Source organism: Mesoplodon mirus, assembly GCF_964341445.2.
Source record: "Mesoplodon mirus genome assembly, chromosome: 1".
NCBI classification, from domain to species: domain Eukaryota; kingdom Metazoa; phylum Chordata; class Mammalia; order Artiodactyla; family Ziphiidae; genus Mesoplodon; species Mesoplodon mirus.
In genome coordinates, this window is record NC_138976.1 from 219,075,399 (window position 1) to 219,147,487 (window position 72,089).

Consider the following 72,089-nt stretch of genomic DNA (forward strand, 5'->3'; position numbering starts at 1 on the left):
GGTTCATCAATTGTAATAAATGCATCACGGTGGTGCAGGGCATTGTGAGGTATGAGTGCAGGATGTAAATGGGAACTCCATGTCTTCCACTTAATTTTGCTGGGAACCTAAAACTGCTCTAAAAAATAAAGTCTGTTAAAAAAAATCTGTACAGTGAATTCTCAAAGTACTTTCTCAAAACACTTTTTGGGTTTTTTTGTTTATTTGTTTTTAGGTTGTTTCCTATCTAGCTGCTGAAAATAGTCTAAAGTGGAAAAAAATACCATTGAATTTTTGGTAAAGGATTTTTTACTTCTCTTCCTCTTCCTCCTCCTCTGTTTTTTGTTAACCTGAACATTTTTTTACTGGTAGACTATAGAATGTAGTGTTTTAGAGTGCCCTGGTGGTATCAGACTGACTTCAGTCAAATCCAGGCTCCACCCCATATTTGTTGTATGGCTTTAGGAAATTTACTTACCTACTCTAATCCTCGAGCTTATCAGATACATAACGACAGGGGAAAACACATACCTCCTTTGTTTGTCGTGAAGCATTCTGTTAATTTTAAATTCACAGAAGCTATTGTTAATATGATTGTTGCCACTGAGGAGGGAAATGGGATGGTCCTGGGGAAATGGGTCTGTTGTACAGACAAGTCTACTCAAATCCCTGATCGCTGTCCATTGCTTGGTTGTACTTAGTCATCCTAAAGAGTAATTTCTGCCTTTTAGGTTATGCCCATTACCTGTCTTTAAAGATTTATTTTTTGCACAAAATATATACGTCTCTGTGGACCCAAAGATGGAAGAAGAAGGAAATTTTTCTTCACAATAAGGAAGAACTCCATGAGAATAAGAATAAGTCTCACTAAGAAATACAGATTGCCAGCAAACATATGAAAGAATTCTCAACTTCACTAATCATTAGAGAAATACAAATCAAAACCACAATGAGGTATCACCTCACACTGGTCAGAATGGCCATCCTCAAAAACTCTAGAAACAATAAATGCTGGAGAGGGTGTGGAGAAAAGGGAACCCTCTCGCACTGTTGGTTGGAATGTAAATTGATACAGTCACTATGGAGAACAGTATGGAGGTTCCTTAAAAAACTAAAAATAGGGCTTCCCTGGTGGCACAGTGGTTGAGAATCCACCTGCCAATGCAGGGGACACGGGTTCGAGCCCTGGTCTGGGAAGATCCCACATGCCTCGGAGCAACTGGCCCCATGAGCCACAACCACTGAGCCTGCGGGTCTGGAGCCTGTGCTCTGCACAAGAGAGGCCACGACAGTGAGAGGCCCGCGCACCGCAATGAAGAGTGGCCCCCGCTTGCCGCAACTAGAGAAAGCCCTCGCACAGAAACGGAGACCCAACACAGCCAAAAATAAAATTAATTAATTAATTAATTTTTAAAAAACTAAAAATAGAACTACCATACAACCCAGCAATCCCACTAGTGGGCATATACCCTGAGAAAACCATAATTCAAAAAGAGTCAGGTACCACAATGTTCATTGCAGCACTATTTACCATAACCAGGACATGGAAGCAACCTAAGTGTCCATCGACAAATGAATGGATAAAGATGTGGCAAATATATGCAATGGAATATTACTCAGCCATAAAAAGAAACGAAATTGAGTTATTTGTAATGAGGTGGATGGACCTAGAGGATGTCATACAGAGTAAGTCAGAAAGAGAAAAACAAATACCATATGCTAACACATATATATGGAATCTAAAAAAAAAATTGCTTATGAAGAACCGAGGGGCAGGACAGGAATAAAGACAGACGTAGAGAATGGACTTGAGGACACGGGGTTGGGGGAAGGGTAAGCTGGGATGAAGTGAGAGAGTGGCATAGGCTTATATACACTACCAAATGTAAAATAGATAGCTAGTGGGAAGCATCTTCATAGCACAGGGAGATAAGCTTGGTGCTTTGTGGCCATCTAGAGGGGTGGGATAGGGAGCGTGGGAGGGAGGAACAAGAAGGAGGGGATATGGGAACATATGTATATGTATAGCTGATTCACTTTGTTTTACAGCAGAAACTAACACACCATTGTAAAGCAATTATACTCCAATAAAGATGTTTAAAAAAAAGAAAAGTCTTACTAGTTTAGGGGTCATTAACTAGTTTAGGGGTCATTAGCAGTCCTTGCAAGCTTTTTTCAATTATTCATTTATAAAATGGAAATGATGATATTTATATTAGAGCATGATTGCAAAGATTAAATGAGATTCAGGGTGCCATGCTCTGAAAATATTAGCTCCTTTTGCAAATCCCTGTGATTTTCATCCTTTTATCTTATCTGAAAGGAACAAATCTTAATTTCCCACTTTTTTTAAACATCCATAGTTGTCAAGGTGCCACACATTATGCACAGAAAGTCTCTATTTTCACCTTCTGTTTTAACGTAGCACTTATTTTACTGTAGCTAGGGCAAATATAAATATAAGTGCACATACTTGAGGACAGAAATTTGCTAGAAAGCTAAAAATGTTCCAGCATCCCCTACTATACTTTTGTTCCTAGCTTTTCAAGTGTGTGTGTCTCTCCTATCAAGGAGGGAGGCAAGTATTACCCTTGTGCATGCATGCTTCAAGTAAGCATTCATGAGGGTAAATGGCAAAGCAGTCAATGAAAGGAGACCCAGGTAGAAAGCAGAATTCCTGGGCAGGCTCCCTGAGTCCATCTCAAAATGAAAGTATTTCCCTCTTGCTAGTGTCAACATGTATATATATATATATATATATATATATATATATATATATATATATATATATACATTTTAAACTTTTTATTTTATATTGGAGTATAGCTGATTAACAACGTTGTGATAGTTTCAGGTTCACAGAAAAGTGACTCAGCTATACATATACATCAATGTTTACATTTGATGTAGTCATCAGGAAACTATGTATAGCAGACTGCAGTCATTAAACTTGAATTCAAATTATTACACTCTCACAAACAAAATGGGGCCATAAGCAAATTTACATCTGTGAACATGAATTTCTTCATCTGTGAAAATAGGAGTTATACCTGCTTTGGGGTGAGATAATGAATATGCACAGAAAAGATAAATGTTTGTGTGACTCTAGTCAGAAAGATCTATGTAAACCTAGCAGAATACATTAGTGTCCAAGTGGAAGAACATTTCCTCAATCCCTCACTGCTCTAGCCTCCTGCAATGGAAAACCCAACTTTAAAATCCTCACCAATTAAGACACAATTAATTTACTTTTTATGAGTAAGTAATTGCAGAATATCAAGTGCTTTGTGTTTATAATTTCCATGTCAAGAAGAGTACTTATAAGTGAAGATTTATGTGCATTTCTAAGCAGGATCTTAATGAGAAAGTGAGTATTACAAAGTCCATTCAACCCTTTGTTCCCAGTGAATATTAGAAATGTCCATTTAGCCCCATAGCATGTGATTATCTTCTTAATATCTAGTTAATGAATATAGGGAGTTCCGTGTCCTCAATTTTAAGTCCCCTTAATAAATACATGCATTGCTTTCATTGATTTGTTTATCCATATCCCTTACAATCTTCTTTTCTCAAGAAAGGCAGAATAGTAAAAGATAGGGAGGCACATTTGTGTCATATTTATCATGGCTCCTCTTTCTTGTGCCCACAGCAGATATCACGAATCAATAACAGAACTCATGGTCTCAGAATCATTCACAACACAGGGTTTCAAGTAATCACTACCAATCTGTAATGTTTGACTAATAAAATAAAATCCATATGCCATCAGTCTATAGGGAAAGGAAGAATGCACAGGAAGTTAACAGGATTGCTTTACTCTCAACTCTCTTAGAGGTCTTAGATATATCACACAACTTGTCTAAGACTTACTTTTCACATTTGTAAAACAAGAGAATTGTGGTGGTTTTGTGATGTGTCAACACAGCTGGGCTGAATTACATACCCATAATTTCATTTCCTGTGTGTTTCCAGCTAGCGCTGGCCAGAAGAGAGATTCTTACAGCAGACTTGGAGGACGGAAGTGAAGCAGCAGCCATTCTGTAGACCATACACATTGTCACTCATCTGCCGATTCAGCTTGCTTGAGTGAAGCAGCAGATGGGCCTGTGATAGCTTCACCTGGCCAAGGATCCTCTTTCTATTTCTCCAAGTCTTGGCCAGGTGTGTTTGTGTCCCTGGCTCCTGCAGGATATCCTCATCACTAAGTACAGAGGTGACAAGTCTGATGCAGGTTTCACACCATCCTTTGGCTTGTGCTTGTGGGTTCCCACTTGATCTTACTCTTTCTCATCCCTCACCCGTCTTCCCTTCCCACCTTCTGTCCTGTGAACTTTAGACTCCAGAACTGGACACAAAAAATACAACCTTACTGAGACCCACAGCTGCATAGGATCAAGTCACTGTAACAAATCCATGTATAACCTAGGGATTCTGCTTCTGTGATTGAACCCTGACTGATGCAGGAATTAAAATCACATGTCAGGTAATTTCTAAAATTTCTTCTAGTTCCTTCTTCTTACATAGGGGAAGCTCAAACAGCAGAATGGTTAGGAGCCCACACTTTGTGGTCTAGGCTAACTCACGTTCAAATCTTAGTTCTGACACTAGCTGCTCATGTGTCTTTAGACAGTTTTTAACCTCTCTGAGTATCAGATTTCTTGCCTATAGTAGAGCAGTATTAATGTTTATCCCTATCATAAGACCATTATGAGGATTAAAGAAAATTATAGAATGCTTAGCACAGTGTCTGACACTCAACAAATAGTAGCTTTAAAAAAATGTAACTATAGATCTTTAGTCTTATTACATTTTGGATTGACAGGATACTAAAATACAAACTCTAAAAATCTTCTTTAATTAACTCAGCTGTGAATGAGCCATGTATGAGAAGGAAAAAACTAAAAATATCAATTTTATCGACAAAAAAGTATATTGCTTATACTTCCATTTTATTTTTCCTTAAGCTATAATTTGATATTTGATTTATAGTTCATTATTTTAAATCAGTGGCTTTACATTTTGAAACAAAATACTTATCTGTCAATTAATTCTTCTTTATGCTGTCCTAAGTCTGTGTGTGTCAATATCGTACAGTGGAAAGTACACCCAGACAACTCCAAAGTCCTGGATTCAGGCTTGACTTCCCTGCTTCTGACAGGGAACAATTAACATAGCATTACTAAAAATTGCTTCCTTATCCATGAAATGAGGGTACTACCTCATAGGAGAACTTGACTTTAAAGGGTTGTCATGAAGGTTAAAGGTGAAAGAATGTTGGTAACTTCAGAGTCCTATATAAATGTATGATAGTGTCATCATTATTAGATGTATTCTTATTAAATGCCAATCGGAATTGTTCTCTTGCTTCTGTTTAGCCAAATAGTAGTACTATTTAGTTTCCACTTTAGGAAGGTAACTTGAGAGGCATGAAGTCCAAAGGGAATCAAGGTTTGCTCTTATTCCTCAAATGAGAATAATGCAACACATTGTGTTTATTAATTATTTAACCATTTGGAAATGTAGGAGGAAACAAAACAGAACTCCCAACTTTCTCCATTATACTTTTGTTTGCATGGTAGGTGTTTATTTTGAATAAATGAATAATTAAATGCTAGCTCTAAAAAATCAAGTTAGCACACATTTATTCAGTGCTTAGAATGGTCAGGATACTTGGCCAGGTGTGATAAGCATACCAAAAATGAAATGGATAGAATCTCTGTCTTTAAAGAGAAAGAGACCTAATAGGGAGAATAGATCATGTCACATGTACAAATTAAATATAATTCACAATAGAAGCTGAGTGTCAGCATCTGGAGGAAACCCCAGCTTAGATAATCAGATAATTTCTTTCTCATCCAGGACATTTTTGTATGACCTTATACTTTCTACTACCAAGTTTACTGAAATTGAACTAGCATGATCCAAGTGAACTCCAAGTTAGGCAATTAGGCCAAGGCTTGGTATCTTGATCAAAAATAATAAAAATAGAGAAACAAAGAAAAGATGGCTCCATTGCATGTATCTTTTAGTGAGGCTGTTGAGAACGCTGAGAGGAGATGATATATTTAAACAAATCTATTTCTTGATCTTATTTGTGTAGAGAAGAATGTCATTTTTGATGAAATGTGATTTATTTAGACAATGACACTCGGTAATGAAAGGAAAGGAAATTTTCTTTGCACGGTCAGGAATATTTTGGAGAGGAAGTCTAAACTTGGTCATGGGAAATAAGTTTTGGTGGAAAAAATTGCTCAGATAATTCCTCGTATTCATAGTTAAAACATGAGTAAATACGATTTCCAACTATTAGATCAATATCTACTTCATCTCTACTAAACCCAGATGCTATTCGGGTCTTGATTTACTGTCTTCACACATAAGGAATTACTCATTCCAGATTTCTCTAGCACACTCTTCCCAATCCCTGGAATACTTTCTTATAAATTAAGATTCCCTTGATTTCTTTTAATTGCCTATCTTGATTCACCATTGCTGCTATTTAGGATCATTATTAATCTTAGTTTATTGACTTTTTTGCAATATCTTATTTCCAATAGGTCATCAATTCACATAGATTTTTTAATTTTGCTTTCAAATTTGTGAATGCAACACACATTCAAAAAGAAAATAAAGAATAAATGTCCAGTACAATGAATAGTAAAATAAATATCTATACAACTATTGCATAAGTTAAAAAAAAAAAAAAAAAGGAATACTGACAGAATCCCAGAAGTGCTTCTTATGGGATTCTCCTGGGTTTTCTATGTAGAAAATAAATGTCTTTTTATAACAAAAATTTTGTTTCTTCACTTCTAATTATCTTATCATTCTTGTTTTGTTGAGCTGCAGAGAATCTAGAGTATTATAATTACTATTTCTTATGTGGGACCATATTTAAATAACATAAAACCCGAATAGAAATTTTGAGATACTAGATTTTCCCAAACAGGAGCTGGCAAGTGGCATCTCTGTCATGGTAACTATAGAATCCCTTTTAGTATCTTGGATAATTAATAACCTTTTTTCTAATTTCCTGTCATATTGGTACTTTTTATTTATTAATTATATAATTTTTTCATGTTTTTGTTTAATAAATGTGAATTAGCAATTCATAAATGGACTCACTCACCAAAAAGCTTATGATATAGCTGGAGAGCTAAAACATACACACATAAAACTTAGAAATTTTTACTGAATATTTAACAATGATGTAGTAATTAAAAAATGATGTAGGCAATAAATGCTTTAAGATTTCTCATGAGATGATATGTATAGAGAGCTGATTTACAGCTGGACTGGAAATGCTGTATCTTTATCTCTGGGGACCCCTGGATGTCTGGTTTTACTTTTAGCCAAGATAATGGCAGTGGTATTTATGATGCACTGAAACTCCCCTAGTGACCTCTAGGTCAGTTTCTTTACTGAAGGTCTGTACCTGGCCTAACCGGTTTGATAACCTGACTTGATTATTTAAAGAGCCACTGAGAGCTTTTGGGAGGATTTCTCCCTAAGATTCTTGGCACAGATTTTCTGGTTCAAGCAAGAGGCTCAGTCCATTGCCTGGTGCTCAGAGAAAGGGTCCTGGGGGGTTTGGGCCAAGTGACGTCTCTTGGACCTCTGATGCTGCCCTGCATTCTCTTTTTCCTGCTGTCCTGTACCCTTTACCTTGAAATAAAAGCCTCACGTGAGTACACTCTGTAGAGTCCAGTGGTGGCATACCCAAACTGGAGAACACCTTAAACTTAGTTGAACACCAGACAGCCACCCAGTTGGGACAACTGAAATGACACTCCCCAATGCTGTAATTTAGATAAGAAAGGCTAAGGCATTGTCTAGGAAAAGGAAAAATGAGGTAAGTGGTTAGGAATGAAAACATTGTTTGCACGTGGTTTCTCCCTGTCCACACCTAGGCTGAGGTCCCAAAAATATTCCTTCTACTCATGAGCAGAAAAGCATTTGTAGACCCAGGGCCTAGGGAGGTAGCTAAATGGATAACACAAGGGATTCAAACAGAGGGGAAGTCAGTCAAGAAGATGTGTCTTTCTAGTGAATATAATAAAAAAGATTGGGATTGACATATACACACTACTATATATAAAATAGATAATAAGAACCTACTGTAGAGCACAGGGAATTCTACTCAATACTCTGTAATGACCTATATGGTGGACATATGTATATGTATAACTGATTCACTTTGCTGTACAGCAGAAACTAACACAACATTGTAAATAAACCATACTCCAGCAAAAATTAATTTAAAAAAAAAGAAACAGACTCACGATACAGAGAACAAGCTAGTGATTACCAGTGCGGGGGAGGGGCAATATAGGGGAGGGAGGGTGGGAGGTACAAACTATTGGGTATAAGATAGGCTCAAGGATCTATTGTACAACACAGGGAATATAGCCAATATTTTGTAATAACTGTAAATGGAAAGTAACCTTTGAAAATTGTATAAAAAAATATATTTTTTTTTTGTAAAAAAGTAAGAGGTGGCTTTTTGCTCCTGTCTGTTCTAACTAAAGTGACTGAAAGCAGAGTGAAGCTCCCAGAGTCACTGTGTTAGGGCCTGTGACTGTCTGTCTGTAAGGGGGAGGAATGGGGTGTCCAGGGGGAATTTGCTTTGACTGGAATTTGGTAAAGAGTTAAGTTACCTTTTCCATACATTTTGCAGCTCTTTTTGGAATTGCTTTTGAAATGGAAATTGGATTTGGAAGGTTAGAGGTGACAGCCTGTGCAGTCTTACTCAGGATCCTACACTGGTTTGCAGCCTTCCTAGAAATGGGTGTAGAGGGACAAACTCTCACTCTGTTAAATTGCATAAAGGCAAGAGTATGTGGTGTGTGCCCTGAAAAGGGATATTGCCTACCTCCTCTCTTAGATATTAAATGGAATCCTCTGAGGCTGCTGAAATGCTGGAAATGCTAGTAGCTTTAGATTGGTTGCATGATGATGCATGACCCAACGCTAAGACTCAGGTGATGACTGATGCTGAGATAAAAGGGAGCTACAACTTCGTGGAATCCTCAGTACCTACATCATTGGGGGAATAAGAGCATGTGAGGGAAGCTGCCCTGGATCTCCTTGCTCAGCTTCCCTGAATGAGATTTAATGATAGGAAAAAAAAATTAGGAAGACTCAGAAGAAATGGAATGATAAGAGTATGAGAGATGGGGGGAAAAAAAACCTTGGACAACTGAGCCAGGCAGAAATGTCTTATAGTTGATTAAAAATGGCATGAAAAAGGAAGAAATCAATGAAGTAGTCAGTAAATGTTAATGAATCACTATAAAAGATTACAAAAGCTCCAACATCAACTCCTCAGATTATAAAATGAGAGTCACTCAATTTATCTTAGCTTTGATGGATTAAAAATCTGAGTATTACACATAAGCAAAGTCTAAAATCTCTTCAGAGCCTAAGCCAATAGAAAAAGTGCACAGCAAAGAGAGGATTATGACTTTGATGGGAGAACCCAAGTCCCAGAAAAACTCCAGCCAGGGACCCAAGACCATTATACTGGTCTGGTACCAGCAGCCTATGGGTGGTGAACAAACTATTGGGATTGCTGGACATTGGTACCTAAACCTGCTCATGAAAGGTTTAAGGGCAATATAATTACATTTGGAGGATATGGTGATGTAAGTGTAGAAGGCTTGCAAGTATGGTTCAAAGTGGGGATTTGTGAATACAAATTGTGCATAGTTATTGCCTCACTCTTACAAAGAATGTATTATTGCAATGGATATGATGTCTGAATAGGGACGCTTCCCTTATCCGAATCATTGAGAAAGGGATGTTGTGCAAGTCTGCTCCTTCCCCCACTTCAATTAGACATGCTAGATAGGAAAACTTTAGAATTGCCTGAGTCCACTCAAGTGGTTAATTTAAAACAATATAGGATGCCCTGGAGAGCAATTTTGGCTTTAAGTATGGATCTGTGATATGCAGTGATATCAGTGACCACAAATCCCTTGTTTCATAGTTCAGTAAAGTCTCTAAGAAAAGCTGAGAGCTTGGAGGTTAATTGTACATAGTAAGAGAACTGAATAAGGAAACCGGTGATGATGGTGGAAGTTTCTACTACCTGCAGTTCTGCTGACTGGAGCTTCTGGCAAAAGTCTGTTACTGCCATCCAGCGGCAACAGCCAGGATTATTGGATGAGGACTAATGGACTGGTAAAGTAATTTGGAAAAGGGGGGCTTAGATGACTAGAAAATTAAAGGAACATTGAACTGGGGTCCTCTGTTATGGAAAACTTTATGGACCTGAAGAAGGAAATTAAAGTGGGACATATTTTTGCACATCAAAAAGCCCCCTTCCCATTTCTAAGGTGACGAGCCAAAAAGTAAATGCCCCACTTGCGCTTTGAGGGTAGACTTTTGGATACAGGAGATCAGTGGCTGGAGAGACATTCAAGCAACGCAACAATGGGCAGGAAAAAGATTTATTCAGCTATCTCACTCAGAAACTTGAAAGGTGATTAAAAATTGTTATTTTTGTTGACAAGAACATGAGAGACTAAAGGTAGCCATGGGCTTCATACCAAGGTGATCTGGGTCCACCCATAGCTGGCAGGTAAATTTATGATTCTGTGGTGGATTCCAACGGGTCTTCACTGGGATAGATATTCATTCTGGGTTTGGATTTGCATATCTGGTAGCTGAAGCAAATTCCCCTAACACAGTAGAAGCTAGAACAGAAAGTACAGTTTCAATTTGGACTTCTTGCTTATTTATCACCTAACCAAAGAACCAGTTTTATCACAGGTACACTGCAATGTGAACTAAAAAGCATCATATACATATACATATACATATACATATACTCTGTATACCCCTACAGAGTCACGGGTTGACTACAAATTGGAATAAGCAGATTACTAAATTGAGGATGATCATAGACTGAAGGGATGGCTTCCAAGATTGGATAAATGTGTGTTCAAATTTGATATGCATAGAAGTAAGGGGGGGTCATCATTACATTAGATAGATTGTTGAGAAACTGTGGAGAAGATGGAGAGGAGGGGGTGGGGCATAGGAACTTACATAAACTTTTTCTCTACTTGTAAATTTTTTTCTTTATCTTTACCTGATACTGTAGTGCCAGGACTTGGGTTTCATGTAAGAGTTTCAGGTAAAGAATCAATTGCTTAACATGACACCATGATGGCAGCCCTAAATATCACTGTACAGTTTCCTAAGGGAATGATGGGCTGTTGTTTTTCCCCACCTACCTAAGCTGGATCTCTGTCTGCTTTCCTACCCAGTGAATGGGACAGTCATAAGCTTGTACTTATCCAACCCTACTCCGTTTGACTGAAATGGACAAAGGGGAAGACACTGACAAGACTCCCTCTTGTCGCCTGTATGGGTCGGTCCTCTGCTGAACCTTACGGTTGAACTGAGAGGATGGAAGGAGGATGTGGGTGAAAATCAATAGCAAATTAAAAGAAGAAATGTTTTATGATCTCAGGGGGCTTTCAAATTACAATGATGGGGCAGACATAGAACAGACATTCCCTTTCCAAAACTGAGAAATGGTAAGGAAGTGGGGAGTCATGGGTCCTCAACAAGTCTGAAAGCTAGCAGAGCAAATTCCATTAGATTTTAAGGCTTGAGACTAATCCTCTTTGGTGGAATGCTTTGTCTTCTGGGGCCCTCAGTGGCAGCCCTGGGTGATGATCTGCTTCCTCTGCTCCTGGGAAGCAACCCCACCCCTTGGAACTCATGATGTGGCCCTACATTTTGGAACTGAGAAGGCTCTCTTGGCCTTTAGCCTCAAAGTCCTAATGTCAATGACAGATCCACTGGCCTCTGAACTTCCCTTGATGTCATTCTTCCCTTTTCTCAAAGAATAACTGGTATTCACAGCCAGATAGTTCTATTTGCCTGTTTCCTGCCTGTAGAATCCCAGAAGTCTGACAGCCTTCCTTTATTTCATCTCATCTCTATCTCCTTCAGTCCAAGCTGCAAGTGTTTCTGCTGAAATGGTGGATTGGACTCACAAATCACATGCCTAGTCTCTTTAGCAAACGGTTGTCCAGCTACACCCCTGGTGTCCTCTCCAGAACATGCTTCCTAATTTTGTGCAACGTGGATTGGCTGACAATTTCCACATCTTCACATTCTGGTTAAAAATTCCTTCTTTGGTTTATTACTTTCCCCACTTACAATTTCTTCTTGCAGCCCAACAGAGCACAATTGAGATAAGCTCTCTTCCTCTTTATGATAAGGATGACCTTTCCTCCAGTTACCCATAACATACTCTTCCTTTCTGTCTGAGATACCCCCAGAAGTGCTTTTAACATTCATATTTCTGCAATAGGGTGCAGTTGCACCATAGTACGTTCACACCAGCAATGTAGGAGGGTTCCAGTTTCTTCCCATCCTTGACAACCCATTATTATGTTATATTGTTATTTTTATTATAGTCATCTTAGTGGGTATGAAGTGTTATCTCATTTGCTGTGCACTGCCCTGATGGTTAGTGATGGTGAGAATATTTTCATGTGGTTTTTGTTCGTTTGTATATCTTCTTTGGAAAAATAACAGCTCATATCCTTTGACTATCTTTTAATCGGGTTATTTGTTGTTTTATCATTGAGCTGTAAAATTTTTAAAATGTATTTTAGATTTCATGAGTGCAGTTGAGCTGGGAGACAGAACACAGCTACCAGGTGTCAGAGTAGCCATGTAAAGCAACAAGGCAAAAAGGAAGGAGTTAAGCCTTTAATCCCTAACCAAGATGGTATAAACAAGTTAAAATCAGAGCAAGTACAGACTCCCCTGTTCCATTCTTCCCCATGGAACCATGGACCATTCGAGGGTCACGTGGATCAGCCTGGTGCGGGGGTTGTCTCATGGTCAAGGAAGCCCCCAACAAAAGCCTCTGGCAGTTTTGTGGACCATGGATTTGGGAGGAAAAATAGGGGTAAAGCTTGTGAAAGTGCTGGGTACTGAGTTAGAGTAGTTTAAAGTGTCTTCAAGGTGTTCTCCTCCTCCCCTACATAAGGAGGTCTTAGCAGAGGTGTTTGGGAAGATCTGCCCAAGGCTAGGAATGGAGTTAGGAATGCAAAAAAAGAGCATGACCTTGACCAGCCAGAGAGGCTTGAGTCCTTGACTACAATTCTCTTCAGAAACTGCAATGCATAGCTATGCACCAAATTCGATGTGAGGAGGGAAAGCTTTCCCATATGAAGCCTGCCTGTTAAAGCCATTGTAATTGCCTCTGCTCAGATATGAAAAATTACACACAGATTTTTAATCAAGAGTTGAACTTCTTATTAGATACAAGTTCTAGTACTAGATACCAGTACAAGTATGCTAATTACAATATGTTTTGGGAAACTTTTCTCCTATTACCTACATTGTCTTTTCACCTTCTTGATGGTTTGGGAAGTTTATATTGATCTATCTTTAAATTCACTGATTTTTTTCCTTAGCCATGTTCAGTCTACAGATGAGCCCATCAAAGGCATTCTGCATTTTTGTTACAGTGTTTTTGATTTCTAACATTTCCTCTTGATTCTTTCTTAGAGTCTCCATCTCTCTGCTTACATTACTCATTTGTTTTCACATCCTGTCCACTTTTTCCATTAGTGCCCTTTGCGTATTAATCATAGTTACTTTAAATTTCCAGTATAATTCCAACATCTCTGCCACATCTGAGTTTCGTTCTGATACTTGCTTTGATCCTTTTGTCTTTTCTTGCCTTGTAGCCTGCCTTGTTATTTTTGTTGAAAGCCTGACATTATGTGTCGGAGAATAGGGAGTGAGCTAAATAGACCTTTAGTGTGAAGTTTGTGTTAATCTGGGTAAGAGTAGGTTGTGTTTAATGTTTACTGTAGCTGTAGGTGCCAGAGTCTCCCAGTGAATTTAGTGTCCTTGTTTTTGTTTCCCCTGTTGACTTTGTACTTTCCTAAATATTACTCCCCAGAGGGAGTCTGTGTCTTGGAAAACTAGCAGCTGCAATCCACTGTTATTCTGCTGGAGGGCTGTTGGTGTGGTGGTAACGTGGGGTGGGGGGGGAGAAGAACCATTTTGTAATCATATGATTAAATTGCCTTCTTTTCGTAGGTCTATGTCCCTGTGCTCTGACCTTCACAATTTTTTTTAGGAAACATTTTCAATTTTTATTCTCAGGATTATTAATCAAAATTGCAGAAGCTTATTTACAGAGCCACAGATCAATAATAAAACAGGAGGGAAATGAAACTTACAAGAGATGTCTTGAAAAATTCCAAAGGAATACACACTAGCTAAAAATCTACAGTTAAATTGTGGCTGCACAACTGGCTATAGTCAATCCTGTATTTAATCAGTAAATTCTTCTTTATATCATAGGCTTTCTCTTTTCCAACTTGTCATGATTTGGCTTTACATTTGAGATTTTTTTTTTTTTTTTTTTTTTTGCGGTACACGGGCCTCACACGTTGCGGCCTCTCCCGTTGCGGAGCACAGGCTCTGGATGCGCAGGCTCAGCGGCCATGGCTCACAGGCCCAGCTGCTCCGCAGCATGTGGGATCTTCCTGGACCGGGGCGCGAACCTGTGTCCCCTGCATCGGCAGGCGGACTCTCAACCACTGCGCCACCAGGGAAGCCCGAGAATTTTTTTTTTTTCTTCCACCTTTAGCCTAGTGATAACCACCTTGCTCAGATGAACGTCCACGTGGACAATTGTACTGTTAGCCTTCTTGCACCCATTTGATGTAGATGATATATTTCTTTCTGTGCACCTGCACTACGTTGCCAATTTGCTGACCTATGTAGTGTTCCTTGGCCACCTGGAGCTCGTCGTCCTTGCAAAGGCGGATAGACCAGACATTGTACTTCTGCATCTCCTCTGAGAGCCAGGCAGACATGGGCCAGGGGGCACTGAAGTGGCGTTTGCTGCAGCCCTAGGTCACAAAGGGATTGAACTTCATGATGACTATCTACCTGGCACCCACTGGGCTCGGAAGTGTGCACTTTCACGTGTATGTCTTAGATCTCCTCACCTCCTTTGGTGAATCATGAAATCGAGAGGGTGATGCAAATGAGAGAAGTGCCCTTATTGCAGGTATGACAGGCTCTGATGAAGTTTTATTTTTCCCTGGAGAATAGCCCTTTGTTATGGAGAAGGCTTTAGGCATATTTCACAATTGTTACTCTTCTTCTTTTCCTGCCAGAGCCAGGAGGGGCTCTTTCTCAGAATTTCACCATGAGGACCTAGTGGGTTTCCTGGAGGTAAAGCTCAGGAAAGTGTGAGGCCCCATAAGACTCCGACCAGCAGGAGTTTCTCTCCCATAGGTTGGTCCAATTCAGTCTCCAGCAGTTTATCAAAATTACCGTTTCAGTGTTCCTACCAGTTTATGGTTCCAGGGGTTTCTGCTCTTCGGGTAAATAGATCTCAGCTGTGACTCTTTGGAGTCACCTGTCTAGATTTTGGGGTGGCAGTTTTCCCAACAACCTCAGTTCTCTGGTAGGTCCAAGAAGAGTTGTTGATTTTCAGTTCGTTTTACTTGGCTTAGTTTTTTTCTGGTTATAAAGATGAAAGTGATGACTTCAAGCTCTTTACATGTCAGAGATGCTGGAAGACATATGGGGACTATTAGAATGTTAACTCTTTATTCTCTGATTTCCAGAGTGGATGCATCATCCTCTTAAAAAAAAAAAAAAAAAGTCCTTCTCAGTTCAGATTGTGTTTTTTTTTTTTTTTTTTGGTTGGAAATGACTGATTGTGGTATTTCATGTCTCTGCAGGCAATAGGCAATGCCCTTAAGAACTTGACTCTGAAGTCGAAAGATGAGAGTTTGAATTCTGGCTCTACTTTTCCAAGTACATTACTTTGAGAAAAATATTTCACATTGTTGTTCCTTATTTTTTTCATCTGTAAAATGAGGTTCATAATAGTAACTTTCTCTCAAAGAGACGATTGTGTTAATACATACAAACATCTTAGAACAGTGTGCAGCACAAACTAAGGACTTAATAAATATTGACTATTAATAAATTTCTCAGAAGTTTATTTGTTCCTCTATTGGTGTGAGAGTACGGGTGTGTTTTTAAGACAGTGTTTTCACTGTCCCTGTAGAGTCTAGAGAACAGGCTCAGACTGGCATCAGAACTGATAGAAATCAGCAAGCAATGTCAAGCCATGAGCGTAGGCTATAGCAAAGGGTTTTCAAATTGAGACACCCCTTTGATTCTGACAACGAAGGGCAAAAGTCCAAGAGCTTTGTTTTATTTTGTTGAAATCATTGTGTTTTCGAAGAATTACCTTCACGGATAGTTTATGGATTCTGGAAAACTCCCTACAAAAACAAGACTCTTTGATCCACAAGTGTTTGTTTTTTATCTCAAAAAAAAAACCAAAAAAACAAAAACAAAACAAACCCACCAACAACAAATAAACCCAACAGAAAATTTTAAAATAAAAAATTTTGAGGAGCTTTGAAGGCCTGTCCTTCTCCCTAGAAAGCGTCCCTCACTGTTATGATATACAAAACTGCATTGCCATGACTGGGAATGTGATCCAGGTCCTTCAGCCGAAATGGAGATGTTCATGTAAAGGGGGATGACCATGTAGGAGGATGTTCTCTTCTGAGCTCACTGTTTGGTTCCACAGTGATTTTTTTATCCATGCCAAGACTGGCTAATAATGACATATTGAGGTAAAAAAGTTTGTCCTCAAGAATACCCAATCTATTTTGCTCTGTTCACCAGTTTCATCTTACCTTCAAGCCTATAAGCTTCCAGTATCATCAATAGCAAACATTAATAGGTGTCTGTGAGTTGCATGCCAATGTGTTGTAAATTATGAGAAATATCACATGGGGTTCTTGCTCTCCAAGGTTTCACGGTCTAGTCTTTTATGCTGCTCTTTGAAACTTCGACTTAGTTCTGCCTTCCTTGAATCTTACTCTGTATTTTCTCTTCAATTTTTCCACTAAATTACATACCCTTGGAGGGAAATATAAAACTCATTTAACCCCATTCATTTAACATTTTGTGGCAAAGATAATGCTATCATGCTGTGTGTCCAACGTTTCAGCTTACCTTATATCTAAGGAATTCACTTTATTCACTAATTTTCAGAATTGATGTAGGTTATCCACTCTGTGGATGTCATGGAGTTTTTGTCTATGGAATGTAGTCAGAATGATAGAAGCTATCTTCAGGTCTGGCTCTCAAATGATCCTACAAGGTCTTTCTTGCTTTCTCTTTCCCTGTGGAGCCAAAAATGAAGGACTCCAAAATAACAAAGGCACAATATGGAAGGGGACTGGTCCCTAACTTACTTCTTGTCAGAGTGCTTCCCCAAGGGCCATTTAAGAGTCACCTGATAGGGCTTCCCTGGTGGCGCAGTGGTTGAGAATCTGCCTGCCAATGCAGGGGACATGGGTTCGAGCCCTGGTCTGGGAGGATCCCACATGCCTCGGAGCAACTAGGCCCGTGAGCCACAACTACTGAGCCTGCGCGTCTGGAGCCTGTGCTCCACAACAAAGAGAGGCTGCGATAGTGAGAGGCCTGCGCACCGTGTTGAAGAGTGGCCCCCGCTTCCCACAACTAGAGAAAGCCCTCGCACAGAAACGAAGACCCAACACAGCCATAAATAAATAAATAAATTTAAAAAGAATAACAACCCAAGCCAAGCTGTAGGATGTTATTTGAAATTCAGAATAGATTATCAGGAAGATAAATAAACCAAGTGCCCACTGTTTAAAAAAAAAAAAAAAAGAGTCACCTGATAAAGAAAATCTTCATCCAACTTTGAGATCAGAGAATATAATTTATTATGTATTAATAATTATTATTAATACACAATAAATGAGTTTTTTACAGGTGTTTGTTACAGCAGTTATCATTAAATAATACCCAGGTAGAGAGCTGAATCTCAGAGAGTTGAAGTAGTTTGTTCTAAATGACATATGGTTTTGTGCCAGGGCTGGAGTTAAAACTTTCTGATCTCTAATTTGATTTCATTTTCTCTTTATTCCTTTCACTGTCCAGTCTCAGCTAGTTATAAAAAAAAAAAAAAGGAAAAAATATCAAAACATGAGAAATTAACATTGAGCTGTTTAATGTATAATAATTCCACTCAATAACTTTCTCTCTGCACTTAAAAAACACAACTACTGAATTTCAAGACACTCATTCTTTGGGTACTTGCCATTGCTTCTCCTAACATAATTTCTAAAATTGTGAATTTCAAGAAGTCTAGCTAAAAGTTGGGGAGATGTATATGGATATTAGACAATTATTCAAAATTAAATCACGAAAGTTATCACTAACTCTGTTTATGAAATAAGTCCATTTTCTGTCCCAGGGATCAAATTTCCCTTTGAGTTGAAACAATAGTCACATGAGCTTGTTAATCTTTAATTCCATTTAATACTCCATCTATGCCAATGGGATGAGTTGGACAGTTAAATGGATCTGAGTAAAAGAAATAATTTAGGGACAAAGTAAACAGTCGAAATGCTTTGCAACAGAGCAGATGCAAATCTTAGTGTGTTTCTCACCATCAGCTGAGAAAATAATAAAATATTCATATCCCACAGAAGCATTTTAAAAAAGATTGAAAACAGGGCAAGGTTTGTTACTTGTTTTCTCTATGCTACAAATCTGAGATCAGTTGCAGTAAAAGTTGAAGATTACTTGAAGAAGTCTGGCCTGTTTCACACGGGGTACATAAAGTGTTCCCAAAGCAAAGCTCTTTAGTTCAATGGCTCTGAAAGTAAGTGGTTATGACTAAATCACAGAATGTGACAACTTCTGAGGACCATGCTGTCACCTCAAATGCTCCAGTGAGTAAATGAAGAATGCCAGCCGGCGATAGGAAGAGTATTTTCTTGCTCAATTCTCTTTTTTGGCATAGTGAAACATTTGCATAAAGTGACTCAATCAAAAGCAAACTGCATATCTGTTGTTATGAAATCTTACATTCTTCCACAGTGAAGGGAAAGAGAAAAAAAAGCATAGCAGAAGAGGGCCTTTTTATTTTACAAACAACAAGAAGTTAACTTTTTCTGTGAGTTTTTCCTTAGGAAGTTGTTGGGAATCTGGTAGTGTTATGAACTATATTTCAGTTTTGATTGCTGGATTTTGCATTTTCCATTTTTGGAAACTTTCCATGTTCTGTTTCTTTCTTTCTTTCTTTCTTTCTTTCTTTTTTTTTTAACATTTGTAAAGTAATTCCATGAAATGACTTTTTAAAAATCTTTCCAGAGTTCTCTGCCAAAGATCTTTGAGTAACTTTTCCTACACTGTGTTACTACAGTTCTTTCTTCAGGACTGATGAGCTACTCAGATGCCCTAGGGCAGGGCTATATGGCCAAATAAGGATAGCATGGCTTTTGAGGTGTATTCATTCATATTATTTTGGCATTCATATAAAATGAATACACTGCACACCATACAGTTTCTATGTAGTAATCATCTAATGAAAATATGTCTGTGTAGCGTAAGGATAATTACTACAAAAATCTCATCATAGGGAGTATTCTAATGTGAACTTTAGAGCAGGTATTTTAGAATAGAGTAAAATATAGAGAGTATACATATATACTATCTTATGGTGTTATTAAACTTTGATATTATATGTAATAAGCATTGACCTGAACAAGATAACCTATATGTTTTATACTCTATTAAAAGTGAAGAATTTCCTCATTCAATCCTCAGAGGATAGGAGAGATTGTGCTACATATGCCCTTATTAATGCTGACAATCAGATTGACTTTGGACTTTGACCTAAAGCTCAAGGGATCTGGACTATCAACTAAGGAAGCGACCTCATGGGAAAGACCAAAAACCCAAAGGAAAGCCACACCTGTTCTTCAAGGGGAAAACAGATGATAAATGACATGATGTACTTTCTCCCATAACTATTTTCTTTTTTGCCCTTGAGTAATTTTTCAGATATAGGCGGTCCCCATCTTGTAAGTTCACAAAGTTCATTTGTCAGGAGAACTGTTGGAACTGAGAACATAACATCCCATAAAATCAGTGTTATGCTGGTGGTTACTGAGGTTGATATGTTTTGTTTTGTTTTGTTTTCTGCATAAATCCCTCCCTTTTCTGCTGTAGATAGTACCCCCTTCTCTACCTCTCACCCCATGGCCCTCAGAGAACACTTCCATACCCCTTGACTGCAACTTTCATCAAAGTTCAGTGATAGTCAAAGAAGAGGACACAATTTAACTTGGGGACAATCCTAGTAATCCTCCCGAGCCCTTAGTCATAATGACTTACCTAAGTGGTGGGCATGTGGCTCCAGCTGAGCCTGGCTAATTGGATTCCTATCCAGGAATATTTTTCACTGGAGCTGTAAAGAAAGAACTCTGTTATCTCTGTTCTGAAGCTGTGAGGCTGTGAACCCACTGCTTCTAGAATCAAAGTCTCCCACTGTGTGAAGACACTGGCTTATAATAAGAAAGAGGAAAACTAACAGGCAAGGCCAGAGATGAAAAAGGAAGTGGAGGAGGGAGAGAAACCTGACAACATTGGATCCTGGCTTTCATTACCTGAGGACCAGAACTGCCTTAGTTTCTGTTTTCTGAGGTTGGTTGTTCAACTCTTTGAGTATATAAGCCCCCAGTACTCTTCAAGCAAAGCAAACAAAACCTCTCTCACCCACATTTTTTTTTCCTTAGGTTTTTAAAAATTGTGTTTCTGTCTCTTACAATCGGGTGTCCTACCTAAAATGGTTGATTTCTAAGGCTAGGATTTAGAAATGTATTCTGTCTATAATGTAGGAAACTAGCCATTCCGATGAGTGTAGGGACCCTCTTCTTCCTTTTTCCTCTGATCTGCTTTCAACAAGGGTTCAGTGAGAGCAGATAACCTAAAGAGAGAAAATTCAGGCCCAGGATTTTAAATTAAATATCTCCTTCCTTAGCTGTAATCACAAGTGATAACAGTATAGTGAAAAGGGAACATATTGATTTGAGAATTATTGCAGTTTTCTGGGACCCTCAGACAAAGTAAAGAGTCCAGGCAGACCTTTAATGTTGTGTAGGCTGACCGTTAAAAACAGTATTCATGAAGGAGGCAGGTACAATGCTGACAATAACTGAGATAGCCAGGCCTTTAATCATTTAAGAACGGCTTTCATGGCATACTCACCCACTCATTTGTACTTTGTTTTGTTTTCTGAAACAGCTGAATCATCTCAACAATGGAAAAAAACTTTTAAAAAAGTACTGCTCAAAATAGCAGTTACATTATTGTGATGATTGTGATTCTAATCAACATTTATTAGAGTAGTTCATTTCAGATGAGAATATTCTTCATTTTTAGAGAGGCGCAAATCCTCTGAGACTCTGATAATACTTTGCCACAGCCTAAAACAATTAATTCTTATGTACTTTTAAATTACAGATGTTTAATCTTATGTATGTGCTCTACCATCTCAATGACCACCTAAAAATACACACACACACACACACACACACATGCACTAATGTAGGTACATTCCCCTTCTCAGAGCCATCGTGTCCACTGCTTCTTGACATAGCCACACTCAAACCAAATACACCTGTACAACAGTGTCTTTGGTGAAAGGCAGGGGGTAATTAGAAAGAAGAGTACATCATTGAGCTACTAAGTAAAAGTGTTTAAAACTATTATATACATGAAAAGGATCCAAAACAACAAAAAAAGATGATATAAAAATACTCAATAACAGAGTTAAATGAAATCAAATAGAACTTCTAGATATAAAAGTGTCTCGGGGTTATTAGCAAGATCTTAGAATAGGAAGTCCCAGCCATTGTTCTCTCACAGAAACACTGATTTAACATCAATGTATGGATCAAAATAACTTTATGCAATTTCCAGAAGCCAGTTAAGAGGCTGCAATGTCCCAGATGAGCACAAATCCAAGAGTAAACTCATTGAAATGGGTAAGAAGAGCAGTTTCAGTTTTCCCATGTTAGACCCTCCCCCAAGCTGTCTCAGGTCAGCACTGAGAGAGATCACCTTGGACTGAGATGTCTCCCTTGGGAGAAAGAGTAAAACATGCATTCAATGTCTCTAGTCTTTTGAGGCATTGTCCAGGAGACCTACTTCTGTCCCACTTAACCCAGAGTGAAGTGTTGAGGGAATCAGTAAAGTGTGAAAGTCTAGGGGTAGATAAGAACAAAGAAAATGGGCGGTTGGCTCTCAGCAGCCAGCATAGATCTGCAAGGTTGGGAAAAGGTGTAGAGGCCATGAAGCTTTCCCTTTAGGAAGGAAGGAGAGAAGTGGAACTTGCACCCAACATCCAGGCCATTCACTGCATCAACCTAATGAAAAAGAGTGGGTAATTTATGGTGACCTGCATGGCTCTGCAAGATTAGGAGAAGGTGCATACCCCTGAAGCATCTCTTCCAGGAAGAAGGATGAGGAATGGACTATGCATATTCATAGAGAAGGTTTTTGAGGGTCCCAGAATTTCAAGCCAGGCTGGTTAGTGAAGATCTCTCCCTGTCAAAGTCAGTCCACAAAGACTGAAGGGATGACTCCTTCTTCAAATGTGCCAACATGAATGCAAAGCTACAAGAAGTTTGAAAAATCAGGGAAATTTCCGCAAGCAAAATAACACAATAAGTCTCCAGTAACCAACACTAAAGTAACAGAGATCTATGAATTGCCTGAAAAAGAATTTCAAAATAGTCATTTTAAAGAAGCTCAGTAAGCTACAAAACATAAAAACTACATTAAATCAAGAAAACAATACACGGACAAAATGAGAATATAAATAAAGAGAAACCATAAAAAGAACCAAACAGGAACTTTGGAGCTGAAGAATACAAAAACTGAGCTTAAAAATATAATAGAGAATTTAAATAGAAGACTTGATCAAGTAGGAGAAAGGATTGATAAACTCAAGGCAGGTAATTCCAAATTACACAGTCAGAGGAGGAGAACAGAAAACAAGAATTAAAAAAAAAAAAAGTGTAGAGAGCCTAAAGAACTTATGGTCTACCATTAAGTGAGCCAATATACATTACGGCTGAAAACATCCCAAAGCTCAGGAGAGAAGTAGACATTCACATTCATAAAGCCTAAACCTTCCAAAGAGGATGAATCTAAAGAAATCTACACCAAGACACATTATAATCAAATTGTTAAAAGTCATAGACAAAGAGAAAATTCTGAAAGCAGCAAGGGAAAAGCAACTCATCACATATATGGGAGCCCCCATGACTATCAGCAGATTGCTCAGCAGAAACCTTGCAGGAGAGAGTGAGATGCTATATTCAAAGTGTAGAGAGAAAAAAAATTGCCAGCCAAGAATACTGTATTCTGCAAAACTGTCCATCAAAAATGAAGGAGAAATACTTTTCAAGACAAAAGATAAGGGAGTTAAATCTTCACTAGACCTGCCATATAAGAAATGGCAAAGGGAGACATGCTAAAGGGAGTTCTTCAAGTTGAAACAAAAGGACATTAAGCAGAAACACAAAAGCATATGAAAGAATAAAACTCACTGTTAACTATACAGACAAATACAGAATACTATGGTATTGTAATGCTGTTGTGTAAAACAATTTAATTTTAGTATAAAAGTTAAAAGAATTTAGGGGCTTCCCTGGTGGCGCAGTGGTTGGGAGTCTGCCTGCCAGTGCAGGGGAGGCAGGTTCGTGTCCCGGTCCAGGAAGATCCCACATGCCATGGAGCGGCTGGGCCCGTGAGCCATGGCCACTGGGCCTGCACGTCTGGAGCCTGTGCTCCACAACGGGAGAGACCACAACAGTGAGAGGCCCGCGTACCGCAAAAAAAAAAAAAAAAAAAAAAAAAAAAAAAAAGTTAAAAGAATTTGAAAAAGAATAGAAAAAAGTTAAAAGACAAAAGTATTAAGTATAAGTACTATTACAGAAGTTTGTTAATGAATATCCAATATAAAACACATAAATTGTGACACCCATAAGATAAAGAGTATGTGTGAGATAAGTAAAAGTATAGACTCTTTGTATGTGATTGAACTCACTTCGTTATCAACTTTAAAATGACTGTGTAACTATACGCTGTTTTATGTAAGCATCATGTTAACCTAAAGCAAAATACCTGTAGAAGATACACAAAACAAAAAGAAAAAGATATTCAAAGAATATTACTCTTAAAAAGTCAACAAAACACACAGCAAGAAAGGAAAGCAGAAACAAAAGAACAAGAAGATGGACAGAAAACAATGATCAAAAGGACAGTAGTAAGCCCTTCCCTATCAATAGTTACTTTAAATGTAAATTAAACTCCCCAGTGAAAAGACAGAGAGTGGCTGAATTGACTAAAAATCAAGATTCAACTATACGCTGTCTACCAGAGACTCACTTTAGACTTAAGGACACACATGGGCTGAAAGTGAAACCACAGAAAAAGATACCCAAAAGAGGGCAAGGGTAGTTATATTGAGACAGAATAGACTTTAAGCCTAAAACGGTCACAAGAGACATAGAAAGGCATTATATAATGATAAGGGATCAATTCATCAGGAAGATATAACAATTACATATAAATACATATGCACTCAATATGAGAGCTCCTAAACATATAAAATGAATATTGATAGTACTGGGGGAAAAATAGACAACAACAAAATAATAATAGGAAAATTCAAAACCTCATTTTCAACAATGAAGAGAACATGCCAACAGTAAATCAATAAGAAAAGGGAATTGGACCAATACTATAGACCAAATGGACCTAACAGACATGTACAGATCATTTTCATCCTACAATAGTAGAATACACAGACATCTCAAGTGCACAAAGAATGTCCTCCAGGAGAAATCATATATTAGGCCATAAAACAAGTCTTAAAAAATTAAGGAAAACTGAAATCATACCAACTGTCTTTCCCAACCATATTGGTATGAAGTTAGAAATCAAAAACAGAAGGAAAATTGGGAAATTCACAAGTATGTGGAAATTAAACAACACACTCCTAAGCAATCAATAGGTCAAAGAAGTAATTAAAGGAGAAATTTTAAAAATATCTTAAGACAAATGAAAATGAAAGCACAACATACCAAAACTTATGAGATGCAGCAAAAGCAGTTCTAAGAGGGAAGCTTCTAGTGATAAATGCTACATTAAGAAAAAGAGAGATCTCAAATAAACAACCCAATTTTACCCCTCAAATAAGAAAAACAAACTAAGCCCAAAGTTAGCAGAAGGAAGGAAATAATACAGTAGAGCAGATATCAACAAAATAGAGATCAGAAAAAATAGGAAAAAATTAACACAACTAAGACCTTTAAAAAAAAATAAACAAAACTGACATTTAGCTAGATGAAGAAAAGGAGAACACTCAAGTAAATAAAATTATAAATGAAATAAGAGACATTATAACTAGTCATAGAAATAAAGTGCAAAATAAGAGGCTAAAGTGCAACATATGAAAAATTATACATCAACAAATGAGTTAGCTAGAAGAAATGGATAAATTCCTAGAAACATACAACCTATCAAGACTGTCATGAAGAAATGAAAAATCTAAACAGACAAAAGTGAATAAGGAGATTGAGTCAGTAATCAACATCCTCCCAACAAAGAAAGGCCCAGGATCAGATGGCTTCACTGGTAAATTTTACCAATCATTTAAAAAAGAATTACCACCTATCCTTCTCAGACTCTTCCAAAAAATTGAAAAGTAGGGAACACTTCCAACCTCATTTTATGAGGCCAGCATTATCTTGATACCAAAGCCAGACAAAGACACTGCATAAGAAGAAAAACTATAGACCAATATCCCTAATGAAAGTAGATGCAAAAATTCTCAATGAAATACATTATACACAACAGTTAAAAGCTGAAAGCTTTTCATTTAAGATCAGGAACAACACAAGGATGCCCACTCTCATCACTTTTATTAATATAGTATTAGAAGTCCTAAGAGCAGCTAGGCAAGAAAAATAAATAAAAGGCATTTAAATCAGAAAAGAAAAAGTAAAATTATCCTGTTTGCAGGTAACGTATATATCAGGTTGTACACAAGACTAAGGACTCCACAATAAAACTGGCAGAACTAATAATTCCATAAATTGGAGTAAAATTTTAAAAATTAAAAGAGAAGCAAGAGAATGGATTCAAGGCACCACGTGGAAATGCATTATGTTATGAAAGAATCTTTTACACTCATTCTCTTGGAAAAGAAGGATTTGGCAAGTTATGTAGCCTTTTCTCTTACTAACTCTTCTATTGCTCAGATCCTCTTCACTATGAAGCATTGTCCATCCATGACCATGGCTGTCACACAACCCTCAAATATTCATGGCATTTCACAATAATTGTTTTTTTCCCAAGAATTCAAAAGAGAATGTTTCTAGGCATCTGAATGATGTTACTTGTAAGACCAGATATTTAGTTTTAGTTTGCAGTGTACTAACACAGTGCTGACTTCCAAGTGACAATAGTTTTAAAGTATTCTGTGTGTGTGTGTCTGTTGTCATATGCAGGACATTTTAAAATACGGGATCCAAGAGCCTCTCTTTCCCAAGTGTTCAAGTAGTGCTGCCAACTGGAGTACTGGAAGGACAGAATAAAGAGAATGCAGTATTAAAGAAGGAATGGGTGGAATTTTCTCAGAAATAAAAGAAGACATAATGGCTTAGAAGCTCAGATTCAGGAAGCCTAAGGAATCTAGTGAAGGACAAATAAATTAGACTGAGCTAAACACATCACAGGGAACCTCAAGACACCAAAGGAAAAAGAGATTCTGTAAATAACTGGAGATGAAAAGTAGATGAAAAAAAAAGTTCTTTTCTACAAAGAACATGTTTACCATTAACACACTCATACTGAAGGAGCCTCAAAGAATGTTCTTCCTGAAGAAAAACAATGAAAACCTAAGGAAGATAGGATATGCAAGACAGAATGGTAAATAAATAAATTGGTACCCATGAGGGAAAGTATGAACCAACATTAATGGTATAAAATAATAATAATGAAGACTAATGGAGGGCATATACAGGTGCAACTAACATATTGGCCAATGATATGATGTAAGTTGAAAAGGGGATAATTGAAATTTAAGTGTTCTAAGGCTCTTGAATATTTTGGGAGAAGAGTAAAAATTATGATTTACTTTATACATTGTTGAGGAAATACATGTGCTACAAATTTGGGGTAATCAACCAACAACAGAAATATAATGTATAAATGTCAAACTTAGTGAATAAAAGAATAAATAAAACAAAGAAATCTGTAGCAGCAACATGGTAAACAGAAACACAGAAAAAGATAGTAAACATAACTTTAAATGTTTAAATGTTTAAAGTTTAAATAAACATAAACTTTAAAAAGCCTAAAAACTTGTGCAATTTAATAAAAAGGAAAAAAGGGGACTTCCCTGGTGGTTCAGTGGTTAAGAATCCGCCTGCCAATGCAGGGGACACGGGTTCAAGTCCTGGTCCAGGAAAATCCCACATGCCACAGAGCAACTAAGTCCATGTGCCACAACTCTTGAGCCTGTGCTCTAGAGCCCATGAGCCACAACTACTGAGCCCATGAGCCACAACTACTGAAGCCCGCACGACTAGATCCTGTGCTCTGCAACAAGAGAAGCCATCGCAATGAGAAGCCCATGCACCGCAACGAAGTGTAGCCCCTGCTCACCGCAACTACAGAAAGCCCGCAGGCAGCAACCAAGACCCAAAGCAGTGAAAAATAATAAAATAATTTTTTTTAATTTAAAAAGGAAAAAAAGAATTTCAGTTACATAAAAACGTATCTAAAACAAAAGTGCACTGAGAGGTTGAAAGTAGAAAGATAAAAGTCATAATAGACAAATCACCAAATAAAAGCTGGTGAAGTTACAGTACTATCAGAAAAAATATTTTAAGGCAGAAACAGAGAGATAAAATGGTTGCTGCATAATCATAGAAAGAAAAACTTATGAAGAAGATACAAGTGTGTATGCTTCAGTCTGTGTAAAGCGTCACACCGTATAAGGCAAAACTTGATAGAATTACAAGAAGAAAAATATAAATACATCATTGTAGTGACAGAATTTAGAGTATGTCACTAGGTAATGAATTGATTAAGAAGAAAATATCTTGGTTAACCATATATAAAAGTTAAACCAGACAATGAAAACATGATAGATAGACAGACAGATAGATAGATAGATAAACCATGATACATAGATAGATATGGATATATGTAGATATATATAGATATATACATAACTTAAGAAATTACCTCTATTCAAAGATTCTTTTTTTTTTAATTTGATTTCTTTATTTTTGGCTGTGTTGGGTCTTGGTTGCTGCCTGCGGGCTTTCTGTAGTTGCAGTGAGCAGGGGCTACACTTTGTTGCGGTGAGCAGGCTTCTCATTGTGGTAGCTTCTCGTTGCAGAGCACGGGCTCTAGTAGTGTGGGCTTCGGTAGTTGCAGCTCAAGGGCTCTAAAGCGCAGGCTCAGTAGTTGTATCACACGGGCTTAGTTGCTCCGCGGCATGTGGGATCTTCCCGGACCAGGGCTCAAACCTGTGTCCCCTGCATTGGCAGGGGGATTCTTAACCACTGAGCGACCAGGGAAGCCCTATTCAAACATTCTTTACTTAATACTGGCAGTTAGTTTCATATGGTTCAATAGAGAATATAGAAGACTAAATTCATTACACATTCTTTTCAAGCACTCTTGATAACTAAAAGTTATCACAACTAATAAAAGTTTATTAAGGTAGCTGGATACTAGAGAAACATAAAATTAACTGCTTATTGTAGCCCAGAAGGCAAAGGTAAAATCTAAAACTATAATGAAAGAAATGTTTATTTCCCAATTGCAATTTAAAAAGACCCTTAAAATACTATATAGAACTAAATTTAACAGAGCTACATAAGACGAATGATGAATTAGTACATTTAACTATACAAGAAAATAATTTTAAAATGTTGTGGTGTTCTATTTTTAAGTGTAAGAACACTAAAGACTGTTGACTGAAATTTTCTAGCAGTTTCCATCTCTACAAAAGAGGAGATAAAACATTCTGGAACTGATTTAAAGTAGTAAGTTTGTGGATGTGGCAGAAGGAAAGGAATAAAAAGGAATTGAGGGTTCTGGTAAAAGGGTAATTGATTGTCTCTGGGGCCTTGCCTTGGTAAGATTAAGTGGTAAGTGAGGGTTGAGAAATTTTTTTTTTTAAATGGAGGCTAGAAACATATAAAGGCGATGGTCATGGAACGAAGAGGACATATTCAAGAAATGCTAATGAATTAAAATAGGTAGAAATTGTGATTAAGTGAAAGTGGGGGCTGATGGTGAGAGAAATACCTAGAATAACTCCAATGCTTCTGTCTCGGATAACTGGGTACATTTATACATTAGGGAATACGGAAGGGGGAGCAGGCTTAGGAGGAAAAGGATAAAATCAGTTATCAACAAATTGAGTTTAAGGTGCATGGGGATAATCCAGGTGACCATGTTTAATAGACAGTTTTATCAATAAATTACAAGTCCAGCAGCATCTTAGGTCAGTTTCCCCAGGAGATTCTGGGAGAAAAATTCATGGGCAAGTGATTTATTAAAGTGCTTCCAGCAGTAGTGGAGGCTGAATGAGGAAGAGAAGTCAATCAAGGGTGCAGTCTCACGTGAAGTCCCAGCCTCTTCTGATCTCAAAAGGAACTCTGGAGAATAAACCACACCTCATACTTGTCTTGCTCAAAACAAGGGAGCTGAGCTTTTATACTGTTGCATCCATCATTAGCTTTGGTCTGCCCCACAGGACAAAATTCCAGGTACTTAAGTTCTTCACATGTTCAGGCAAAGTGGCTCCAGTACCCCAAGAATTGCCTTCAGAAGAGGGATGCCGATGCAGAGGCAAGCCTTCAGAAACAAAACATGCAGAACCTGAGGGTGGGCTCATGGAACAAGAAAACGGGATGCGAGAAGGATCTAGCCAGAACACTGAAGCATCCAGAAAGAGACCTAAGTTTAGAATTCATCCACCTGTTTGTAGAAGTTAGAACAAGAAGTGGATGGGATATGAAAGCAGATGGTTTAGAAGATAGAAATGATCCTTGAGAATAACATTTCAAAGGAAGAAAGGCCTGTGAAGAAGCTTGAAAAAGTGAAGAAAGCATCAAGAAAAATCAGAAGAGGAGCAGACCATGGCGATATCCTGGGATGTAATCATTATTGGCTTTTGCTTATTTGCTTTATAACTGTTCACATACTCATACTGCCGTTTTAGAAGAGCCAGTTGTGGGTACCAGTGGAAAATACTTGTTAGAGTGGTACAGATGCCTCTCCTGGGGAAGTCCAGTCATCTATCCCAGAAGCACCCTTCAGCTTCCTCCTCTACTTTCCATAGAACCCCACCTAAAGCCAAAGGACCCTCACAACTGTGATGTACTGAGCCATGTTTGAATATGGAGAGTCTTGAGAGAGCTCAAAGTCTTCTTGACCAAGTGTGGAAAGTGTGGAGTGTTTTTAATTAGGCAATCTAGGAGGCATCAATAGGATGATCAAGCACAGACATTCTGAAAGGGTGAAGGGAAATTGCCTGAGGGACTTGGAAAAGCCTTGGGTAATATTTGTTTAAAAGAGTGGGTGAATCAGACTGTGCTCAAGTCTTCTGGTCTGAGTCCCAAACAGGAAATAAAGCTGTAAGAATTGTGACTCAGAGACTAATCTCACTACTTACCTGGCAGGAAGAGGGAGAAGGGAAGGGAAAGGGGAATCTGGGTTGGGGATGGAAATCTTTCCCATTGCACAAGAAAAGCCTTCTGGTACTCTCAACAATTGTGATTCTTTCCCGCCAGGTCCATCCTCCTCTATATTTTTTAAAGGACAAAGTTTGCCTTGGGTCTGTTGTTATTTGATACTTGTTACATAAGAATTATTACTTTAATAACACAATATTTACTTTGGAAAAATGATAAAATCAAAAACCATTTTGAAAATCACCTACATTCTTATAAACATAACTTTTGGACATTTCACATGAGTCAAAGTGTTGAGTCTTAGAATTACATTGTGCTTTATTTTTATGTTAATACATATTTAAAAACATAATAGTCTTATGGCTATGCCTTATAGAATATCCCTTTGTAGAAATATCACAATTTATTCAACCTCTTGACTATTGTTTGACATTTTTTTTTCTAGCCTCCTGTTTTTAAACTAAGTACAATAAATAAGACTCTGATAGCGGGTATGTAACTGGCATTCGGTGGCATGGCTTGGACCTGCTAACACCTGCATTTTCTGGGGATAGCCATTGATTGTATTTGGAGGAAATGCATCACTGGTAGATAAGATGAGTGTGTAATTTGAAGCTCTAACAGAAAGAATTGTATCCAGATAGAATACCTCCAACTCAATTAGTAATATGAAATTATTCCCCGAGTTTACAAAAATATTTAAAATCGAATTGTGCAAGCCTAACATGATAACTGAAATTTGAAGCCTGTGTGAAATCTTGGAATCCAAGGGGACTATCTCCAGTAGCACAACAGCCACCACTCCTCACTCCTCACTCCTCTTCATAGAGTAGGATAAGAAAAAAATGTAAAATATACTCCCTGACCTGAAAGAAAAATGCCATCTAACTGGGAATGCAGAACAACATAGGCAATATAAAAAATTATTCCTGCCACTCTCTCCACTGCCCCCCAAAATACCCTTCTGATATTCTTAACCTCTTTACAACCACTGCATTTATATCCAAAATTTTCTCAAACTCTCTCTGCCATGTCTGCACTTTGAGGCAAAATGATTCCAAATGCCAGTGAATTTGGATTCTATTCTCTTACTAAACTCTCCTTATTTCCTTCATGCCACCTACTCATTCCAGTTTTTTCATCCTGATCTCCAAATACCCAAAGCTGTATGTTTTTTCTCTTAATTCTTGTAACTCATAGCTAGGTCCATTACCTTCTAAAGTTCTGGATCTTATGGTCAGACATTCAAAACCTTTTTCATGAATAGCCTAGCATTCTTGTTTCTTTCATACTCCACATGTTTACTTCTGATTCTTAGTTTGTTATGTGTTGCCAAAGAAAGTCTCAAATCTAGGATATCATATTCCCTATAAATTCATGATTTTCCACCTTCATTTTTGTATTGACAGCTGCTCAGTAATCCTTTCATTCACATTTTATGGATTTCTTACGGCATTATCCATAGCTGCTATTCCAAAACTTTTCCATACTCCTTTGAACAATCTCTGTAAATTGCTTGACCTGAAATATTTCCCCCTTTGTTATTTGCTAACAGAAACCCACTTTTATTCAGGAAGCAAAATGCTCAGCCCCAGAATAAAAATTGTGATTATTCTAAGCCAGTCATGCTAATCTCATTTTCTTTGCTCATTTATGGTCATTTATTGACCAGTATTGGTCAATGAGATTAGGGGATACTTGCTAGTGGCTTCTGTAAAACATTATATGTGTGTGTGTGTGTGTGTGTGTGTGTGTGCGTGTATATATGGTGTGTGTATTTATATATAAAATATCCATATGTAATATCTATCTATATTCAGGAGAAAATGTGTTTCTTTTCTATCTTTTTTCTCCCTTCTTTGGAGAGGTCATGTGAAATCGTGATGCAGCAGCCACCTTACCACTTTCAGAAGAAGATGGAGAAGATTTTGAAAATGACATACCTGTATCCTAACATTTATTGAGCTCCTCAAGTCATCCTTGAATTGCCTGTTTCTAGGTTTCTAATATATGAGATAGTCAGTTGCCTGTAAATTACTCTTAGTTGGAAATTATGCTACTTGTGAGCCAAAATATTCTAAGGGATCAACTTCTTAAGCCCCAAACCTTATTACTGCCTCTTGATATCAGCAGATGTCACTGCTTCCTACTTTACTAACTATCCTGCAAGGGCACAGCTAGATCACCACCCATTCTATTCTCCCTTTCTTCTATTTAATAGGATGAAGCTCTCTTTCTTGGCAAAATTAACTCATTTATCTACCCGTTGGAGTCCCTCAGCTTATCCCTGCTCTAGGACATTGCTCCATCAAGCCTCTATTTCACTTGAGCCTTCATTTCTTTTTTGTTTGTTTGTTTTTCTTGCCTCCTCCTCACCATATTGGTGACAGAAGGATCCCCACTATAGGGTTATGGGGATGGCCAAACACATGAAACCTGACACTGTACGGGTTCATTTGACAACAGTTTATTAGTCACATGTACTCACAGACCAGAGGAGGACACCACTTGTGACGTATGGTCACATGGGGTTTGCATTCAGAAAATAGTGAACCAGAGGCTGCGTAACAAAGGCGTGAGGGGAATCCTGGTACCCATCAGAGGACGTGACTTGTTTGTTTGAATAGTTCTGTGGGCTGGCAGAGAACTGAAGCCTGCTACTTAGGGATAAGGAGGTCTGTGCCTGGTCCCCATGATAAGGAGGGTTGTTTGGCTAAGGGAGCTTATCGAAAACACAAATGTGAACATATTGTTCACATAACAATAAACTTAACACCTAAACATAAACTTAAAATATACTATTGATATATTTTTAAGACTTGTTTTCTTTTAATTTTGTGAATACTTTCCATTTAAGCGTATACATCTACAGTGTATTACTCATGATTGTATTGTCTTTACTCAAAGACCAAATTTTAGATACTTACTTGTTTCTGATGGTATGCCCTTGTTATATTTTTGCTGACTATTCTTATGGCTAGATATTAGCACATATAAGTGATTTTTTTCCTTTGAATTAATGCTAGGAAATAGAAATGTAAGCATTAGCTACATGTTAATTGTCATATAAAAAGTTCATCTGAATTTATACCCTCAAAAATGTACTAGAGTGCACATCCAGTACTTTTGATAACGCCAAGCTTTATACTATTTTAATTTACTTCAGTGTGATAAGTAAGAAAACTGTCACTCTTGTTTAAATCTTTGTCTCTCCCTTTGTTTATTGGCTATTTATATTTCTTCTTTCATAAACTAGGGATTAATATTATTTCTCATTTTCCTATGTATATGTTCATATCATTTTCTGACTGAATACTTATAGGATATTTTTATTCTAGAAATAATTTTTAAAATTTCCTATGTCTAGTGACAAATATATTGTTGGAGTGGGTACTTTTTCATTAAAATTATCTAGTTTTTATTTAGGAGCCCTCTGCATCTTAATATCAAAGTTTTCTTATCTTAGGGCAGTTTTCCTCCCTTTTCTTTACTGTCTTCTCCTCAATTCATTTTTTAAAAAAATTCCTATTATGACTACATTTGACCTCCCTATTCTGTTATCTACATTTCTGACCATTTCTCTCTTCACTTTTATGTCTTAATAGTCTTACTCTGATTTTTCTAAGTAACATTAAAATGTCCTCTAATTTTTAAGTTTCATTTTAAGCACACTGCCTCCCTTGTACTTTCTTTTGTTTAACAATCAAGTTTTGTTTAACTTCTATTCTGTCATGAGTTTCTTTCTTTTTCCAATTTCATAGATGCAATATCTGCTCAGGTTTCTTTGAAAGTTTAATTAAAGATATTCTAAAGTTTTCTTCTGCTTCTTTCAGTAGCTGTGTTCCATAAGATATATTCACTTACTGATTTCTCCTCTATAGTGATGCTTCTGTTTATTAATCTAATAGAAGGAGACCATATTTTTCTATTTTAGAGAGTTGAAATGGATGCTCTTGGATAATGTTTAGGCCCCTGTTTAAGTCACTGATACCCTATAGGAGGTGGAAAAATTTATATTTATTAGAGTTTAACCTTTCCAGATCATATATCCAAGACCATTGCTGAAAATAGGGGGTTGTATCTCATGAAGGCAGGTTTGCTTACATGTTAAATAGTTGCCCTTTACAAAGCTTTTGTGGCAGCCTAATTATATCTCAGCCCATGACCCCCCTCTTTAGCTAATCCCAACACTGGCCAGTGGAATATTACCCACATTTCATTTAGCTTGTTCTTTAACTCAGCAACTCAAATGTGTGATTTTAAAAAGGGAGTCTTTACCTCCCCAAAAATATCAGTAGGATAGAAAATAGGCTTTTACCAATTCTCCCAGAGACTTCTTCCCTTTCAGTGTCTTGTTCTCTATACCAGAAGATGTTATTATAGTTCTGCTGGGTAGTGAGTTGTGTGTTCCGAAAACAGACTTTTTCTATTATGTGGTAAACAGCAGGTCACTCAGTAATTCCCTCAATTCTGTCTCACAAGCAGGTATATGTCAGATATTTTTCTTCAATATTATTCAAAGTGTTGGTGTATTGCTGGAACTATTCTTTTGTTTTTAGTGTCAATATACTTTTTCTCCCACTATTTTTATTTCTTATGATTATTAAAAAAAACTTTGATAGGGATGAGGAAGGATGGTTCTCTTCAGTTTGTATTAAATATTTTAAATGGATAGTTCGTACTCTTTTCTCATAATTTTTAAAAATCAATAACTCATTATTAAGTCCTTAAATCCACTTACTGCCTAGGAATATACAACTAAAAGTTCTGGTTATTTTAATTAGTCTTAGTTAATAAGTTCTTACTTTTTCTTACTCCCTGTATCAGTCAGGATAATCTATCTGTATGCTACAGTAACAAACAATCCCACCACCTATGTCTTTAAACAAATGAGATGTATTTCTCACCCATACTGCATGCCCTTTGTGGGTTGGCAGGGGGCTCTGATGCGCATACACTATGTCCTCATGCTTTTTCCCAAGCTAATGAAGCAGCCATTATCTGAACCTTCCGTCAGGGCAAAGGAAACAAAAGGAAGCATGGGGAAGTTCTCATTGACACTCAAAGCTTTCAATGGAAAATAATATGTATCACTTTCAGTCACATTTCACTAGCAAAACAAGTCAGGGAAACACAACCTTTAATGTACCACGAAGAAGAGACAGCTAGAATATTTAGGGACAGTTTTAATAACTACCACATTTCCTATCATTTTTAACTTCTAATACTATTGCCAACCCAAACTTCTAAAATTTCCTCTTTGTTTTCCATGACACGAAATCCCTAGCTCTCTGATTGTTTATCATATTTTCCTCCAACTTCTTCTCATTTTGCAATGACCTAAGTGTAGTTGATCCTTAAATTTCTGTCCTTGTTCATTTACCATTTTATCTCTTTTGTCTGTCCTTGTGTGACCCTATAGTAACATTAGATACATATTATCAACCCAGTCTTTCATCATTCATTTACCAGGCATTTATTGCCAGTCTTGTATGTGCTATGGGACGTAATCAAGATAAAAGCCCTATCTTCAGGGAAGTCACAGATTAGTTGGAATGGCAAAACTCAAACAGTTTTCAGTAAAAAATGTGCTGCATGTTTTAGTAGATTTGTGGTATATGTGATATTAGAACTTATGATTCTGATGAGTAAGATAACTAAGTAATTTGAAATCTGACAACATTCAAAGTTATTCTTATAAAATTACATTTAAAATATGAATAATAACAGCTAAATCTCTGAAATTCTTAATGACATCTTTTACTTAATCATTCTCAGGTAAAATTTGCTATTTGAATATTTACATGAAAGAACTCTGGAGGAAAACTATCATGAAAAGGAAGTTTCAAAGACATGCCATTTTAAATTTAATACTTCATGTGGAGTATTCCTGGTTGTGAAAACACTACTAATCTGGAAATTTGCAGTGACAAGTGCCAAGGTTTTTTTTTTTTTTCATTTTCTCTAAAATGATTAGAAAGTGTAAGAAATGGTTTTGACTACTTGAAGTCAAACTCTACCTCTTGATCTCTGTGTCAAGCAAAACACTACACAAAGTAGTGCCTGAAAAATATTTATGAGATGAAATGAAATTGATTTATTCTCTATCTTAGGAAAATTTGGCTTTTTCTTCCTACTTATTACCTGGAAGTTAAAAAAATCCAAACAGAATATTAAGATTAATAAAACAATAAAATAAGGGCTATTAGAGAAGAATGAGATTGGAGACTTGAATCTACCACTGTCTGTTCATGAGCAAGTTACCTTACCTTGCTGTGGTTTGGTTTTCTAGCTTTAAAGCTTGAGGAATCAGTGATTTTGAATTGGAATGGGATGGTGAAGAACAAGTCTAAGGTAGTATCACTTTTCCTTTTTTACCTTTGGACTTATGTGTATTTGAGCTGTTCAAAGAATCTAACACCCTCAAAACCCTAACCTCCAATGCCAAAATCTGTATTATATATTATTTTGAGAATGGACATAATGTACAATTGTTATAGGTAGTTTATGGAAGTCAATCTGCACCCATCTTAGAAAAGTAGACATCTGAGGTAAGTGTCCAAATTAATAAGGTAAAAACAAATATTTTCCCATAGAACCCAATAAATCATTGGCATTTCTCAAATTTAGTATAATGGGGACCTGAGAAAGAGGTAAGTAAGAGAGAAAGAAGTACCATTTAATTACTTTCCATTTCAGGACCTGCAGAGTCTCTGAATTGTATATTTTTATAAAATGAAAACCAGTTACTTGTAATCATATTAGTTCCCTAATACCGTGGAGAAACCCTTTATATAACAGATGTGTGTTAAGATCATTTGAACTATTAAGGAAGCCATACTCGAGCATCATTCAAAATTTAAAGAAAACAGTAGGGATTTGGTGAAAAAAGATGACCTTGAAGGGTGAGTCTGTTGTGTTTAAACCTGTAAAGGGACAGTCAGCCTCAAACATGAGGGTGAGTGAACTTCCACATCGTAACTCAGAAGTTAAAGGCACATGTTTAGTATTTGGAGAAAATGTGAGACTTTTCATTAGCAGGTGAGACCCTAAATGACTGCAGGAAGAAAGCATCTTAATTGTGAATTACACATCAGCCATTGCAAATGCTGTCAGTGGAAACTTTCACTATAGCAATCTTCTCAGTAGATGACTAAGCCAGACCTAACTGTCTCTGTTAATTAAATGCTCTGTCATGATGTTTCTTTACTAAACCATGTTGGAGCATTTAATTAACACATTAAAGTCTGCAATATTTTCTTTTTTTTCATAAATTTATTTTGGGCTGTGTTGGGTCTTTGTTTCTGCTCGTGGGCTTTCTCTAGTTGCGGTGAGCAGGGGCTACTCTTCTTTGCAGTGAGCGGGCTTCTCATTGCAGTGGCTTCTCTTTTTGTGGAGCACGGGCTCTAGGCATGCGGGCTTCAGTAGTTGTGGTGTGTGGACTCAGTCGTTGTGTCTCGCGGGCTCTAGAGAACAGGCTTAGTAGTTGTAGCACGTGGGCTTAGTTGTTCCACTGCAAATGGGATCTTCCCAGACCAGGGCTCGAACCCACGTCCTGTGCATTGGCAGGCAGATTCTTAACCTCTGTGCCACCAGGGAAGCCCTGGAACAGTATTTTCTTATGTGGGACAAGAGATTAACTTTTTTAATACAAGTTGAATTTTTTTCTTAACCCCTTTTTTCATTTCTTTAGCAGAAAATGGATAAAAGATGCATGATTTCCAATACAAATCTGAGTACATTCACTTGAGGAATAAAAGTATAATGGATTATTTATGCTATATTGTTTTCATGATGTGCTTTAGATCAGTACATTCAACTTGTCACCTTTAACTACACTTACATAGTTGAAAATAATTCTGTTTTGGTTCCCTCCTTGGCTGTGGAGAGCATGATTTCTTTCCTAGTAGAACTTATGAGTCTTTCCACTAGATATATTTGAGTTTGGGACTCTGACTTCTCAGCTTATTGTTTCTAAGGAAATGGCTCGGAAAGGTCACACATCAGTTTTTTAGAGTAAAAATAATGAATGGGCATTTGAAATGAATAAGAATTAGTTCTCACCCTCTGCCCCACCTAGGCCACGTGTTTGCCTTGTGCCTCATTTCCCACAACTGGAAGCTCCCAGCTGAATAATCACATCCAAACATGCTGAGCTAATTGAAGAAAGGTGCTATATAAACACGAGGTACTATTATTATGGTCATTTTCCCAGACCTTGGGCTTCCCCACCCACTTCCTCTAAACGTACAATGAGGTGGAAGGCATTGCTTCCTCCAACTAGATGCAGAGTTTGAGAGCAATGCCTTTGGTGCCCTCAAGTGGTTGCCTCTAGTAGACATCAGCTGTGGAGCTGAAGCTCATGGCATAGAAACGATGCCCTAGAACTCGCCAGTTTAGAGGGGGAAATATATATGACAAAAGCATATAAGGCTTCTTAGGTTAATGTTTTTCAAACAAAATTATTTACACGTATTAAAATGTCAGGCAGTCTTCACTATATTTGTTTTAATTTTATTTTTTAAACATCTTTATTGGAGTATAATTGCTTTACAATGGTGTTAGTTTCTGCTTTATAACAAAGTGAATCAGCTATACATATACATATATCCCCATATCTCCTCCCTCTTGTGTCTCCCTCCCACCCACCCTATCCCACCCCTCTAGGTGCTCACAAAGCATGAAGCTGACCTCCCTGTGCTATGCAGTTCCTTCCCACCAGCTGTTTTACAATTGGTAGTATATATAAGTTCATGCTGCTCTCACTTCGTCCCAGCTTGCCCTTCCTGCAACCCTGTGTCCTCAAGTACACTTTCTACGTCTGCATCTTTATTCCTGTGCTGCTCCTAGGTTCTTCAGAACCTTTTTTTTTTTAGATTCAAAATATATGTGTTAGCATATGGTATTTCTTTTTCTCTTTCTGACTTACTTCACTGTGTATGACAGATTATAGGTCCATCCACCTCACTACAAATAACTCAATTTTGTTTCTTTTTATGGCTGAGTAATATCCATTGTATATATGTGCCACATCTTCTTTATCCATTCATCTGTCAGTGGACACTTAGGTTGCTTCCATGTCCTGGCTATTGTAAATAGAGCTGCAATGAACATTGTGGTACATGGCTCTTTTTGAATTATGGTTTTCTCAGGGTATATGCCCAGTAGTGGGATTGCGGTGTCACATGGTAGTTCTACTTTTAGTTTTTTAAGGAACCTCCATACTGTTCTCCATAGTGGCTGTACCAATTCACATTCCCACCAGCAGTGCAAGAGTGTTCCCTTTTCTCCACACCCTCTCCAGCATTTATTGTTTGTAGATATTTTGATGGCCATTCTGACTGGTGTGAGGTGATACCTCATTGTAGTTTTGATTCGCATTTCTCTAATGATTAGTGATGTTGAGCATTCTTTCATGTGTTTGTTGGCAATCTGTATATCTTCTTTGGAGAAATGTCTATTTAGGTTTTCTGCCCATTTTTGGATTGGGTTGTTTGTTTTTGTGATATTGAGCTGCATGACCTGCCTGTAAATTTTGGAGATAAATCCTTTGTCAGCTGCTTCATTTGCAAATATTTTCTCCCATTCTGAAGGTTTTCTTTTCATCTTGTTTCTGGCTTCTTTTGCTGTGCAAAAGTCTCTAAGCTTCATTAGGTCCCATTTGTTTATTTTTGTTTTTATTTCCATTTCTCTAGAAGGTGGGTCAAAAAGGTTCTTGCTGTGATTTATGTCATAGAGTATTCTGCCTATGTTTTCCTCTAAGAGTTTGATAGTGTCTGGCCTTACATTTAGGTCTTTAATCCATTTTGAGTTTATTTTTGTGTATGGTGTTAGGGAGTGTTCTAATTTCATTCTTTTACATGTAGCTGTCCAGTTTTCCCAGCATCACTTATTGAAGAGGATGTCTTTTCTCCATTTTATATTCTTGCCTCCTTTATCAAAAATAAGGTGACCGTATGTGCATGGGTTTATCTCCGGGCTTTCTATGCTGTTCCATTGATCTATATTTCTGTTTTTGTGCCAGTACCATACTGTCTTGATTACTGTAGCTTTGTAGTATAGTCTGAAGTCAGGGAGCCTGATTCCTCCAGCTCCATTTTTCTTTCTCAAGATTGCTTTGGCTACTCAGGGACTTCTGTGTTTCCATACAAATTGTGAAATTACTTGTTCTAGTTCTGTGAAAAATGCCAGTGGTAGTTTGATAGGGATTGCATTGAATCTGTAGATTGCTTTGGGTAGTAGAGTCATTGTCACAATATTGATTTTTCCAATCCAAGAACATGGTATATCTCTCCATCTGTTGGTATCATCTTTAATTTCTTACATCAGTGTCTTATACTTTTCTGCATACAGGTCTTTTGTCTCCCTAGGTAGGTTTATTCCTAGGTATTTTATTCTTTTTGTTGCAGTGGTAAATGGGAGTGTTTCCTTAATTTCTCTTTCAGATTTGTCATCATTAGTGTATAGGAATGCAAGAGATTTCTGTGCATTAATTTTGTATCCTGCTACTTTACCAAATTCATTGATTATCTCTAGTAGTTTTCTGGTCGAGTCTTTAGGATTCTCTATGTATAGTATCATGTCATCTGCAAACAGTGACAGCTTTACTTCTTCTTTTATGATTTGGATTCCTTTTCTTTCTTTTTCTTCTCTGATTGCTGTGGCTGAGACTTCCAAAATTATATTGAATAGCAGTGGTGAGAGTGGGCAACCTTGTCTTGTTCCTGATCTTAGTGGAAATGGTTTTAGTTTTCACCATTGAGAATGATGTTGGCTATGGGTTTGTCATATATGGCCTTTATTATGTTGAGGGAAGTTCCTTCTTTGCCTACTTTCTGGAGGGTTTTTATCATAAATGGGTGTTGGATTTTGTTGAAAGCTTTTCCATCAACCGTTGAGATGATCATATGGTTTTTATCCTTCAATTTGTTACTGTGCTTTATTACATTGAATGATTTGCATATATTGAAGAATCCTTGCATGCTTGGGTTAAACCCCACTTGATCATGGTGTATGATCCTCTTAATGTGCTGTTAGATTCTGTTTGCTAGTATTTTGTTGAGGAATTATGCATCTATGTTCATCAGTAGTGTTGGTCTGTAGTTTTCTTTCTTTGTGACATCTTTGTCTGGTTTGGGTATCAGGGTGATGGTGGTCACGTAGAATGAGTTTGGGAGTGTTCCTTCCTCTGCTATATTTTGAAAGAGTTTGAGAAGGATAGGTGTTAGCTCTTCTCTAAATGTTTGATAGAATTCGCCTGTGAAGCCATCTGGTCCTGGGCTTTTGTTTTTGGGAAGATTTTTAATCACAGTCTCAATTTCAGTGCTGTGATTGGTCTGTTTATATTTTCTATTTCTTCCTGGTTCAGCCTTGGAACATTGTGCTTTTCTAAGAATTTGTCTGTTTCTTCCAGGTTGTCCATTTTATTGGCATAGAATTGCTTGTAGTAATCTCTCATGATCCTTTGTATTTCTGCAGTGTCAGTTGTTACTTCTCCTTTTTCATTTCTAATTCTGTTGATTTGAGTCTTCTCCCTTTTTTTCTTGATGAGTCTGGCTAATGGTTTATCAATTTTGTTTATCTTCTCAAACAACCAGCTTTTAGTTTCATTGATCTTTGCTATTGTTTCCTTCATTTCTTTTTCATTTATTTCTGATCTGATCTGTATGATTACTTTCCTTCTGCTAACTTTGGGGGTTTTGTTGTTGTTCTTCTTCTTTCTCTAATTGCTTTAGGTGTAAGGTTAAGGTTGTTTATTTGACATGTTTCCTGAGGTAGGATTGTACTGCTATAAACCTCCCTCTTAGAGATGCTTTTGCTGCATCCCATAGGTTTTGGGCCATCGTGTTTTCATTGTCATTTGTTTCTAGGTATATTTTCATTTCATCTTTGATTTCTTCAGTGATCTCTTGGTTACTATTAGTGTATTGTTTAGCCTCCATGTTTTTGTAATTTTTAGTTTTTTTCCTTTAATTGATATCTAGTCTCATAGCATTGTGGTCAGAAAAGATACTTGATAAGATTTCAATTTTCTTAAATTTACCAAGGCTGAATTTGTGACCCAACATATGATCTATCCTGGAGAATGTTACATGAGCACTTGAGAAGAAAGTGTATTCTGTTGTTTTTGGATAGAATGTCCTATAAATATTAATTAAGTCCTTCTTGCTTAATATATCATTTAAAGCTTGTGTTTCCTTATTTATTTTCATTTTGGAGAAAGTGGGGTGTTAAAGTCCCCTAATATGATTGTGTTACTGTCGATTTCCTCTTTTATGGCTGTTAGCATTTGTCTTATGTATTGAAGTGCTCCTATGTTGGGTGTATAAATATTTACAATTGTTATATCTTCTTCTTGGATCGATCCCTTGATCATCATGTAGTGTCCTTCTTTGTCTGTTATAATAGTCTTTATTTTAAAGTCTACTTTGTCTGATATGAGAATTGTTACTCCAGCTTTCTTTTGATTTCCATTTGCATGGAATATCTTTTCCCATCCTCTCACTTTCAGTCTGTATGTGTCCCTAGGTCTGAAGTGGGTCTCTTGTAGACAGCATATGTATGGGTCTTGATTTTGTATCCATTCAGCAGGGCTGCATCTTTTGGTTGGAGCATTTAATCCAATCACGTTTAAGGTAATTATCCACATGTATGTTCCTATTACCATTTTCTTAACTGTTTTGGGTTTGTTATGTAGGTCTTTAACTTCTCTTGTGTTTCCTGCCTAGAGAACTTCCTTTAGCATTTGTTGTAAAGCTGGTTTGGTGGTGATGAATTCTCTTAGCTTTTGCTTGTCTGTAAAAGTTTTAATATCTCCATGAAATCTGAATGAGATCCTTGCTGGGTAGAGTAATCTTGATTGTAGGTTTTTCCCTTTCATCATTTTAAGTATGTCCTGCCAGTCCCTTCTGGCTTGCAGAGTTTCTGCTGAAATATCCACTGTTAACCTTATGGGGATCCCCTTGTATTTTACTTGTTGTTTTTCCCTTGCTGCTTTTAATATTTTTTCCTTGTATTTAATTTTTGATAGTTTGATTAATATGTGTCTTGGCATGTTTCTCCTTGCATTTACCCTGTATGGGACTCTTTTCGCTTCCTGGTCTTGATTAACCATTTCCTTTCCCGTATTAGGGAAGTTTTCACCTATAATCTCTTCAAATATTTTCTCAGTTCCTTTTCTGTTCTTCTTCTGGAACCCCTATAATTCGAATGTTGGTGCATTTAATGTTGTCCCAGAGGTCTCTGAGACTGTCCTCAGTTCTTTTCATTCTTTTATTTAATTCTGCTCTGCAGTAGTTATTTCCACTATTTTATCTTCCTGGTCACTTATCTGTTCTTCTGCCTCAGTTATTTTGCTATTGATTCCTTCTAGAGAATTTTTAATATCATTTATTGAGTTGTTTGTCATTATTCGTTTGCTCTTTAGTTCTTCTAGGTCCTTGTTAAACTTTTCTTGTATTTTCTCCATTCTATTTCCAATACTTTGGGTCATCTTTACTATTATTACTCTGAATTCTTTTTCAGGTAGACTGCCTATTTGCTCTTCATTAGTTTGGTCTGGTGGGTTTTTACCTTGCTCCTTCATCTGCTGTGTGTTTCTCTGTCTTCTCATTTTTCTGAACTTACTGTGTTTGGGGTTTCCTTCTTGCAAGCTGCAGGTTCATGTTTCCCATTGTTTTTGGTGTCTGCCTCCAGTGGCTAAGTTTGGTTCAGTAGGTTGTGTCAGCTTCCTGGTGGAGGGGACTAGTGCCTGTGTTCTGGTGGATGAGGCTGGATCTTGTCTTTCTGGTGGGCAGGACCACATCCGTTGGTGTGTTTTGGGGTGTCTTTGACCTTATTATGATTTTAGGCAGCCTCTGTACTAATGGGTGGGGTTATGTTTCTGTCTTGCTAGTTGTTTGGCATAGGGTGTCCAGTGCTGGAGCTTGCTGGTCGTTGAGTGGAGCTGGGTCTTATCGTTGACATGGAGATCTCTGGGAGATCTTTTGCCATTTGATACTACGTGGAGCTGGGAGGTCTCTGGTGGACCAATATCCTGAACTTGGCTCTCCCACCTCAGAGTCACAGGCCTGACACCTGGCCAGATCACCAAGACCCTGTCAGCCACATGGCTCAGAAGAAAAGGGGAAAAAAAAGAAAGAAAAAAAAATAATAAAATAAAGTTATTAAAATAAAAAATAATTATTAAGAATAAAAATTTAAAGTAATAGAAAAAGAAAAAGAAAGAAGAGAGCAACCAAACCAAAAAACAAATCCACCAATTATAACAAGTGCTGAAAACTAAACTAAAAAAATAAATAAAAATAAAATTAAAAATGGACAGATAAAACCCTAGGACAAATGGTAAAAGCAAAGCTATACAGACAAAATCACACAAAGAAGCATACACATACACACTCACAAAAAGAGAAAAAGGGAAAAATATATATATTGTTGCTCCCAAAGTCCACCTCCTCAATTTGGGATGATTCGTTGTCTATTCAGGTATAACACAGATGCAGGGTACATCAAGTTGATTGTGGAGATTTAATCCGCTGCTCCTGAGGCTGCTGGGAGAGATTTCCCTTTCCCTTCTTTGTTCGCACAGCTCCTGGGGTTCAGCTTTGGATCTGGCCCCGCCTCTGCATGTAGGTCGCCTGGGAGTGTCTGTTCTTCGCTCAGACAGGACCGGGTTAAAGGAGCCGCTGATTCTGGGGCTCTGGCTCACTCAGGCCCGGGGGGAGGGAGGGGTACGGATGCAGAGCGAGCCTGCAGCGGCAGAGGCCGGCGTGACGTGACGTTGCACCAGCCTGAGGCGCGCCGTGCGTTCTCCCGGGGAAGTTGTCTCTGGATCACGGGACCCTGGCAGTGGCGGGCTGCACAGGCTCCCGGGAGGGGAGGTGTGGAGAGCGACCTGTGCTCGCACACAGGCTTCTTGGTGGCAGCAGCAGCCTGAGCGTCTCATGCCGGTCTCTGGGGTCCGCGCTGACAGCCGCGGCTCGCGCCTGTCTCTGAAGCTCCTTTAAGCAGCGCTCCTAATCCCCTCTCCTCACGCACCAGGAAACAATGGCCTCCTGCCTCTTCGGCAGCTCCAGACTTTTTCCCGGACTCCCTCCTGGCTAGCCGTGGTGCACTAACCCCTTCAGGCTGTGTTCACGCCGTCAACCCCAGTCCTCTCCCTGGGATCTGACCTCCGAAGCCCGAGCCTCAGCTCCCAGCCCCGCCTGCCCCAGCGGGTGAGCAGAGAAGCCTCTCGGGCTGGTGAGTGCCGGTCGGCACCGAGCCTCTGTGCGGGAATCTCTCCGCTTTGCCCTCCGCACCCCTGTGGCTGTGCTCTCCTCCGGAGCTCCGAAGCTTTCCCCTCCGCCACCCGCAGTCTCCGCCCGCGAAGGGGCTTCTAGTGTGTGGAAACCTTTCCTCCTTCACGGCTCCCTCCCACTGGTGCAGGTCCCGTCCCTACTCTTTTTTTTTTTTTTCTTTTTCTTTGCGGTATGCGGGCCTCTCACTGTTGTGGCCTCTCCCGTTGCGGAGCACAGGCTCCGGATGCGCAGGCCCAGCGGCCATGGCTCACGGGCCCAGCCGCTCCGCGGCATATGGGATCCTCCCAGACCGGGGCACGAACCCGTATCCCCTGCATCGGCAGGCGGACTCTCAACCACTGCGCCACCAGGGAGGCCCGTCCCTACTCTTTTGTCTGTGTTTTTTCTTTTTCTTTTCCCTACCCAGGTACATGGGGAGTTTCTTGCCTTTGGGGAGGTCTGAGGTCTTCTGCCAGCGTTCAGTAGCTGTTCTGTAGGAGTTGTTCCACATGTAGATGTATTTCTGATGTAGTTATGGGGAGGAAGGTGATCTCCACGTCTTACTCTTCCGCCATCTTGAAGGTCTCTCCTCAGTCTTCACTATATTTAAAAATAATATTAGTATCTCTTCTGAATGGCAAAGTATAGCCACAATAAATTTTTTTCTTAATAATCTAATCACTCAACAGGTTGTTGGGACAAATCTCTCTGTCCCTACACTGAAAGCTGCATTGTGGATACATGAGGGCTTACGGAGGTACTGAGCAGACAGTTGGTTCTTCATAAATGTTTCCTGAATCTTTCTCTTGTCTCAAGTCAGCCACTATCAAGCTGGGTGAGGTCAGATAGTTACTTGTCCTAGTTGACCTATAATTTCTTTATTTTTAAAAGATAAGCACTTAACCAAATGAGTGGTTTTTTAAGTTATCTATTGGTTTGATCCTCTGATCCTCTTTTTATAAAAGATATATTTCATACAACTTCAAAATGTCAAATGGGAGTGGGACTATTCGGGCTTAGGCTGTGTTGAAGCGGCTGACTTTTTACCTGTTTAGTCTTCTTTTCTTTTTATCCTCACCCCACCCCCAAAGGCCTTGATACACCTTAGAGAATCCCAGAGCCCCAGAGAACACAGTTATAAAATCATAGTACTAATTATCATTATTATTTATTTAAGCTCCAATTTTAAAAATTGTTTCAAAATATTGTTTAGTTAATTGCCTTATATGTTCCTACAATTTTAATTTTTCTATTGTTCTGTAATAAAACTTTTTTTTCACTTCAGTTAGCAACATGTGCACAAAGGCAGTAAAGTAGAAAAGATGAATTTTCAAGGTTCATATCTATCCTCATGCTTTGGAGACTTTATGAATCTATAAACAATTCTATTTAATCACACACACTTGAGTGTCAGAAACTCAACTTGGTGTTGGATTTTGTCAGGATAAAGAAACTGGTTGAGATATAATCTAATTGACAAAACTTTTGAAAACTATAAAGTACTGTATCATAACTAATTGAATAACACTAAAATATATATGAGCGTTGAAATTTATGTGATAAAGTTGTCTGAATTTTATTGCTGTTCAGAGGAAAGGGAGGCCAGTATATTTTGCAGGAGTCAGAAAAAGGGCAAAGTGAGGGCTCCCCTGGTGATGCAGTGGTTGAGAGTCCGCCTGCCGATGCGGGGGACACGGGTTCGTGCCCCAGTCCGGGAGGATCCCACATGCCGCGGAGCGGCTGGGCCCGTGAGCCATGGCCGCTGAGCCTGCGCGTCCAGAGCCTGTGTTCCGAACGGGAGAGGCCACAACAGTGAGAGGCCCACGTACCACAAAAAAAAAAAAAAAGAAGAAGAAGAAAAAGGACAAAGTGAGATGAGCTGAGTCTAGAAGAAAACAAGACTTTGGACAGACAGAAGGATCAGAGGTTGATGAGGTCCTTATACAAGTTTGGTGGCAGGACTGAATGCACAGAACCCAGCTTTGTGAGGCTGTGTGGTATACAGGAGGACCAAGAGCTGAGGTCAGCAGCTCTGCTGCTGGACCCTGACTTTCCTCCTTAGTCAATGAAAGAATGTTTGTGAAGACACAAACAATATTTGGCACTTAAAACCATTCATTTCTTCTTCTCTCTTAGAGGGGGATATGAGGAAAAAATTAATCCACTCTGCTCCCACCTGTATATTATTTTGACCGTGTAAAAATATTGGAAGAGTACAACGTATTTATGGTATAAGTGCACAACTTATACTTTGAAATGTGTTTAAGTTTTGACCTTTACTCTAAGCAGAGAATTCATTTTTCATATGTAGATTGGTGATGTTAAGAATTGGTATAATATCTTCAAACGTGAATACGTATAGTTCTGTGAAATATTTCTTACTGTCAGGTAGTCATGCGCAAGGAACTGCGCCTGGTAGGTCGGTGCTGCCCAAAACAGATGGCACAAGTCATGGGGTATCCGCTGTTCCAAGAAGTGGGATATGTTATGTTGGAAATCTAGCTTTTCACATATAAGAGGTAGAATACGAGTAAAACGAAAGGTGAAATGTCATTTTTAAGGAACAAGCCCCAGATGGATAAGGTAGGATCAACTACTACCATGTTACCTCTTACCATATCTATCTGGGCCTTGTTCCTTAAAAATGACATTTCACCCGTCATTTGATGATTTTATAAATCATTGTAGATCCTATTTGGTGAAGGAACAATAAAAATCTACCCCTCCATAGAAGTTGGTTGTGTTTCTCCTCTTAAATTGCTACTATTTTTCTTTTTCATTTCGCACCCTGGCTCATGGGCTTTCTGCTCCTGAAACAGGTTGAAGCGAAAACAGGAAAACATCATTTCTCCTACTCTGTTTCCTGCCAAGTCAGCACTAGGAAGTGCTAAGGACCTGGAGGTGTGGACTCAAGTCAGTTCCTGAAATCTTCCTAAATCAGTCTGGTTCATTCCCTGAGAAGGAGATTTGCTGTTAATAAGACTGTGACTCCCACAAAGAAAGAACATTGATAGAAAGTCAGTTAACATATTTTATCACATTTATAGGCTGAAAGGAAGAAAAATATGATACTCTCAAACAATGCTGGAAAGCTCTTTGAAAAAAGAAACTCAACATCTGTTCACCAATGAAAAATATTTTAAGACACTTGGAATCAAAAGATATATAATACTAGAATAAATAGGCAATATGTTTTTTAGGGAAAATAATATATAAATAATGGAAAAGAGGGCAAAGAATTATTATATATACATGAGGCACCAACCAGGAAAATGAATAAATTACTTTGACAACTATTTAGAACCAAGAGATTTTAAGTGCATGATTATAATATTTACATATGAAAATTATTAGATGTTCTTTTTATAGCAATAACAAGTTATAATGTGAATGGGATATATTCCACTTACAATATCAAGAAAAATGAAAACATCATGAATAAGACAAACCAAGAAATGTTTTAGAAAAAATTTTGAAGGCCATCGTAATAGAAAATGATTTAATGTAGATATAATCTATTGTGTTACTGAAACTTGTAAAGTTTATTTCTTTAGCTGTGTCAGCCTTGGGGTGCAAGAGGTAAGAGATTATAATTATGCTAATATTAGGATAATTCTCTGCTTTTCAGTCTATGCCCTGAGCTGAGAATTCTAGACTTTTAAGTTACTCCCTATCTTTAAGTTGTCAATCACTATTTTTTTTTTTTTTTTTTGCGTTACGCGGGCCTGTCACTGTTGTGCCCTCTCCCGTTGCGGAGCACAGGCTCCGGACGCGCAGGCTCAACGGCCATGGCTCACGGGCCCAGCCGCTCCGTGGCACGTGGGATCTTCCCGGACTGGGGCACGAACCCATGTCCCCCGCATCGGCAGGCGGACTCTCAACCACTGCGCCACCAGGGCAGCCCTAAGTTGTCAGTCACTATTAGGAGCCACCAGTTCACCTCCAATCCCTTGAAATTCTCATGCCCTGCATATTCTTCCATGCACAGACCACTCAGACTTCCAAGCTTTGCCTGTAATGGGCCGTTTATTACATGTGATCCCAGACAGCCCATGCATGCCTCTAGCTGCCAGAGTTCCAGCCCTTAATTGCACCAGGATTTTTCACTGCTCTCAGCACCAGCTAGGCCAGTAATACATCCTAAATTTCACCAACTTTCTTGGTGGAATGGTTGTCAATTGTATTAGCTTAGTTGTAAACATGAGAGTCTAACTTATAATGTTAAGAGTCCAACAAAACATTGCTATAAGTAAAAGGATGATGGTTTATATAGGTAGGAAAGGATTATTAAAAGGATGGTGGTAACTGGGGCTTCCCTGGTGGCGCAGTGGTTGAGAGTCCGCCTGCCGATGCAGGGAACACAGGTTCGTGCCCCGGTCTGGGAGGATCCCGCAAGCCGCGGAGCGGCTGGGCCCGTGGGCCATGGCCGCTGGGCCTGCGCATCCGGAGCCTGTGCTCCGCGATGGGAGAGGCCACAGCAGTGAGAGGCCCACGTACCACAAAAAAAAAAAAAAAAGGATGGTGGTAACTGACAGAATCTCTTAAGGTGCCAGACAAATAGGTGTAGAGGTTCCACGGAAAAGAATGCCTCAAATCCTACCCAGTACTCTTCTGCTACTGCTGGGGCGTAGGTGTTACATATGACTAAAACTGGACACTAATGACACTGGGATTGCTGTCACTGCAACTCTTGGAAACTAGAAGTAGCTGCTGCCTCTGCTACTACCTATCAACAGAATGTGAATTTCCAACCACGAAGGGTGTGTGATTGGAAAGGGTGTGAGGAAGGGTGTGTCTGATTGGCATGGCGTAAACTGTGTGACCACAACTTGAGCTATGGAGGCTGGGAATGCAAATACTTTACATTTACAAGTCTTCTAGGGAGGCAGTCTTAGCTTCATCAGGAAAAGGAGTCCCTAAGCATAGGAAGGGGTTCTGTTTCCAGGATGCAAAAACAATGACAAATAATAAGTAGGGGAAGTTCTTGCTCATGTATTTTCTTTCTGAAAAACATTTCTTCTCAACATTTCTATCTTATTTTTTTGTTTCCAAAGGAATCATAGGGTCACATGACACATTTTGAAATAATTCATAGAGTTCCAATTTTCATTAGAGTAGATTTAAATCAATCAGATAACTTGAAAAAAATTTACATTTTATGATACCCAGTATTTCCATCTAGGAATATAGCATGACTCAATTGATTTACATATTCATTTATATTTTATAACAAAGTCTGCAAATATCTTCACATGAAGATAAATTTACTAAATTTATTCCAAGGTAATTTTTCTGTTTCAAATGAGGTCTTCATATGGTTTTTAAACTGGCGTTTGCCAAAATATAGAAAGTCATTGATTAGTAAGATTGTTTTTTGAAATATAATATACATTTAGAAAAGTGGACATATCACATGAATTTTCATAAATTGAATATATCCTTATAATCAGCAACTAGATCAAGAAACAAAAAATTACCAAGCTTGACACCAAAAGCAAAAATCTTAGCATAATTTTCTTGAGCTCTATCCTTGTTGCTTATATGTATCAATAATTCATTTCCTTAGAGCTGAGTAGTATTTCATTGTATGTATATATCCCAATATATTTATTTATTCATCTGTTGATGGACATTTGAATTGTTTCCAATTTTTGATTGTTACAAATGAAACTGTTACGAACATTATGTGTAAGTTGTTGTATGGACATATGCTTTCATTTCTGTAGGATAAATATTCTGCCCTAAAAACTTACCTCAGGTTCCCATCCCCATCTTCATAACTTAGGGAAACTACACATTGAGTCTGCCTTCCTGTGCTTTGTCATGGAAAATCTTTCTAGGCTGGAGCAAATGTAAGGCTTACCTCTGTGTTTCTCATCATTCTGGGATCACTGTCTTTGAATTGCTAAATGTCCAAATTCTTGAAAACTGTTGCATAATGAATTTTTTCCAGTTGTTTATTTGTGTCTGCTAGGAGAGTTAATGCTACTCCATCTTGGCTTGAAGCTGAAGTCCTAGTAGATTTTTTTTTTTTAATAAATAGCTTTACTGAGAGATACTACACATGCTATAATGTTCACTATTTCAAAGTGCAGAATAATCATTCTGTAGGTTGCCTTTTCATTTTGTGAATAGTTTCCTTTGCTATGCAGAATCTTTTTAGTTTTATTTAGTCTCACTTGTTGATTTTTGCTTTGGTTGCTTTTGCTTTTGGTATCAGATTCAAAAAATCATCACCAAGACCTGTGTCAAGTAGTTTACCACCTATATTTCCTTCTAAAAGTTTTATGGTTTTAGGTCTTATAGGCAAGGCCTAAATCCATTTTGAGTTAATTTTTGTGTCTGGTGTAGGATAGTGGTTCAGTTTCATTCTTTTGCATGTGGCTGTCCAGTTTTTCCAGTACTATTTATTGATGAGATAGTTCTTCCTCCATTGTATATATTCTTGCCTTCTTTGTCATAAATTAATTGACCATATCTGTGTGGGTTTATTTCTAGGCTCTCTATTTTGTTCTATTAATCTATGTTTTCATGCCAATACCATACTCTTGATTACTGTAGTTTTGTAATATAGTCTGAAATCAAGAAGTATAATGCTTGCAGCTTTATTCTTCTTTCTGAAAATTGCTTTAGTTATTTGGGGTCTTTTGTGGTTCCACACAAATTCAGCATTGTTTTTTCTATTTCTGTGAAAAATGCTATTGGAATTTTGATAGGGGTTGGGTTGAATCTGTAGATAGCTTTTGGTACTGTGGACATTTTAACAATATTAATTCTTCCAATGTATGGGCATGGAATATCTTTCTGTTTATTCATGTCTTCTAATTTCTTTCACTAATGTCATAATTTTCAGTGTACAAGTCTTTCACCGTTTTGGTTAAATTTTTTCCTAGATATTTTATTCTTTTTGATGCAATTGTAAATGGTATTTTTTTCCTCAATTTTTCTTTCTTGTCATTATTATTACTGTATAGAAACACAACTGATTTTTGTACACCGATTTTGTTTTCTGCAAGTTTACTGAATTTGTGTGTTAGTTCTAACAGTTTTCTGGTGCCTTTATGGTTTTCTGTATATATGATATCATGTCATCTGCAAATAATGACAGTTCTACTTCATCCTTTTTAGGATTAGGATGCCTCTTATTTCTTTTCCTTTCCTTGGCTAGGACTTCAGTACTAAGTTGAGTAAAAGTGGTGAGAGTGGGTATCCTCGGCTTGTTCTGATCTTAGAGGGAAAACTTACACCTTTTCACCATAGAGCATAATCTAATTGTGGGCTTGTCATATATGGCCTTTACTATGTTAGTGTCCATTCTCTCATACCCACTTGGTTGAGAGTTTTTATCATGAATGAAAATTGATCAACATAGTCTTATACTTTTCTTTGTACATTTGTTTTAAATCAGATAGGAGAAGAAAAGTGTTAACAAACAAAAATACACTTATATAAAAGAGTAAATGGATTTCATTTTATTGCTGTTTTTATTTCTTCAGTCAATCAAATCTTCTAGTATCCTTTAATATCAGCCTTAAGTACTCTTGTAAGCACCTTGTAGTGCAAGTGTCTTAGCAAAAGATTCTCTCAATTTTTGTTATCTACAAATGTTTTAATTTCACCATCTTATTTTGGAGGATAGTTTTGTTAGACATAGAATTCTTGGTTAACAGTCTATTTCTTTCTGCACTTTCAATAGATCATTCCACTGTCTTCTGGCCTCCGTAGTTTCTGATGATAAATATTCTGTTAATCTTATGAGGATTCCCTAGTATATGATGAGTCACAAGTGACCCTTGATACTGTCAACATCCACTCTTTTTCTTGACTTTTGACAGTTTAACCATGATGTTTCTAGGTGTGAAACTCTATGAATTTATCCCAGTTAATATTTGTTGAGTTTCTCAGATGTTAGATAAATGATTTTCCTTAAGCTTGGGAAATGTTTTGGCCATTATTTCTTCAACTATTTTTTTCTACCCAATTCTTTCTCCTTTTCTTCTGGGACTCCAGTTGTGCATACTTTCGCATGGTTTTTGGTCCCCACATGTCTTTGAGACTGTATTTTTCTTTATTATTTTTTTTCAGGGAGAAGCCAGACAGGTCAGATAGTGACAATTTCCTGTTGGGTGTTTAATAAAAGTCTGTTATTAACAACAATAGTTAATACTTAAGTTTTATAGTAGTCATGAGAATCGATTACCTGAACAATTTTGAGCCTTCCAATACATAAACGTGGTTTATTTCTCAATTCATTTAGCTCCCTTTAATTTCTCTGAGCAATATTTTATAATATTCAATGTATCAACTTTGTACATATTTTTAAAATTTTGTCCCAATTATTTCATGATTTTTGTTACCATGGTTTATGGTATTTTTAAAATTTCACTTAAATTATTTGTTGATAGTATGTAAATATACAATAAATTTGGTATATTCACCTGTTTGCTACACTCCTCTTTAGTTGTAATACTTTTATTTTAGATTATTGAAGATTTTCTACCTAAATTATTTTGTCCTCTATAAATAAAGACAATTTTACTTCTTCCTTTCCAAACTGTTAGTCTTTTATTTCTTGCCTTATTGCACTGGTTAAAACTTCTAGATAAATGTAGTGAGCAGATATTCTTGGCTTATTCCATATTTTAAGTATAATGTTATCCAGAAGTTTTTCATAAATGTCCTTAATCATGGCTGTTGAATTTTTTCAAATATTCTTTTTCTTCATCTATTGAGAAAATCACATGTTTTCTTCTTCATTCTGTTAATATGATAAATTACACTAATATTTGTGGTAAACCAACATTGCCTTCTTAGAATAAACTATGGTTAGTCATGATATATTATTCTTTTTATACGTAGCTGGATTAGATGGTTAATAGTTAAAAAAATTATTTTTGTATTTGTGTTCTTGAGAGAGGTCACACTGAGCTTTTGTTTCCTGTGATATTTTTGTCTGACTTTAGATCAAAAGTATTCTGTTCTCATAAAGTGAATCTAGAAGTATTTGTCTCATCTATTTTCTGAAGGAGTTTTTGTAGGGTTGGTCTTATTTCTTCTTTGAACGTTTCAATGGAATTCATCAGTGATATCATGTGAGTCACCTAAAATTCTGAGGATAGATACATGTATAGATTATAAATTCAATGTCTTTAGTAGTTATAGGACTACTGAACTTTTCTTTTTCTTCTTGTATCAATTTTGGTAATGTTTATCTTTCGTGGAATTTGTCCATTTCATTTGAGTTTTCAGGTTTATTGGCATACATTTTTTCTATAATACTCCCTAATTGCCCTCTTCATTTCGATGAGACCTATAGTACTGAGATCTATTTGATTCCTGATATTGGTCATTTGTACCTTCTCTCTTTTTTCTTGATCAGTTTAGCTAGAAGTTTATCAATTTTATTGACCATTTCAGTAAAACAGCTTTTGGCTTCATGGATTACTTATTGTTTGTCCATTTTAAATTTTATTTATATCTATTTATTACTTTGTATGTTTCTACTTACTTGGGTTTAATCAACATTTACTTTTCTAGCTTCTTAAGATGGAGACCTAAGGTTATTAATTTTATAATTATTATTTATTTTCTAATATAAAATTTAAATTTAACTGTTTCTAACACATTTTGATACACTATGCTCTCATTATCATATAGAAGAGCTTCAAAATAAAAGAAACAAAAAACCCTGATATGAAAAGAGAAATAGAAAAATATGTAAGCTACAGCTGTTTTATTATTTAATATATAATATATATATATTTATTATATGCATTTTTTCCTATTCTTTTAACTTTAAACTTATTTGTTTCATTAAATTAAAAGTGAATTTCTTAAAGACAGCATATAGTTGGGCTCACATTTTTATTCAGTCTGATAGTCTGAAAGTCTGACTTTTAATTGGAGTATTTAGTTTATTTAAATTAATGTTATTATTGATAGAGTTAGATTTAATGTACCATCTTGATATATAAACTGCCATTTTATTTTTTTCTTCAATTTTATTGTCTTTTTTTGATTAACTAGTATTCTTAGTGTTCCATTTTATCTCCAATACTATGTTGTTAACTAACTCATCTACTTTAAAATGTTAAGCATTTACAATATGTATTTTCAACTTTATTAAGTCTTTTTTCAAATAATGTTATTCTAATTCACATATAATTTGGGACCTCTGTAAAAATATACTTTCGTTTCATCCCCACTGCTTTTGTATACAACCAATTTTTAAGGAATAAAAGTTTTTAAGGAATTAATAATTAAGAACAAGTAAGTTACATTCCCCACATATTTCTGATGCTCTTCATTCCTTTGTTTGGACACCATTAGAAAATGAAATGCAAACCTCATTCTGAATTAACTTATTTGCAATGTATATATATGCCAAGGAAGAAGGAATTAAATTGATCAATTTAATTAAAGTAGTTGGATTTTATTGTAAGTAAGTTATAACTCAATAATACTGACCTAAAAAACAAAGAGTAGAAGTTTGTACTTTAAAGGACCACTGAGGGCTGGTCATTTTGGGAGGAGAGGATTTTAATAACTTTCACTGTTTCTTCTTTGAAAATCAGTATGTTTTTAGTTCCTATGTTTTCTGTAGTCATTTGAATATATTACATATTTTTAAAATATTTTCCATTTCATTCATATTTTCTAATTTATTTGCATAGAAAACAAAGTTGTCTTCTATGTATCTACATTTTTCTCTTTTTCTGTGGTTATTTTCCATCTTTTTAATTCTTGCTTTAGGTAACTTTTCGTTCTGTGTTTTTTTTTTTTTTACTAGATTTAGATGGTGATTTATTTTCTTACAGAGCCATCTTTCTTTGTATTTATTAATTTTACTCTGTTTTCTAGTTGATTTTTGCTTTTATCAGTTTTGCCTTTTGTTTTCCTGTAATGGATTGTTTTTCCTTTTCTACTTCTGAATTTATATGCTTAATTTATTTATTTTCTTTATTTTTTCTTAATAATGCTATAATTTTTTCTGAGCTATACTTTAACCGCAGCCTACAGACTTTCCTATATACCATCATATCATTATTTTTGGAAAATGTGAAACTTTTGCTTTATTATATAATTGACCCACAAGTTATTTAAGGTAAAATAATTTTTATCTACAAGCAATAAGAGCTCTTTGTTTTCTGGTTTTCTCTATTGCTTGAATCCCTTTTCCCCCTAGGATGTTTTTGAAGAGATTTTGCCATCTGCTCCTTTGAAGAGGCTGGAGCAGTTTTGGGGAAACTTGTTGAGAATATCAGTGACATTGCCAGTAATATTTATTTTAGGGTCCTCTTCATTCTCATTCATACTTTTTCAGAAAAAAAGCAAAGCATATGAAACTAGACTTTTAAAAAGTTAAGAGTCAGGGACTTCCCTGGTGGCACAGTGGATAAGACTCTACGCTCCCAGTGCAGGGGGCCCGGGTTTGATCCCTGGTCAGGGAACTAGAACCCACATGCATGCCACAACTAAGATGCCACAACTAAGGAGCTCACGTGCTGCAACTAAGGAGCCCAACTGCCACAGCTAAGACCCGGTGCAAGTAAATAAATAAATAAATGAATAAATGGGGGAATAAGAAATAAGAAAGATAATAATCAAAAAAAAGGATAGGGCTTCCCTGGTGGTGTAGTGGTTGAGTGTCCGCCTGCCGATGCAGGGGACACGGGTTCGTGCCCCGGTCCGGGAAGATCCCACATGCTGCGGAGTGGCTAGGCCTGTGAGCCATGGCCGCTGAGCCTACGTGTCCGGAGCCTGTGCTCCGCAACGGGAGAGGCCACAACAGTGAGAGGCCCGTGTACCGCAAAAAAAAAAAAAAAAAAAAGGATAGACTCAAATAGGGATTACTAAATGTATTGAAATTTGTTCTGAAGTCAATTAATTCAAAAAAAATTCAAGACATTAACTAAGGCAATGGAAGAATATCTTTAGAATAAGTAAAGGAGATAACTTTCATTGGTGAATATTTTGAAAGCAATAACATTCATATGCATCTGCAAACTCTGCATTGTTTAAAAAAATATATTCTCATTGTATCAGTACAGTCTTGTTCAAAATATAACAAATTTGGAGTTAGCTACCTGAGTTGGCATCCTGCCTTAATCAGTCACTAATTGTGTGATCTTGAGCAAGTTCTGTAGCTTCACTGAGACTCAGTTTTGTCATAATTAAACATATAATAATGTCTCATAAAGTCATGATGTGAGGGTTATAAATGTAGTTTATTCAACGCACAAAACCTGCCACAATGAAGACATCCTTCAAATGGTAGTTATTTCTGTTTGTGCTGTTATCAAAAGAACCGAAGTAAGAGTGGAAGTATAAGAATCCTCATCTCACTCATTATATTGTACTATTTTCAATTTTGTGAATCAATAGTATGCAAGCTTTTTAAGAAATAGGATTTATGCATCTTCCACAGAACCCAGATATATGACTAATGTGGAAGAGTTATCCAATAAATTTATTCATTCCGCGTTATCTTATCGAGCACTTATTATGCTCACAGAAACATAAAACTGAAAAATAAGTTGGGAGTGCTTAGATCCGTCTTGTCTTGGTGTGTCACAGAAAGATTTAACCACGAGGTGGCAGCAACATATAGGGAAAGACAGTGACTTTCTCTTGTAGAAGTTAGCTGGTCTGTGTCAGCATAACCAGCGCGTCAGCTTCCCGGCTGCTGGTAATGGCCTGAGTTACTTCCTAACTGTCACCATGAATCCATTTCATAGCTGATGCTAATGAAGGAAAGCCATAGGTTCTCTCCTTGACCATCCCAACAGGATTCTCAGAGTGATATTTGGGAATTTCTTTTTGTTTCAAGTGGAAAAAAATTACTAAATGAACAATATACTTTAGAAGTGCTCCCATTGCACTTGGTACTATCTCTACTTCAGCTCAAATCAGCTTGTCCTCTCTCTGTTTCTGTAGCTGTGTCACGAGCCCCTGGTGAGGATATATATTTTTTTACCTTTAGCATGTTTAAATTTATATATTATTATCATTCTTCAAATTTAGTTATAATATTCTCTAGAGGCATTTGTTTTAACCTATTAGAACACAGATTATAGAACTAGCTGTGATTTTTTTTTAATTTTATACTTTCTTATTTTGGAATAATTTCAGGTTTATAAGAAAGTTACAAAAATAGTACAAAGAATCCCCAACTATTCTCCCCATGAGGATATTTTACCTCTCTCTGTAACCTTGATGGCTAGTACCATTCCCCACAGTTGAGAAAGAAAATGATTCAATAATAATTACTCCAGAAATAATCTTACTTCTAAAATGTATTGTGTTGGATGGTTTTAAGCAAATACCAGAGTCCAGATGAAACTTTCTGTATCTAGTCACCGTCCAGAGAAATCCAACATCTGTTAGTTACCTTTGTTTGCCCAAGGTTTTGAACCAAGTTGTTTCTTATTACCATTTCAAAACTCTATTCGTACCTGCCTACTTGCATTTTATTCGCAATTCTCAAAGGATTTTCATGTATTTACTCTTTACTGCAATCTTTATGAGTAGATGAAGCAGGCATTACTGTGTCAACTTTACAGATTTTACAGATCATTTAAGTGACAATTAGAGAGATTAACTACATGGGAACTAAATCAGTGTAGGAATTCATACTGAAGAGCTTGACTCCCACTTTGCCGTTCTTTCTTCTCTACCTTGCTGCTTTTTCCTCAGTAGAAATACCATGATGCTGTCCTGCAAATACATCTTAATAAGAGGTAAGAATGAATTAGGTTCTAAGGCTTTGAACAGCATTTAATCTGCAGGCTAGACATTTGAAGACAATCTGTCTTACTCTATAGTTTTCAGTAAAATGGCTCAAATTGTCCTGGCAAGAACTATCCCTTATAAATAACCTTTGAGGGCTTAGAGATATAAAAAATTTCTCTTCATCCAACATTCACACATACCCTTTGATCACAAGTGACAGAAAATCCAGCCTGCCCTGCTTTACACACCAAAGGGATTATATTGATTTCTGACTAAAAGTACAAATGTGGGTCTGACTTCAGAAGAGACTTAATCTGGACACTCCAATCATGTTTTTAAGATTCTATTTTCTCTTTCTCTTTATCCTGCCTTCTGTCTGCAGTGTCGATGTCCTCCTCAGGCTCTGTGTGTCCTTGTTCCCGTACCAATCTCCTTGTCCCCAAACAGCTCCATGAGCAAAATGACTGCTGTGTTTCCAGACCCCAGACTATACCATCTAAAGATGGAGAGAGATCCTCTTCGGGAAGATCCCAAGCAAATCCTGGGATTTATCTTTTCTCTTTGGCCTGAATAGAATATTATGACTATTCCTCAAACCATACAGAGCAGGAGATAGGATTCGCTGATTGGCTTTAACTAACCAGGGTCCATTCCCATAGCTGGAACGGAGCTAATCTTCCCAAGTCCCAGGCCGGAGAATGGAGGCAGCCTCGATTCTCCAAAGTCTTTGGGCAGAAGAAGAGGGAGATGGATATTGGGTGGCAATCAGCAAATTATACTTCCTTCACTGTGCCCCTGTTTTTAGGCTTCTTCAATATATTATTTCATCAATTATTACGTCCTCATATTTCCACACAGTTACTTCCTCTCTTTGAATTGGAATACTTGGGGTGAGATTTATAATAACTGAGATTTTTCTGTAGTATCAAGACCTTTTATCAGGAGTCATATCTTACTGTTGGCTAAACACCAAGATATTTGGCCACATTTAGATAGTTAGCTAAATTTTGCTGGATACAAAATTTACTAACCATCTAACTTAAATACATCACAAATTCTGAGTCAACAATAAAAATACTTAATTTTGAGGGATTGAGATAGCAGAGGTTAAAACACCTAGCAGAAAATTGGTTCCCTTTTTTCTCATGAATGACTTGAATGGCTCATGGAAGCCATGGCTCAACTAGACACTGACCCCCATCTACCTGAGTTCTAATAGAGCTTGGCACTAAAATGTATGTTCCAGAAAGCCCTCCATCCACTGCATCCAGGTGTCTTCAATAATTTTGTCAACTTGGTATGGTCATATCCTTGGGTTATATCCTTCTCCACGGGAACATTGTGTAACTGGAGGAATGAAACCATCACCAACCATCTCTCCCCTAGACAGACCAGAAAGGAGGACAGTCTCTGGTTAAGAATTCACTTGACTTCTAACAAGTGATCATTTTAGTAGTTACAGTGTGCTAAGAAAATGTCCATTAAGAGACTTTTTGGTCTGTACTAGGTTTATCTCTTCTTATCTTCAAGCCTGAGGAGGGAACTTTTGAAAACTAGAGTATGAAGAAAAATAACTAAAATTGATATTTCATAGTAAGGTAAGGTCGTAAACCTAGAGCAATAGTTCTCATCGGGGACAGTTTTGTCCCTCAGGGAACAGTCGGCAATGTTTGAAGATATTTTGCTGGGGGGGGTCACAAGTGGAGAAAGTTGGTGGTATTGGCATCCGGTGTTTAGAGACCAGAGCAGCTGCTAAACATTCTATCAGTACAATGCACAGGGCAGCTCCTGACAACAAAGAATTACTCACCTCTGCTCAAAAGTATCATTGTAGAGTATGGGACAGAAAAAATATTGTTTTCCCTTCTTAGTGGATTATATCCTACAATCTGTGAGATTCGATGTGTGTCCTTCAGGAGGTGTGTGTGTGTGTGTGTGTGTATAGTTTGTGTGTTTGACTGAACAGTTACTTACTGAATAACCAGGAGAATAAAGAGGTATGTCTAGCTCGGGCTAGATTGGACTCCATTTGGATGTCACTGCCTTCCTTATAGAAAACGTTGAAGATCTAAACCAATACTTTCCTGTGCTTTGCCATTCAAGAATTTCCAAATATACTTGAGACTAGGAAAAATGTACTTCTTGAGAGAGGGACAGGTACTGTGGGTAAAATGGTGAGCCCCAAGTGAAGGTGGAGAGTCATATAGCAGAATTTAGAAGAGACAGAGAATTCACAGAGAAGCACAAACAGAAGGACTATGGATGGGGGAGGGGCGGCATACATCCGGGTTCTCAGCAGAGTTCTAATTTACCCCTGTTGTCCAGAGAGCTATTAATCAAGCCCTCTTTCATCCTAATCATGGAGCAAGCTTAGCCCCCAGCGTGAACACATAGAGCCCACACAGGGAAGGATTATATTTCTTGAGCGCTTTGCCATTAGACTAACATAAAAGTACAATTTTAAGTGTTTATCCTTCTCCTATGTTGTAATTCATTTTTTAATTTTAACTAACCCTTCAATAAAATCTGATATAAAGTTGTGTCTGGAAAATAAAGAAACAGGCCTGTCTGTCTCACCCTCATTAGCAACCAGCAGCCAAGTACAGAGTTCAGTGACCAGAGAGGTCGTCAGAAGCAGACCTTCTGGGAGAAGAGGCCAGTGGGGAGAAGCAACCTGGGCAAATCAGAAGGATTTAGTTCTTTTGAATTAAAATTTTTTGACTGGGGACTTGAAAAGCTGATTTAGTTATCAAAAGTTTTTTTGTACCTTAATGTCATTCTCTGCACACTGCTTGGCTCCATTTTATTTATTTATTTATTCATTCATTCACTCGTTTATGCATTTATTATGTACTCCTCATTTCCTGTAAAACTCCTTTTTATCCTGCCTGAGTATTGGACGCTACGTCTCTCCCCTCAGGCGGATCTGACTGCTTTGTCCTTGCTTGTCAACCAGACATTTCATCCACTCTTTATATAGTTCTTGGAATTAAATTTGTTCCATGACATGACTTTTAGGTCATGGAACAAATTTAATAACTTTCACGGTTATTCATCTACTCATGTTTCAACATACATTACTGCTCATGTTTCTCCTTGAGACATAAGAAAAAATAAAAGCAGAGCCCTGTCCTTGTGTGGCTGGTATAAGAGAGAAAGTAACAATTACATTTCTGGATTGGTCCAAGGTCTGAAAAGTGGAGCTGAAAATGGAGGTCCTCCAGGCATTACAAGAAAGGAAACCAGGCTTCCCTGGTGGCACAGTGGTTGAGAGTCCGCCTGCCGACGCAGGGGACACGGGTTCGTGCCCCGGTCCGGGAAGATCCCACATGCCACGGAGCGGCTGGGCTCGTGAGCCATGGCCGCTGAGCCTGCGTGTCCGGAGCCTGTGCTCCGCAACGAGAGAGGCCACAGCAGTGAGAGGCCCACGTACTGCAAAAAAAATAAAAAATAAAAAAAGAAAAAAGAAAAGAAAAAAAAGAAAGGAAACCAAAAATATGGAAGCCCAAAGAACAAATCTGGGGTGGAAAAGCTTAAGGCAGTATGTTCTCACGCCTGGCAGGTCATCACATTATCTGTAAAATTTATAACACATAGATGCCATGCCCCACCACAGATACGCTCAATGAAAATCATCCAGATTGGGATCCAAGGATCTGTACTTTTGGAAAGCATCCCAGGTGATTCTGAAGAGTGATCAAGTTTAAGAAATTGGGTTCTGGGGATTTAAGGTGAAGAACTGCCTTGCAGGTGTGACTGCACTTATGGATCCTGCCGTATCTGGGGACAGGCTTACAGAGTTTCTGAGATGCAACACGTATTGCTGGCCCCTGAGTCCTGCTTGGGCCCAGCCTAATTTGCATCATATACCCTCCTGTACTCCAGTCTGGGGGGGCCAGGTCCTCACTGCCTGTGTTCCTGGCTTTAGATAGAGCACTGACCTAATACATAGATCCCATCAATTTGTACTGGGCCTTACTCTATTTCCCTTGGCTTATACTCATGGCACAAAAAGAGATGAGAATAATTTTTTGAAATCAGCCACAATCCCGTATATATATATATATTATTTTCCATAAAGTCTGTGCCACAAGGAAGGAGTGGTTTCCAAGCCTGGGAAGCCTCTTACAGCTGGTGTGTGCGACTTTGTTACGAGCTGTCTCTTCTGAGTGGTTTGGCTTATCTCACTGACTGCTGCTGGAGATTTTTAAGCTGCAAAATATTAATTGTATGATTTTCAGGGAAATGGCATAATTCTGTACAATGGGACCTCCTGTTTAAAACAGACCTTGCTCCCATTCCATATATAATATGTCTCCTAATCTTGCACTCATGATTTCTTTTAAAAATTTGAACATATTTATTTGTTTTTCTGTTTACCACACTTGCTTGTTTTTTTTTCTTAACTACCCTGTTATTAAGAATACCTTCCCATTATTAAAAAAAAACGGTGATTACAGTAATGTATGATTTAGAAGTACAGTCTTCCCACAGGACCTTCTGATTTAGATATATTTAATATTCTTAATTTGGGACACTGTTGTATATTAAGTGTAATGTGTACATATGTTTAAATGTAAAAACACAGAGGCTCATCATTTGAAAGCATAAAAATAGAAGCTAACTTGGTAAAAAGCAGGCTTGGAGTGTGTATCATTGAATGGATTCTGAGATGACATCCCTATACTAATTATATGAGTCAGTGAGCAAAAAGATTAGCTTACCCTCAGCATTTCAGGGTCATATCTTTGGGGTTTGGTATAAAAAGTTAAAGCTACATGAGGTTAAAATGAAACTCAGGGGATTCCAATAGTATTTTATACTTGGTGAATTAGTGCCTTTATAAAAGAGGCCCCAGAGAGCTTGTGAGGCCCCTTCCACCGTGTGATGATACACGAAGTCTACGACCTGGAACAGGACCCTCACCCTACCATGCTGGTACCCTGATCTCAGACTTCCAGCTAAGGAATATTTTCTGTTATTTATAAGCAACTCAATCTGCTATTTTGTTATAGTAGCCAAAATGGAGTAAGACACTTAATATAGTGGTCAGTGCCTGGTCCCTACTGAATTTACGATATCATGTCCTTGCTTCAGTACCATCCTTAGGTACTCATCATCCATGGCCCAAAATTAAAATGATCTAGTTTTATATTTCCAATAACTTTCATGATCTGGCTATAATCAATCCTTCAAGCCTCATTTTCACCTAGTTTTCTCTAAGAACCCTCTGTTTCACCCAGACTACACAGTTTCCTCATTCCTAGGAAAATACCTTTGTTCAGGATTTCCCACTCTTCAGAAAGGGCAACCAAACTTTTTTCCATATATCTGAGTCCTACTTATAATCTAACACCTAGTTTACATTGGGCCCAAACCGAAAAGCCATTCTTGACCTCCCAAGACCAAAGTGTTCTTTCCCAGAATTTCTGTATGATTGAAGGCCCATTTCATTCTTCTGGCCCTTAACATAAGCTGTCTGCACTGTCAGTGAACTTTAAAGCTATGTTTGTATCTTGTTATCTCAGTTATGTTGAAAGTCCCTAAGGATAGAAATTTGGAGGTTTCTTCTTTGTAATCTTTCATAGCATAAAATAGTGCCTTTCATACCACACTCAAATATGTATTTAATTTTTAGTACACCCAACAGAAGTAGATATAGAGTAAGTATTACACAATTGAATATCTAACTGTTTGTAACAGTAAGGTATTTTTTAATATATGAAAAGTTAGTATTCGTTCCAGTCACTTATTTTTTTATTTTCATATTATCTTTGGATTACATGTGAGTTTCTTTTCCAGTTGTTTTCAACAGTCCCTAATTTTAAATGTTCAAGCACAATTTTTAAAGATGTTAAATGGTAATTCTGGCTAAAAATAGTTCTTATTGAATGGCTCTGATTTGGGACTAAACTTTGAAAAGAAGACAATCAATGTTTTTCCTAGAGCTTCTTATTAAAAGCACAATAAACATTCCCAGAATTGTGGAGGAATTATAGCACAGTTAAGTTTGTTTGTCCTGGAGCCAAAAATTCAAAGGAACATATGTTTGTCAAGTTAGTGGAATGTGAGAAGATGGGTTTAACTAATCACAAGATAAATCTGTTGCTAAGTTTTTCAAGGATTTGAAAGTTTTAGATGAATGTGATTGGGATCAGGGGACTGAGCAGAGCCTGTAATTGTGGTCATTTAGTCTATATTTCTTTACACTTACCATGATTGTGTGCTCCTTTCCCACAGCAAACAGATGTTTGCTTTGTAGTATTCCATTACTCAGTTGGAAAATAAAAAGCTACACATTTCCAGGATTGTTCAGGAACACACTGTATTAGGGCCAACCATCCTAACTCATCCTGCCTTCAGAGTTAATCATGTCCATAAGACAATTACGTACATCGCTAACTTAATACCCTGACAATAACTGAGGTGGTATTTTCCAACTGCTTGTGTTATAACTCACCTAAGTATCCTGAGAGGACCAGACAGAAGTAAGGGGACTTGACTTTCCCATTCAAGACTTCCGAGAGTAATTGGCATTTATTTGTTTCACTCTCAGAATTCAACTCTTTAAAAAAAGAAAAACCCATGTGGTTTTACTTAAAAACAGAGTACAGACTTATACTAGATAATTTGGAAGCAATAAACAAAGAAAAAAAAAGAAAATTTTCTCATATTTCCATCCATCATGACCCATTATTAGTATTTTGTAGTATTACTGTTTTTTCTTGGAATATATAACATTTTTAATAAAATCTGAATTACACAATACTATTTTATAATTTTCTTTTAGGTTTAACAATACAATGTGCATGTTATACATTACTTATCTTCTATAATGTCATTTAAATATTTTTGTAGTATTCCATTATCTCCCTATTCTATATTTTAATTAATATTTTAGTAAGGAATGTTTATGCTTCCATTTGTAACTATTATAAATACTTCTGCAGTAAATATCTGTGCCTATTTTTTGTTTCAGTCATTGCAATTTTCTATTATATTCGTATTGTATCAGATGAGTTCTTTGTTCCTCTTTATATGTTTTCTGTGCAAGCACTTTTCTTCTGAATTCAGGACAATTTCTCAAGCTTGTTTTCTAATTCCCTTTCTTATCCAATCTAATATATTCTGCCTCCTCCACACTTCAGTAGAGATTATATTTTTCGTCCTAGAATTTTCCTTATTTGAGCTTTTTCCCCCCTCAAAAGGCCTGGCCTAATTTCAAGATGTAATATTTTATCAGATAACTTGATGAACAAAGATTAAATATTTACAAACATTTGTTCCGTTTCACAATGTATGTGTTTCCTTAGGGCTATTTGTTAATGTCTCAACCTTTCTTTGAATAGCTGTCCTTTCATGTGCAGCTTATCCTCCCCTACACAATGATCCCATGTAATAAGCCATAGAAAGACACATGGTCTGAAAAAACATTTTGTTTTTGCAACTTCTGGGTGACAAAAAGCATGCTAAGAAATATACCCTAAACGTTAGAATTTCTGGAGTATCTGGGAGGTATGTTCTCTACGATGGCGGCTGTCTGTCAGATAGTATTCTGATATTAATGGTTTCCTTCATAAATGGACAGGATCGAAATTTATTTATAGATGAACTCACTGACATTAATAAAAGGAAGACTAATTGTTAGTGCACGTTACTATTTATGTCAGCAAATTTTGTGCAGTCTTTTATTAACATGGCTTTACAGAAAGAAAGCAAGAAATCCATTTTATCATGTTAGAAGAATTTTTTCTAGTTTCAGGTCTATCTTGTTGTAATCTCAAGACAGTGCTATTTTTAACATTCTAACTTCAGGTGTAGGGTAAAAAATTTTTCTGTTAATAGCTATTTCTCATTAGCTACAAATTTCTGAGTTGTTTTATGTTTTGGAGGAAAGGGGTCAGGAGCGTGTGTGTGTGTGTGTGTGTGCACGTGCACGCACAAGCTTAGGAGGGAGTAAGGGGGAGAGAGAGAGAAATAGAGAAATGGGGGGGTTGTTAAGAGAAGCTCTAATAAAGAGGATCACTAAGAGACATTTTATACTGAAATCATCAGGAATGGTACTACCTAAGAAAAGTGAATGAATGACAATGAACACTCATCAAATTATCACCTTTGTGGGAGGGCAGGTTTGATGCCGGCAACTGGAGATGCCTGTCATGCTGAGACGCTAGATGGCTGATATAAGTTTATGGCTTAACAATGACAAAATTCTTCTCAACTTCTGTTAAAACTGAGTTGAGAAAAACGAACAGTATCTCTCTGTCTTACAGTGGTATTGTGTTATAATGTTGTGAGTTGCTGGGGCAAGGAATAAGATAGCAACTTTATTTGGAAAGCCAGTAAACCAAGAAGATGGTGGATGAGTGTCCCCCAAAACCATCCTGCCTGGATTTGGGTGCTAGTTTCTTTTATAGAACAAAGAAGGGGTGATGAGAAGGTAAAGTAAAAAGAGGATAAGTTGTAGCAAATATTTCCTGGTTCCTGACAGACTTTGGTGGGAATGTGTTCATTTCTTCTTTCCTCCAGCCATTCACAGGTAGGCCTGGTCAGGATGTTTCCTGTGGGCTTGAAGAAAGGTGTTTTAGCTTAACATTTAGGCTTGGGAGGCAGATTTGCCAGTGATGGATTATTATGTATACTTTATGCTATGGGCAACATTCCTTCAGTGATTACCTTGTGGTTAGCAAAAGGCATAGAATACAAAAGTTAAAGTAAAAGAAACAGACCCAATATGGAGTCAGATTTGTTCTTCCCTATTACAGTGATAAGAAATATATATCTTGATCCTTGTCCTTGACTCCTGGCCAGACCTCCTAAAACCCTTGTAATTTCCTAAATAATAAGAGCAAAAGGAGCATCTTTAGTTACTTTCCTTTTTTGTCCCTAGTTCCTGAAAATGGCTTTGAAGCTATAAATGTGAAATTTGCATCTTTTCTTACTCATAACAGGCCCATTTCAACCTTTATTATGTTAATAAAGGGAATTTTGGAAAGCCTCTCAGGATAGGGGTGCTGGTTGCCAGGAGAAACAATCACATGATTAAAGAGGTTAATCACCAATGACCAAAAAAATGGGCAGATGACCTGAATAGACATTTTTCAAGAGAAGACATATAAGTGGCCAATGGGTGCATGAAAAAGTGTTCAATGTCACCAATCATCAAGGAAATGAAAATCAAAACCACAGTGAGATATCACTTCACATCTGTTGAGATGGATATTGTCAAAAAGACGAGATAAGTACTAGCAAGGGTATGAAAAAAATGGAAACCTTGTGCACTGTTGGTGGGAATGTAAACTGGTGCAGCCACTATGGAAGACAGTATGGAGGTTCTTCAAAAAATTAAAAATAAGCTACCATATGATCCAGCAATCTCACTTCTGGGAATATATCCAAAGTAAATGAAATAATTATCTTGAAGAGATAGCTGTACTACCATGTTCATTGCTGTGTTACCCACAATAGCCAAGTTGTGGATGTAAGCTAAGTGATTATCAATAGATAAATGGAAAAAGAAAATTATATATATATAATTTAATGTATATATCTCCAATGGAATATTATTCAGCCTTAAAAAAGAAGGAAATCTTGTCATTTGTGACAACATGGAAGAAGCTGGAGGACATTATACTTAGTGAAATAAGCCAGACTGAGAAAGACAAATACTACATGGCATCCCTTACATGTGGAATCTAAACCCCCCAAAAGTGAAACTCATTGCAATAGAGAGTAGAAAAGTGGTTGTCAGGGCTTGAGGGTGAGGGAAATAAGGAGAGGTTAGTAGAAGGCTACAAACTTTCAGTTATAAGATGAATAGGGTCTGAGGGTCTAATGTATAACCTGGTGACTACAGTTGATAACACTGTATTGTATAATTGAACTTTGCTAAAACAGTAGAATTTAAATGTTCTCACCAAAAAGAATAATTATAATAATAATAAGGTAAATATGTGGGGTGATGGATAGGTTAATCAACTCAATGAGGGAAATCCTTTCATAATATATACAAATATCAAGTTGTATACCTTAAATATCTTACCATTTTATTTGTCGATTATACCTCAATAAAGCTGGGAGGAAAAAAACCCACTAATGTCCAGTGATGTAATCAATGATGCCCATGTAATGAAGCCTTTATAAAAACCCCAACTAAAGGGATTCGGAAAGCTTCTGGGTTGCTGAACACATCAAAGTCATGGGGGGCGGGGTGACACATTCAGAGAGGGTATGGGAGCCCTGGGCTCCTTCCCGCCATGCCTTGCCCCATTCATCTCTTCCATTTGGCTGTTCCTAAGTTGTATTCTTTAAAATAGACAGGTAATAATAAGTGAAGGTCTTTCCTGAGTTCTGTGAGCCATTCCAAGAATTGTTTTGAACCTGAGGAGTTGTCCGTTTCTATTTATAGCTGGTTGGTCAAAAGTATTGGAGGCCTGGACTTGTGATTGGCATCTGAATTTGGAGCAATCTTGTGGGACTGAGCCCTAACCTGTGGGATTTGAAGCTAACTCCAGGTAGATACTGTCAGAATCGAATTGAATTGTAGGGCAACCAGCCGGTGTCAGAAAATTGGTCAGTGTTGGGAAAAAATCCACATGTGTGTGTTAGAAGTACTGAGTGATGGAGAAACATTTTTTTCCCCTTTCCTTACGTATGTCTACCAAAATGAGATGTTAAAAAAGTTTTTTCAATTATTGAAAACACAGAGTACATTGTCCTTTCTCAGCAACAGAATCACCAAATAAAAGTTGTTTTATCAGCCAACTTTGAGCCATGTATTTATCACTTAGTGACCAGTTATTTGATATACTTTGCAGTAAAGAGTAGAAATTGAGTTGAATACACAAGATTGAGTTTCTGTGATACGGCCTATGGTAAATTAAACTTTAAGGATTGGAATGATCAAAGAAGAGACTTTGTTAAATTAAGTATTGACGATATATGACAAACTGGTGTTTAGAAAATGTTCACCAAAGTGCCTGAAAAATGGTTTAATTTCCTATTCAAGAGTCAATAATTTGTCCTTAGACCCAAAACACCGGTGCCAATCATTAACACTGGTCTTAAAGACAGCAAGATGGCAATCAACACAAGTTTTATATTAAGTATTTTGTTCTTGTTTTGATAGTATCTTAACATGTGCTTAATTTGTAGACTGTCTTTAGCTTTCCATGGTGCAATAAAGTCTGTCTTTTCCTCTACTATCTGTGGGACAGGGAAATAATATATTATTATCCCCTGTTTACTAAGAAGGAATGACACTAGAGACTGGAAGTGATCTGTTGAAATCACCCAGCAAGTCAGTGGTAATTCCTGGGTCCAAATATTGGTAGCTTGACTTCTCAGCTGCTGCTTGCTTCCACTCCACGCATCCCTTCCACACGTACCAGCAGAATCACAGCACAAGCTCGCCCTTGTGCTCAGTTCTGTTACTGCCCCTTATGACTTTGTACACTTTAAGCACATTTCTCACAGTTCAATTTAAAGGCTATATTTGAATCTTTTGATTGGTGCTGTTTAACACATAAATACTGTACATAGGACACATTTAAGATTTCCTCCTAATGTATGATTATATCTCATAAAGTTTCTATATTTTAATACTATTCTTAATTTGATTTTTCTTCATTTTTCCTTGTTTATATCATGAATTATATTCTTTTTTTTTTGTTTTTTTTTGTTTTTTTTTTTGTGGTACGTGGGCCTCTCACTGTTGCGGCCTCTCCCGTTGCGGAGCACAGGCTCCAGATGTGCAGGCTCAGCAGCCATGGCTCACGGGCCCAGCCGCTCCGCGGCATGTGGTATCTTCCCAGACCGGGGCACGAACCTGCATCCCCTGCATCGGCAGGCAGACTCTCAACCACTGTGCCACCAGGGAAGCCCATGAATTATATTCTGAACAGCAAAAGGGGAGAGGGGCCAGGCACAGGCAGAGAAAAACTTGGATTTATACCATATGTTAGGAATAAGTTGTAATAGAAGGAAGGTTTGTTTTTGTTTGTTTGCTTGTTTTTGCGTGACGTGATTTTCTAAATACATATTTGGTTTTTGATAGAAGTTTAATTTTGTTTTTGATCTTAAGCTGGTGACAGCTGACAGAGTAATAGTTATAACATCAAAGATCAGCAAGTGAACTCTCTTCTTAGTTACCTGTATTAACCAGTAATTTGCTGTGTCATTTGTTTATTATCCTTTTGCACAGGTCTATGTATTCTAGCCAAGGTCAAGGTATATACAATTAAATGTTGTCTTATCTGACATGTTGACTATAACTTGACTTTGATGAGAGACAGCCATTCACCTTGAGGCTGAGCCTCACAAAGGATTGCTTCTTTTGCAATAAAAATCAGGTTTTAAAAAGACACAAATGCATTAATCCTTCTTAGGTCCAATGATTCATATACATTGTAAATCAACAGATACGCATTCATTATCCACACTGTGATAATCTCTGGGGCATAAC